This window comes from Heteronotia binoei, chromosome 21 (assembly GCF_032191835.1).
Source record: "Heteronotia binoei isolate CCM8104 ecotype False Entrance Well chromosome 21, APGP_CSIRO_Hbin_v1, whole genome shotgun sequence".
NCBI classification, from domain to species: domain Eukaryota; kingdom Metazoa; phylum Chordata; class Lepidosauria; order Squamata; family Gekkonidae; genus Heteronotia; species Heteronotia binoei.
The window spans coordinates 99358761-99430849 of NC_083243.1; the positions used below are offsets into that span (position 1 = coordinate 99358761).

Here is a 72089-nt window from a genome sequence, read left to right on the forward strand (position 1 = left end):
AAACTACAGCAGAAGACCCATCATAGCTAGAGTAGCCACCTATGGCCATGGTGGTGTCACTAAGTTGTTTGAGAGGATAAAATTAGAGTCCAATGGCACGTTTAAGACCAACAAGGTTTTATTCAGGGTGTGAGCTTTTGTGCGCATGCACATTTCCTCAGGCAAACTGGAATGAAATTTACCAGTCCATATAAGGCAGAGGCTGAACAGCAAATTAGCATACAAGCATACAATATAATGAAATGTTTTAACAGATGCAAACAGGAATAACAAGTTGTTTATAAGATCATCATTGTATAGATTTAATTCCAGGGGAAAACAGTGAGGCAAATTAAGATGTCAGAACTGGTGATAATGTGTAAATATATCTTAATTATGGAGTGTTAAGAGCAATCATCTGATCCGGCTGTCAAGCTATTCAAGCCAGTTTGTCAGGCAATGTTCTCAAGCATTCTGTCTTCCAACCAGAGTGAAACTGCTTCTCCACAGAAGAGCAAACCGAAGCTTCATCTTTTTGTCTCACCATGGGAGCTTGGGGTAGAGGCAGGCATCAAACAAGGAAAGGTAATGAAAGTTTGCTTTGAAGTAAAGCACACGGAGTCTTTTCTGGTAGCTTATTAAAAAAAGTCCTTAAGTGCACTTTGTAAACAAACCGAGCCTCACTTTTTTTTTCTGGCCATAGTTCTGAATATTTTGATCTTTGCTCCCATTTGGTCTTTAGGTTCAGAGATCTTCATGACTGTGCATAATTTATGAATTTAATTAGCTGTCCTTTACTGCTTTGTCAGGATCATTAATATCTAGACATTGTCCTCATCATCAAAGTTTGCACTGGAAAATAAAATGAAACTCAACACTCTATTATTTATCATTGTCTTTTGTTTACAATCGTAACCAGTTTTCCACCCACATGATAGTGGTACTGAACCAGGGTGTAATGCTGAATCCTGTCAAAATGCATGAGGGAGTAATGAATTCCTAATTGTTTTGATCTTATCTTTTTAATGTTCTTTCTGGCTCAGTAATCTGTGTCTATTACAGGCCTAGAAGGAGGGAAAGAAAGAGACAGAGTAAAGGATCAAGGGTTTTAACAATGATTCTTGCCTGCAGCTCAACCCTAGTTTTAATTGATTGCAAGGGAATCTGTGGTTGAAGTAAGAGATTAAAAAAGAGATCTGCAGAGTGATGCCTAGGGCCACCCTGTCACTATTCCATACTTCTAAATTGGAGGAGGGGAAATTATATATGACAACTTGGGTTCCTTAGAAGGGCTCTGCAGGGCAATGTCTGTGGTTTAGTGCTTCTTTCCTTGCGGAAGGTCCCAGATTCCATACCTGGTATCCTCAGGGTTGTTTTTTTTTTTAAAGGAGCAGGTACTAGGTGATGTGAAAGATCTCTTCCAGAGACTAGATAATACTGATCTTAATAGACAAGGGATATGACTCAATATAAGGCTAAAAATGTTAAAAATGTTCTGGCACATTTATAATAGCGTCAACATCTTCTCATATCAGCCTCTCTGTTGATGTCTTCATGCAGTTATTTGGTTATTTTGTAGCTTTCAGAGCAATCCTACACAGAGTTACACCCTTTTAAGTCCAAGTATAGTTCCATTTAGGTTTTCACTGTTAGTCTTTCCTATAGAAAAAGTGGCCCATATATTCTCACCAAATAGTATTTTCTGTTCTACACATAGTTCAATTGCTTCATATAAAATATCTTAAGAAGTTGCATGACACACATGTGGATTGTATCTTAATGGAGAACAATGGCTTATGGTGGTTTCCTTATTGTCTTAGCACTGAACCTGTTCTTCAGGCTGAGTAATGGATGCATGCACTTTCTCTGAAAGAACAAACTGGGGTATTGGTTGCAGAACAGCAGGTCTGTGCACCAAGATGCTTAGAATCCAGACTTTTTTGTAGAAAAAGCCCAGCAGGAATTCATTTGCATATTCAGCCACACACCCTGGTGTCACCAGAAGTGACATCACTAGTTCAGTAGGTTACTTTCTACATATTGACACAGATCAGTACAGGGCCATCAGATGCATTGCATTGATGTGTGTTATCACACAGCAGAATGAGAGACCTTGCCCCCTCCAACATGGCCAGAGACAAAGAGCCACATGTGGCAGAGTGGACAGTGACAAGCCCAGCTTTTCCTGGAGGCACTCCTGGGCAGCTCCACATCTCTCACTCTCTTCGCAAGCCCATTGGAGGCTGGAGGTAGCAGAAAGGACAGAGTGCGCAGTCTGGGAGTGCATGGCTGCCTAGTGCCTTCCCTCTTCCAGAGACCTTTTTTGGAGCTGGAGCCCTAGCCAAGCCAGCCAAAACTGCATTCCTGCTTAGAAAAAGTCCTGCTTAGAATCAAAATTTTTACACTGGGAATCTTGAAGATGCTTGGAGCTCCTTAGAGGGAGAAAAGTATAATGTAACAAATGAATACAAACTGTCTTCACATATACATTTTATGGCATTTATCAAATAAAAAGGTTGAATAATGCAAAAAAGAACAAATGCTTTTACAGAACAATAGCTTCAGATTACTTATTTGATTCATCACTTTTTGCAGCAGCAAAATTAGTTCATCCTTCAAACACTTATAATATTTTGCTGATAAACCATCAAGGCCTGAAGCTTTATCTTTTTTCAGTCTCTTTATTGCTTGTAAAGTCTTTCGTGCAGTAATGTTTTGATTCAAAATGTCCTTATCTTTCTTTGTGAACTTAAATATAAATGTCTCCTTTATATACTCATCTAGTCCAAGCCCAGTTAAATTTTCTTTTTTGTAAAGTTGTGCAAAGAAGGAAATGAATTGTTCATGTATCTCTTTTTCATGGTAGGAAATTTCATTTAGCTTTTTTGACTCCAGTTTTTTTCACTTTCTTGTCTTAAACAATAAGCCAGATAATGTCCAGGTTTATTTGAATGCTCAAAATATTTTTGTTTGGTGAATCTTCCCCCCTCCCACCCTGATTTTTCTCTGATTCAGTTAATTGTATTTTCAGTTGTTTTTATTTTAGAACCATTTTCTTTGATGTTTTTATAGGCTGGCCTTCCAATGTTTTGATTCTTTCTATTGGCCCCGATGTTATTTAACATCTACATGCGCCCCCTTGCCCAGATTGCCCAGAGTTTTGGACTGGGTTGTCATCAATATGCGGATGACACCCAGCTCTATCTGCTAATGGATGGCCGGCCTGACTGCGTCCCAGTGAATTTAGACCGGGCACTGCAGGCCGTGGCAACCTGGCTTAGGCTGAGTGGGTTGAAGCTGAACCCGACGAAGACAGAGGTCCTTTGCATGGGGCGCGGCGCTCTGGGAAGGGAAATACCTCTCCCGGTTTTTGACGGTGCGCCGCTGAAAGCGGCGGGCCGGGTCAGGAGCCTGGGAGTCCTACTGGAGCCTTCACTATCAATGGAGGCCCAGGTAGCGGCCACTGCCAAGTCGGCATTTTTCCACCTGAAGCGGGCAAGGCAGCTGGCTCCTTTCCTGGAGCGCCGGGACCTGGCAACAGTGATCCACGCGACGGTCACCTCAAGACTAGACTACTGCAATGCCCTCTACATGGGGCTGCCTTTGTGTCGAACCCGGAAGCTGCAGCTAGTGCAGAACGCAGCGGCCAGGCTGTTATTAGGACTCCCGAAATGGGAGCATATACAGCCGGGGCTGCGTGAACTGCACTGGCTGCCAGTTACATACTGGGTCCGATACAAAGTGCTGGTTATCACCTTTAAAGCCCTATATGGCCGAGGATCTGCCTACCTGAGGGACCGTCTCTCCCCAAAGAGCACTGAGGTCAGCAGGGAAGAACACGCTGACTATCCCTGGGCCAAAGGAGGCAAAATTACAGAGTACACGGGCACGGGCCTTCTCTGTTATAGCCCCGTGCCTTTGGAATCAACTTCCGGAGGAGGTACGGGCCCTGCGGAATTTGGACCAATTCCGCAGGGCCTGTAAGACCATCCTTTTCAAGCAGGCTTTTGTAGACGTTGATAGGATGGCTGTTTAATCCACCAATGATTTATCTAGTGACCCCTGCCATAATATAAGTGTACAGAATAACATCAGGAAGATCACCGCCGTTTAAATTATGGAATGACCCAGACATTCGAACTGGTTTTAGATTGTTGTTTTAAATTAATGTATAATTTCAATGTTGTTTTAAATCACCTTATATTGTATATTCTATATTGTATAATTTTATTGAACTGTTGTTAGCCGCCCTGAGCCTGCCTAGGCGAGAGGGCGGGATATAAAAAAAATTTATTATTATTGTTGTTGTTTTGGTAGTTCTTTCCATTCCGTCTTTCTTTTTCTTAGAAGATATCACTGTAAGGTTTCTTCTCATGAAAGCTTTGCTTGCGTCTCAAATTGATGCCATTGATGCATCTTCTGTAGTGTTTGAAAATGAGTTATTATGTTGAGTTCTTATTGTCTTGTTCAGAGCTTAACATTCAGATCTTCACTTAGCATCTTCACAAGGCATCAGACTTTCAGTTGGCATCAATTAAAAAATCCAATAAATGGGTTAAAAACAAGCTCAACAATGTATTATGAATTCCACTGCATATAGTAGTTGTAAATTCCACTGAATGGCAGCAAAGACTACCAAATAGATTGAAAAAATGGAATAATCCAGTTCTCCTCCCCCAAAATATTACTCCCAAAATAAAATATATATAAATGCAGCAGGGGCAATATAAAATTAAGAGGAAAAAAACTTTATTCCAAAGTCCAAAAAAAGCATAGCTCAAACCACAGTCCCAAAATCCCAAAAAGAAAGTGGGCTCCTTTCTTCAAGGCCAGGATACAAACACCAATCACAGAAATACATTAGTAACTAATGTAATGGAAATAAATTGGAAATCGTGTTGGTCTACCAATTATGTTTCTCATTAGTTCAAAATGCAACACAAATTGCCCAACTAACTTGAATAATGGTTTATTACAATCTTGGTGAAAAACTTAAGTAAAGCAGATTTTTACACACGGTTCTTTTAAGTAGATATATGTCCTTATATATAGCAGTAATGGGGTAAAATACCCAATGTCCAGAAGGAAAAGAAAATTAAAAAGCAAAGGGTGTGGGGGGAGAGAAAAGAAAGAACAACAAAGTATCTAAAGACACTCCTTATTGGTATAGGCACTCAGCACATGAGTGCCTGTTACTCATATTTCTCGATGGAGTCCAATCTGGCCAGCCCAGTGCTGATACAGATCACTTATGAACAACCTCTGACAAGAAGTGAGATGAATCTTATCTCGCAGCAGTACTTCCAAATGCCCCTACGGAGTTAAGGTTTTGGACAGGGGTGTGCAAAAAAAGTCCCAGTAAAATCTGGATTTGTGGTTATTCAGGGGCAAGATATTTGGGAGGGCTGAATATCCCTGAATACCAGATTTAGCTATTCCCAAATATACGGGAGATATTTGGCTAATCCTGAATATACAGCACCATTATACCCTATGGGCCATTGAAGTCAATGGCAAAATGAATTGCACCTGGGGAAGGCAGTTTGAGGTAGAGGACCCAAATTTGCAGGGTAACTGCAGAAGCTTCTCCCACACAGAAGCCTCAAGTTTCAAAAAGATTGGATCTGGGGGTCCAATTCTAGGGGTACTCAAAGAGGGTGTCCCTATCCCATCATCATTCCCTATGGGCCATTGAAGTCAATGGCAAAATAGGGTACAATGAATGAAAGTTGAGGGGGCAGGGGGTTTGAGGGAGAGGCCCCACATTTTCAGGGAAGCTGCAGGAGCCTCTTCCCCACAGAACCCCAAAGTTCCAACTTGATTGGAACACAGTGCTCTGTTCTGGGGGCACCCAAAATGGGTCCTTTCCGCCTATGGTGTGGGGAGGGGAAGCAATCATTCACTTTCTCCACTGTAATTACAGTGGGAAAATGGACACTAGGAAGGAGGCGGTTTGCGGGAGAGGCATCAGATTTGCAGGATAGCTTGCAAGGAGCATAACAGTACGATGTACCCAGCAGAACAAGTGCCATTGTGGCAGTGGCAGTGCAATACACAGGACTTTAGTTCAAATTAGAGAATCTCACTGATTCACAAATTGGGATGGGGGCTTTCTGAAGGGACTGCAGCACAGAACCAGTGCATTGAATGCACTAGTGCTAAGCAGCAGAGATGGGACATGGACTTTCTATATGCAAAACAGTTGCACAGTCCTACAGAACACACACCTGTGGGGAATCCTTTTGCACTGACCTTCTTCTGCTGGACACATAGCACTATTATGCTCCTTGCAAGCAAGCAACCTCACCACAGCTGACATTCCACTGCACAGATTCTCTAGGAAAACCTGACTGTTGCCTAAGGTACTTTTTCCCACCATAGGGAATGATGACACTCTTTGGGTGCCCCTAGGATAGGAACTCCTGGTCTAATCTTTCTGGAACATGGAGGTTCTGGTGGGGAGCAGCACATGCAGGTGCCCTGCAAATTTGGTGACACTCCTTCAAACCCCCTCTCCCCCAGAGTCACTTTTCCCACAGTGACTACAGTAGGAAAAGTGACAGAATGCCACTGAATACTGATTCGGTGGTATTCAGCCAGCTTTATTTGGCCCCCAAATAACATTAGAGAATCTGATCCAGCTGTATTCAGGGCTGAATACAGCCCAATCAGTTGTTATTTGGGGTAATTTGGTTCGGCCAAACTGAATGCACACCCCTAGTTTTGGAGCCTAATAAAAAGGTTCATTAGCCTCTGTCATCTTGCTGAAAGTTCAATAGCTTCAGATTACTGAGAACTGAGCCAAGCTGCTTGTCTCAGTGGAAAGCAAAAATCTATCCTTGATGTCCCAGAAGAAGTCAAGAAACCTAAGCAATCTTGAGGGGGGTGGGGGAGTGGACTGAAATGTATACATTCCAAGATATTCCTCAAAATAGTTGCAAATTTGTCATCTAGCAAAGTTCTTCAAAGGAAACAATTCTAAGATTCCCTGACTCATTTTCAGTCTTCTTTGAAGGTGATGCAGTAGCAGCCTTGATGAGTTATATAATCATCATAGAGCTCCTGCAGCAAGATGAAGGATTTCCACTAGCAAATCCACCAACCCCACATTTTGCAAATTCACTACACCATAATTCCAGCTTCATCTCCACATTGTATGTGACATTAATTAGCTAACTTCACATGGGATAACAAACCACTATCTTATTGTGGTAACAATATCAAATACTGGAAAACTGGCTTACAGGAAATACAATATGTTATTTTATTTCTACAGTAAAAATTTCACAGCAATTACCACACCAACTGATGACAGAGTAAAGAAAGCTTTATTCAGGAACTAATATACTTGACAGAGATAGGGTTCTAACTACCTTACTAGCTGCCAGTTCTGTTCTACGTCTGAGAAAGACATTGCCCTAAGAGTAGCAGTCTGGAGACAGATGATGGATAACACTTAGCAGGGAGAGGTAGGGGGAGGCTACATTTCTATTTGACTTGTCTTTGCTTCCCCCTGCAGGGTATTCTCTGCTAATATAGTATTCACTTACTATATTACCTTTTCTCAAGGTCTAGTGGACAAAGTCTACTGTCTGTGGGTTGGATGGGAGGAGACTGTCAAACTTTAGATTGGGCTTGTCCTAATCTCCTCCTCATTCCCCCCTCCCCTCCTGTTTTCAAACAGTAATCTGAGGGCAACTCCCTAGAGAGGATAGGAAATCTATCAAGGTTAGAGGAGATCTGCCCCAGAATGCTATAGTATGGAAACTGCTCTTTATATTATTGAGTTTTTGGGCAGGAAGCCAGTAAGTTGTTGGTTGCAGCTTGCCACAGACAGAGGCAGTTACAGCCCTGTTCCTGGTAGGGTTGCCAATCCCCAGGTGGGAGCAGGGGATCCCCCAGTTTGGAGGCCATCCCCCCGCTTCAGGGTCATCAGAAAGCGGGGGGAGGGGAGGGGAGGGAAATGTCTGCTGGGAACTGTATTATTCCCTATGGAGATTTATTCTCATAGAAAATAATGGAGAATTGATTTGTGGGTATCTGGGGCTCTGGGGGGGCTGTGTTTTGAGATAGAGGCACAAAATTTTCAGTACAGCATTTAGTGCCTCTCCCCAAAATATCCCCCAAGTTTCAAAAAGATCGGACCAGAGGGTCCAATTCTATGAGCCCCAAAAGAAGGTGCCCCTATCCTTCATTATTTCCTATGGAAGGAAGGCATTGAAAAGGTGTGCCGTCCCTTTAAATGTGATGGCCAGAACTCCCTTCGGAGTTCAATTATGCTTGATCTTGGCTCCACCCCTAATGTCTCCTGGCTCCACCCCCAAAGTCTTCAGATATTTCTTAAATTGGACTTGGCAACCCTGGTTCCTGGGCCAGAGATGGTGGCCATTTGGGAGGATATGTTTGACCATCTTACCCCACAAAGTAAGGTACCTGCCTTGAATACCACCTAGATAGGGCATGAGTTTAGAGTAGGGAGAGAGATTAAATGTTTTTTGTCTACATTGTTTTTTTTCTTCCATTCACTTATGATATGGCTATATTTAGTTGTGAGATTTAAATAAATCCTTTGATTGTTGAAAGAGTGAAGTCCTTCTGTACTACATAGCTTCCCCAACCACTGGGAAATGCTAGAAGTGGGGCAGGGAGGAGAAAAGTGGTAAAAGGCCAGTTGCTAACTCTCCAGGAGAGTCCCAAAGGTCCCTGGGAAGCCCCAAGGCGGGTACCTAGAGACACCAGAAAAAGGTTAGGAGGCTGTGCCACTTAACCAGACCTCAAGACCGGGACAGTGGTGGCAGAAATATCCTGAGGAAGTAGAGTGGAATGGCCCCTTCAGGTCAGAATCCCAAGAGGGATATGCAGAGCCAGGAGCCACCAGGCCCAGTTTGTCACACAGCTTACCTTCAGTCACACAGCGAAGATCCTTGTACTGTGGTGGCAGGTGCTGCTGTAGCAACATTTTTAAAAATCTGCATAGCGAACAGTCAATCAGAAACATTGCTAGGCAGAAGCCCTATCTGGCCCTACCCACTTTCTAAAAAAAGGTGTCAATGATTGCTATGGGAACGATGTTGAGAACTCATGATGTATGTGAACACCCAGGGCTTTTTTTGGCAGAAAAAGCCCAGCAGGAACTCATTTGCATATTGGGCCACACCCCCTGACACAAAGCCAGCTGGAACTGTGTTTCTGTGTGTTCCTGCTCAAACAAAAAACCCCTGTGAATGCCATTTCAGTGGCTGTTCAGTGGCTTTTGCTAGGCAACTACAACAGTACTCATCAGAGCCAGGCCCACCAACACCCAGCAGGCTACTTGCTAACATATTATTATTATTAGTTTATTTATATTCCGTCCATTCCCCCTTTGGGGGCTCAGAGTGAAGTACAGCAATGGTTGATTGACTCACCAAGTCCCAGCTGCTTGTTATTGTTGAACAACAGCCACTTCATGAAAACCAGTGTAGTGTGATGGTTAGAGTTTCAGACTAGAATCTGGGAGATCCAGGTTCAAATCCTCACTCTGCCATGGAATCTTGATGGGTGACCTTGGACCAGTCACACACTTTCAGTCTAACCTACCTCACAGGGTTGTTGTGAGAAAAAATGAGGAAAAGGAGAATGGTATATGCCACTATGAGTTCACATTGTAGAGAAAGGTGGTTTATAAATGAATAAAAATATTGTTGAATATGGTGAGGTGAATAAAAGGTTAAGTGGTTGGTGTGTGGAAAAGAAAAAAAGAAAGCAGAAAAAGAATAGTTGAGTACTGCCAGGAAGAAGAAAAAGTGACAATGGTGTTAAGAGGGGAATACAGGAGAAAGTGAAGTGCACCCCACAAGTCCTTGTGGGTTCCCCACTGTGCCCAGTACTGCACAGAGTTTCCCAAGAAGGAGCTGCTGGGGGAAGGAAGACTGAAGCCACCCAGAGCCTGCTTGCAGGGAGGGTGGGATACAAAAATAGATAGATAGATAGATAGATAGATAGATAGATAGATAGATAGATAGATAGATAGATAGATAGATAGATAGATAGATAGATGAAAGAAAGAAAGAAAGAAAGAAAGAAAGAAAGAAAGAAAGAAAGAAAGAAAGAAAGAAAGAAAGAAAGAAAGAAAGAAAGAAAGAAAGAAAGAAAGAAAGAAAGAAGAGGGAGGGAGGGATCACAAACAGAAACATTTACCTGAAAAGATTCAGCTCATCTCATGTTTATTTCCCTTTTAATGATGCACCATTTAACAATTGGAGATGGTGATGGCAGATGGGAGTAGGGTGACAGGTGACAACTAGACAGAGAAAGTAGTCTAATCACCCAAATGAACACAACTGCATTTTTTAGATGCATCTGAATAGCTTGGTGAGTGATTGACTCCTTGCTTGTGAGCAGGATGTGACCTGAAGTAGTGGGTGCTTAAGCATAATCAATCATGTGAGAAGAACATCGAAAGCTCATAATGTAATCATCCAAGTCTAGCAATACTGGCTATAAGGATGATGAAGCTGAGAATGAAGGTTCCTGGTGGAGTTGGTGAAGGATGAGGAGTACCTATATGTCAGACATACCCTTGATTTTTCTGTTTCTGTAGACAGACTCTTGTTTTCACATGACTTATTGGTAACATGAACATGCACTGTATTTTATAAACTCAAGGAAAGAAAAGTACTGTTCATCACCTCTCAGTGGCAGTATTTTACAAATGAGATATTCTTTTGGAAAAGTATTTATATGTTCAGACACACATTCACTCTTGTGCTGACACATTCATCAGAGAAGAAAACAAAAGGCACACCTTACGTAGCTTGCTTTATAATCTGAGTCCAAAATGAAGGAGAAACTGTGTTTTTTAAAAAGACAACAGTTCTGTTATGGATACTCAGATCAGGAACCAAACAGGCACTCTTGTGCAAACTGTACTCACTTGTTCAAAGCCCTATTGTTGTTGTTGTTATCATTTAAAACATTTATTAGCTGCCTTTCTACCTTGCAGCACTCAAGGTGACATAAATAAAATAGTTATAAAACACATGAAAAAACAACAGTTTAGAACAGGGGTGTCAAACTCATTTGTTATGAGGGCTGGATCTGACATAAATGAGACCTTGTTGGGCCAGGCCATGTGTGTCATAAAATGTAATGGCAGGTGGCAGAAATATAAACTTTACAAAGGACACAGACAAGCACAGTTAAAGATTTTAGGAAAAAAAACCTTAAAATAAAACATGCTTAAAGGATTAACACTCTTGCAATATTTTGTTTATTTAACAGTTTCTGATAACTGACACCTCTTGCTCTGAATTATTGCATCAAAACCCAGAGATAATGTCTGTGCTGCAGCAATCTTGAGTATACTGTTCAGGTGTGTATCAGTAAGTTGCAAACCTACTTTTGATTTATTGACATTCATTGCAGAAATCTCATGGTCAATTATTTGAACCTAAGATCCAGGGGGAAACGTGAAATGGCTGGCCATTGTGAGCTTTTGTACATAAGTTGCTTCATGAGCTAGGTAGCCAATGAAGGAAATAGAGGCTTTGCTCTGTAGCTCCTGTAATTGAGCAAGCCTATCAAAGCAAGCTCTGAGTCTGTTCACAGAAAGGATGGGATATAAATACAAAGTAAATAAATAAATAAATAAATGATGCAAAAGGGGGTGGGGCGAGAGGGAACAAATGACAGTGAGTTGCTCGCAGGCCTGATAGGAGTCCTCTGGGGGCCTGATGCATCCCTTGGGCCTCATGTTTGACACCCCTGGTTTAGAATCTTAACTAGGACTGCCAATAAATTAAAGGTAAATTAGTTGATTATAGTCCCTAAACCCTGGAGGGGGTGTGATGAAAGGGCAATTGGTTTGTGGATGTGCCCATTGTTTGGTGGGGCTTCCTGGAAGGGTAGTGATAAGGAAACTGGCTGTTGAATGTGACCATTGTTCTGTGTTCTGTGTTAATTGCTGGGAGGGTTGGAAGGGGTGTGAAGATAAGGAAGATGGTTGTTGACTGTGCTGATTGTTCTGTGACTTTTTATAAATAGCAGCTCTCCAGCAGCCCTGGCCTCACTCAATGCACAGTAGCCAAGAAGGTCAGAGCGCCTGCTCCGGCTGCAATGCCACTGAGGATGTTCTCCGCAGCTGAGAACGAAACGTCTGGAAGGAAAACTTTCTCCAGTAGAACACGGCACTTGAGCCCGAAAGGTTCTACAAACCCTAATGATGTTACCAGCCATGAAAACCTGAAATCTTTGATACATATAAACAATTTATAATTTAAACTAAAAAATGGTGCTGTAAAATTTCCTACATAGGCAGTCCAGCTTCATTTCAGTTATTAATTCTCTGTAATTGCTCTATTAAGTGTCTTATAGATGGATGGTAGTATTCAGCGACATAACAGTGGCAGCTCCTCTCACATTAGTTACTGTAGGCCTGCTGAAAAAGGTCGGTTTTACAGGTCCTGTGGAATTGGGTGAGATCCTGCGGGGCTCTTGTGGCCTCTGGGAGTGCATTCCATAAAATAGGCGCTGCCACAGAGAAGGCCCTGTAGCACATAATCTGGCCTCCCTTGGTCCAAGGATGGATATTGTGCCCCCTTCTACCCTTTCATTTTATTTTCATCAACTGACTGTCCCAAAAGTTTCAGAAGGGTTTTCTTTTGGCCAGGCTAAATACTTTCCTCTCTGTTGTTTTAGCAGGTAGATTTCAAGGCATACTCTGCTCAGACAAATTATGTACAGTCTAGGGCAACTGAAACTTTATCCCAGTTTTCTTTACTTATTTATTTATTATTTATTACATTAAATTTCTATCCTGCCCTCTCCACAAGCAGACTCTGGGCAGCTCACAACATTCATTTTCACAAGTTAAAAACCAATAAAACCAATAAAACATAATTACACTTTTAATATTTTATTGTTAGGTGCTGCTTTAGTTATCGACGGTTGGTTTGTCATTCCTCAATAGTGGGAGAATGTCTGAGCGGAAAGGCGCAGGAAAGTCAAGGGTAAGCAGCCTGCACGTAAGGCTCCTAAGCCTCTGCAGAAGCGTCCTCCGCCCCCTTCATCTCCGGATGAGGAGGGGGAGGAGGAGCTATCCTTCAGAGGCTGCGGGCTCTTGAGCAGGCGTCCGGGTTTCCACCTTTGCAGGTTTCAAAAAAAAGGCAGGTTTCCAAATTGGCTTTGCAGGCCGACATATTGACCAGATTGTCTATTTTAGAAGGCAGGTCTGCTGCTAATGCCACTGGAGGAGCCGTGGGTCTGGGCACTCCGGCTGCTGGATAAGGCTCATCTTGTGGTGTCGTTGTCCCTGATAACATTCCATCATGTGAGCTCCCACCTGCAGAATACAAATGTTTCCCATCTCCTCTTTTGTTTGTGGAAACTTCATTTTTATAATGTTTGTTTTCTGCTTTTCTGCCAGCTAGGTGCTCAAGACAGCTTCCATGGGGCTCCCAGGAAGTCACCAATCTAGGCTCTTACCAGTAGGGGGTGTGTATTCAATTCAGCTGAACTGAAGAAACCTCTGAATTATCCCTGATTCGGAAGTATACGGAGCCGTATACTTCCGAATCCAATCTGCAGCCATAATACGGGAGCCGTATATGGCTCTCCGTATACTTCCGAATCAATATTCGGAAGCATATGGAAGTCCATAGAAAAGGCAGAAAAGGAGCTTCTGCAGCCTCAGGGGAGCTGCTTGTCTCTTTTCCCACCTTTGGAAGCCTTTTCCCGCCTCTCCCATAGCCTCCCTGGGATCAGGGAGGGAGGGGAGGGGGAGAGGAGCCCCAGCAGCCAATCCAAAGCATGTGTTTGCAAAATGCATTGCAAATGCATGCTTTACAGGGCTGTTGTGTAGCTAGTGGCTGGGCTAATCCCCCAGCCATCAGCAACATTGTTGTTCTTTTGTTTACTTGGGTATCCAAGTAAACAGTGTTCTCTGGCCAATCACAGAGCAGTGGTATTTTTTGAAACTGCTCTGTGTAGGGCCAGCAAACCTTTTTAAGGAGTCTGCCTGGCTGGACTCCATTCCATTGCTGCTGTGTTGGTGTTGGTGTGTGAGAGAGAGATTGTGCTGTGCTGGCCCTTGGCCTCAGCTGCTGCTGCTCTCTCTCAGCCTTGCCTGACCTGCCTGGAGAAGAGAAGACATCTAAGGTCTTGGGGTTCTTATTTTTATTTTAGTTAGTAAAAGGTCTTTTTAAGACTCAGAGTCTCTTTACATCCAGATTTGGGTGGGTGGGTACTGGATAGCTTATTTGGGGTTAGGGGGTTCTGCTGGGGGTGGGGGTCTGGGGTGGGTTTTTTTGCCAATTTGCCTATATCTTACTTTAGTGAGAGGACTTTTAAAAGTGCAGTGTCCTTTTACTTTTCCTGATTTGGGTGGCTTGGATTTCTTGGGGTTAGGATGAAGGGTTTTTTGGGGGGAGGGGTTGGTAAAGTTCCTGTATTGTTAAAAGTCAAGGTTTTTACTGTTTTAAAAGGATTCTGTGTTTGAATTGTTGCTGCTGTGTTGTGCTGCTGTTGTTCCTTTTCTCTTCTAGTTCTGGTTCTTGGGGGGGGGGCGCTGTTTGGCCTAATTTTCATTGTTAAAAAGGTCACTTTTTTAACAGTTTTGCCTCTTGGCCTTTTCTCAGTGATTTGGATCTGTTGCTATTGGTTTTGCATTGTGTCCTGTTCTTTTTCCTGGTTCTGGTTTTGGGGTGGGGGGTGTTGTTGACTGATTTGGCCTGAGGTTTTTGATGTTAAAAAGGTCACTTTTTAACAGTTGAGTTTCTTGGTCTTTTCTCAGTGATCTGTTTGAATCTGTTGCTGTTGGTTTTGCATTGTGTCCTGTTGTCCCTTTTCCTGGTTCTGGCTTGGGGTGTGTGTGTTAAAAGTTAAATTTCTTTCTGTCACATTTTTTTTTTAATTACCTCTGGTTGGTGTGGAGGTTGGGCTGTGTGGGGTGGGTCACCTTCATGTTTTATAGAGTTATTTTTGGAGTCTGTGGGTGCTTTCGTTTTGGCTAGGGCTACTAAATAGCTGCCCCACTAATAAGGGTGTTTTTAGGGATTGTGTTTTTTGGAATTTTAAAAAAAATAATAATCCAATTAAGGGCTTTATCTTCTTCCAAAATTCAACTAGCCCAGATAGGGCCAATTTAAAAAGATTTTAGGTTTCTCATAAAAGGCAGCATGACTACTAGGCCACATCAGGCTCCCTTTTAAAAAGACTAGGGTTGCAGTTCATCTTGCTTTCAGCCACTGAAAGCCGGTGCATCCTTAGATTTCCATAGGGTAAACCACAGCTTCTCTCTAGTTATAGGGGACACCTGATTTCTAGTTTGCAAGGAAATCTGGTTTGTCCCAGGATCTAGTTAGGAGAGGTTTAACTAGGAGGATATAACAAGGATTGCCTTCATCTCAAGGTAGCCTTTTAAAAACTGTAGCCAGGTAGAGGCAGGATCACCTAGTCTCCTAAACTTTACCAGACTACTACTACCCCAACCCAAAGAAGGACAGGTTAGGGACCAAAAAACCAAACAAACAAGTTTTGGTGGGAGGGTTTTTAAAAAGAAGTCAGGGCACCTGTTGGTTCAGGGTACAGTGTAGAGAGTTAGGTTTGTAAAAAAACCCAATCTCAGTTCAGGTTGTGTGAGACTGGCCAAGGGTGACATAAGTGACAGGCAACAGAAGAGGGGTCCTGGGGGCAAGGCCAAGGAGAAGACTAGAGGGGTGGAGGGGAGGGGAAGGACCCAGTTTCCCCCACACACACCTGTGCATAGGGCCACTCCACAGCCACCTTCCAGCACTCCGACCTCTGGCCGGGGTGTGATGAAGGAGAAGGCCCGCCTTGGGCCCTTCATCGAGGCTGCTGCTGGGGCACCCGCAGCAGAGGTGCCATTAGGTGCTGGCACTGAGCAGAGGTCTGCTGCTTGGGCAGTCTCTCCTCCAAATGATGTTGCTTGGTCTCAGCAACCGGAGGAGGGGCAGCGAGAGCAGCCCTCCTTGGAGATGAGCTTTGGGGACAGTATTCTGTCCAAAACGATCACCCCAAGGAGGGTGCAGAGTGTCGTGCAGGAGCTGGAGGAGAAGCTGGTTGAGGAGGACCAGCCCCCTTCTTCAGTTCCTTCAGGGACCAGCAGTCCTTCAGGGGATGGCCAGGAGGGGAGGCCGCATGGAGTGGAGGGGGAAGAAATGGAGACACACGAGGTGCCTCCATCCCCGCCCACTTCCCCCTGGCGGGCAGCCCCTCATGCCATGCCAAGACACGATGTGTCTGACCTAAGCACCTCACAGAAGGTGACTCCGGACACCCAAGCTGCCGGTCAGCTTGGGCATCCGTACACCTCCGAAGTCTGGAAGCATTTCTGACTTATGGAGGATCAACACTATGCGCAGTGCCAGCTGTGCAGGGCCTGGATCAGTCATGGGCAGGACCCTGCCGAACTGACTCCAGGGGGGGATGCAGAACCACCTGCGGAAGCACCACCAGGAAGTTTCTTAAGGGGGAGAAGCAGGCTGGTGCTGGGCTGCCCAAGCGGCCAACACCACCCAGCCAGGAGGTCCATCCCATCATGACTACCTCCAGAGCTCTCCAGGAGAGTTCCGTGACAAGGCAGGAAAGCCAGCCATCTCTGCCTGAGATGTTTGGTGGGGGTGGCACCTGTGTGCCAAGAGGGGGAATCAGGTACGGCAGGAGGGTGATCGCCTGGAACCTTGCCAGGTCGGTCACCCAGGGGCTTCCATTTTCAGTGGTTGAGAATCCTGGGGTGCTAGGGTTGCTTGAGTACCTGGCACCCTGGTACAAAGTTCCTGCGAGAACCACCATTAGCAGGACTATTGTGCCAGCTGTTTTCAAGGCGACCAGATCTGTGCTGAAGGAGCATTTGTCCCGTGCTGCCGGGGGGACTGTTCATTTCAGCTCAGATATCTGGAGCTCCCAACATGCATTCGAGGGATATCTCTCCCTGACTGCGCATTGGTGGCAACCCAGTGAGCTGCAGGGTGGGGGTGGCACTAGCGGCAGGCAGGGTCAGGACCGCCAGGCCAGCTATCACTGGACCTTGCTGCACGCCGAAGCACTCTCAGAGTTATTCTCTCACGGCAGTTAGAGGGATGAGTAGGCAGCGGGGACATTGCCCCGGGCTTTGTGGTGACTGACGGTGGCTCCAACTTCAAGGCGGCTCTCCAGCGTCAGGGCCTGAAACGCCTTCCTTGCATGGCCCACCTTCTCCACCTCATGGTTAAGGATGCATTGGGCCAGACAAAAAGCCAGGATCGTTGGTATCTAGCCGTGACCCATGAGTATCGACTTCTGCTCTAGAAGTGTCAGCACATCACGGGTCACTTCTCACACAGCAATACGGACTCGTATCTGCTGCGTGAGAAACAGACACTGACAGGTGTGCCAGGCACTGCCTGATTGGTGACGTCAGCACACACTGGAACTCCATGCCATGCTGGAGCACATGGTGGAGCAGAGAGCAGCCCTGGATGCCTTTGTCTCTGAGACGAGGGTCTTTCAGGATGAGAACCATCTCACCCAAGAGGATTGGGTGGTCATTTCTCAGACTGTGGAGGTTCTTGGGCCCTTCAAGAACCACACAGAAATGCTCTCGTCTGACGCAGCAAGCATCGCTGCACAGCAGTTTGGGGGGCTCTCCTCAAAACCCCCTGCTCCCCAGAGCCACTTTTCCCATGACCATTACAGTGGGGGAAGTGGCTCTAATTGGTTTTTTCTCACCATTGGGAACAGTGTTCCTTTTGGAGTGCCCACAGATGGGTGCAGGAGGGCCAGGGGGGTTGCATGCGGGGGAGTCCCCTGAAGCTGCCCTGCCCCAAATAACGCAGTTTTGGGGCCTCTCCCTCAAACCCCTCTCTGGCCAAAGCCACTTTCCCCACAGCAATTATAGTGAAGGAAGTGGCTAATTGGGCTTTCCCCAGCATTGGTGGCAATGGGCCTTTTGGGGAGCCCAAAGACAGGGACCCCCTGGCCCAATCTTCTTGGGATTTGGGGGTTTTGTAGGGGAGAGTCCCCTGTGGGTTCCCTGCAGTTTGGGGGGCTCTCCCTCAAATCCCCTGCCCCCCAGTAGCCTCTAATTATGCCCTATGTTGCCATTGATTTCAATGGCCCATAGGGTATAACGGTGGGATAGGGGCACCCTATTTGGGTGCCCCTGGAATAGGACCCCCTGGCCCAATCTTTTTGGAACTTGAGGGGTGTGTAGGGTAGAGTCCCCTGCAGAAACCCTGCAAATTTGGGGGCTCTCTCTCAAACCCCCTCCCCTCCAGGTGGCTTCCAATATACCCTATTTTGCCATTGATTTCAATGGCCCTTAGGGTATAATAGGGCCTGTCAAGCATGTCATTTCTATATGCTACTTCTAATGGTGTTCAGCAGACAAGCCAGATACAAAGCAGAACACTCTTCACGCTCTCCCCCCCCCCCCCCCGTTTTCTCCTTCTAACCAAAGGATGCATAACAAATCCATCTGGACCCAGGATGTTTAGAGTAACCTTGTGCTAACAGTGTAGAGTGCCTCTCCCCCAGATTCACACAGCCAGGTCTTATTGATTCCCAAAGAATGTGTGAGAAAGGGAGATGTTTTTATTAGCTGACATTCTTTAGTCATAAAGAGATATAGTGAGTAGCCTTTGAACCCTCAACTCAATTTGCAACTTTATGTTATTCTTTTGAAGTTATCTGTAACCATTCCATTTGAAGCATGCCTATAAGTTACTATGCAATGCTATGTATGTCATTACTTCCAAGGAGTCTGTCCTTGGGCAAGCTATGGAGTTTAACAATAAAGCAACTTTTGATTAAAGAACAAAAGCTTGATTTTTGAGAAATATTGATGCTTGACAGGGCCGTATATTTGGAAATAGCTGTACATCTACCATATATACGGCTATTCCGAGTACCAGTATTTGGAAACATACAGTATTCAGAATATTTTGGCCCTGTATATTTCCGAATCTGATTATTTCTGAATTATTATTTTTTTTGCACACCCCGCCTTACCAGATTCAGGTTCTTGAAGGCTGCTGCATCATGTAGCTTCTCACTATACCCTGAACTAGGGAATTTTGCATCAGACAAAATTTCCTCTACTAAACAGGTGACCTCAATAAATTAATTCCACTAGAATTATGTGATGGGTGCTGTACTAGGCTATATTGAGTTTGTCTAGGAGAGGAGGATAGCCATCTTGGTGGCCCCTGAGAGCCAGTTTGGTGTAGTGGTTAAGTGAGATCTTAGAGAACTGGGTTTGATTCCCCAACCCTTCACATGCATCTGCAGCATGACCTTAGTCACAGTTCTTGAAAGAGCTCTCTCTTTCCCACCTACCTCACAGGGTGTCTATTGTGGGGAGGAGAAAGGAAAGGAGATTGTAAACTGCTCTGAGACTCTTAGCAAAGGTGAAATATAAATCCAATCTCTTCTTGTTGTCTTCTTCTACATAAGGAAAACACCTTCCATGAAGACTGATTCAGTTGGATAGCCATGTTGTTCTGAAGCGACAGAACAAAGTCTGAGTCCAGTAGCACCTTTTAAGACCAACAAGGTTAAATTCTGAGTATAAGTTTTCATGTGCAAGCACAGTTCTTCAGAATTTAACTATGTTGGTCTTAATGGTGCTATTGGACTCAAATATTCTTCTATAAGAAAAAGGCATTTCACTTTTCATATGGATGTCATATGTACACCCAGCCAGTTTCAACAGCCAGTTTCCTTATCACTACCCTTCCAGGAAGCCCCACCAAACAATGGGCACATCCACAAACCAATTGCCCTTTCATCACACCCCCTCCAGCCTACAAATAGCAGCTCTCCAGCAGCCCTGGCCCCACTCAATGCACAGCAGCCAAGAAGGTCAGAGCGCCTGCTCCGGCTGCAACGCCACTGAGGATGTTCTCCGCAGCTGAGAACGAAACGTCTGGAAGGAAAACTTTCTCCAGTAGAACACGGCACTTGATCCCGAAAGATTCTACAAACCCTAATGATGTTACCAGCCATGAAAACCTGAAATCTTTGATAAAGCTTCTTTGTTAGCTCCAGTAACTGTGGCATAGAACTGGGCATTATGCCTGCAGCCAGTTACATCCTATGGAATACAGACAGATCCTTCCTGCACCAAAGGAAGAACAATATGTTTATGTGCTCTGGTCCCCACAGTGGAGTTATGTTGACTTTAGCCAGATTTGGCTGGACTAATTTTTCTTAGAAAGGCATGAGAAATCACCTGTTATATCCTTATCTCTAGATGAAAGGAGGGCATCTGAACCTAGCTGTCAGCAAGGCAAATTACTATCATTTTTAGCATGAATTTTTGAAGTTGAAAAAAGCCACCCCAACTTGGTAGCATTAAAACACATTTTGCATCTGAAGCAACAACAGGGTTGCTTAACAGGTTTGGATGCACTTTCTGTGAGTTGGCTAGCATGATCCACCCCCTTCTTGCTGACGTCTGACTCCTCTATCGCACATCAGACTTTTCCTGATGGAGTCAGGAAATGAGCTTCAATGAAAGCTGCCTGCTTGCAGTCTTAAAGGGACTGCAGGCATTAGAACGGCTACTTCTTCTATTCCTGCTTGTTTTTCCTGGAGTATTAAGCTACAAATACCACCAGGAAGAATGGGGAGGTTATATGATTGCCTTACAAAAGAAGAGTAAGTCATTAGTCTCTCGTGAATCACTTTTTTCTAGGAACTGCCAGAGAGAATCTATTGCACTCTTCCAAAGAGGCTGAAATCTGCAAAGACATGAATGAGAATCGTGCTGCTTGAATAAAGTTGTGGGTCCTAGTCGGAGACAATGGTTTTGTCTGTCCCAGTGATTGCTCTGGGAGCTACCCTGGGGACTGCTACCAGCATCCTTGCTTTATGTGGACTGACCTGCTTGTGCAAATGTAAGCGACCTGGAAAAGGACCCTCAGACAAGGAGCAGGACCTGGACACTGAAAATGCCAAACCCAGAATTCTGCAGACAGTCCAGCAGGTAAAACACATTGTTGAATTCACTCTGCTATTCTTCCCTAGATTCAGAGGCACAGTGCGTAATAATGTGATTTATAGCTATGCTTGTAAGGTTTCTGGGTACAGCAAGACTTCACAGCAGAAAAAAGACAGAAGGAGAAAAAGGGGGCTCAGGTGGCTTGTGGCATTCTCAAAGCAACAGCCAGCCTTTGTTTTTATTAAAGTCAGTGATAGCAAAGACAGGGAGAAATCACCATCTGTCTGGGTGGTCTGACCAGCTTCATTTGCATACAACCAAACCTTGGACTTAAGGCAGAAAAAAAATCAAATCATAGTAATTGCATCTGAATATTTTATAATACCTATTGATCTTTCCATCTTCATGCATATATGCTTTTGCTGCATAGGAAAAGTGTTTTAGTGTTTAAAACTGTCATATGATATATGGAATGGTAAATGATGGAAATATGTGAGACATATCAAGATATGTTTGGGGAGATTTCAAGACAAGGCAGTAACATCATTAGAAACCTAATAATGACAAACATATGGATAATGGTGGTGAGTCTACTATTGTCCTGTCTTGTGAGCTGAACTCAAGGGCCAGAGTACAATTTCAGCTATTCCCAAATCTTTTTGAAGCATTTCAGTGTTAAGATGAATTATGAGTAAGAACGGAATAACCATATAAACTATGTCAGAGAATGAGGGTAGACCATTAGTATTGGGAGTCAGACCTTAAAGATAAGGGTTCATGTTCTCTCCCAGTCACTGACTTGTTAAACAGGCATGGGTGAATAATTCTCTTAGTCTTGGTTGCTGATCAGAAAAAATCATGTTCACAGCCTATTTCACTGGCCATTGAAGAATGCTTTAGAAGTAAATAATACCTTGCATCCTTAGGTATTTTGAATATAGAGCTCTAATTCTAGCAGTGCGATCTTTTGCAGAGTTTCAGCCTTCTAAATCCCTTGACTTCAAAGGACTTAGAATAGTATAGTTTTGATTAAAATTGCACTGTTAGTTACTTTGTAGGAGCTAAAGGGATTTCTACCTGAATAATAGAATTTGTGAACCTGCCCTCAGGTTGGCTATAAAATATTGTGAAATGTTATGCTTTGTGGTTGCAATGATATATTGTTTATGTTGGTGTTACTGTTGGCTATATCCTTGCTCATAAGCATGTGATACTATTTTTACTACTTTCTAATGACTTATTTTTGCCAGATGTCCCTGAATGTAGAACAAGGCTATGATGTTGACTAGGCACAAAGCTCTGCAGTTCTAGCAACAACAACACAAGCATGCAAGATTAGCTTACTGAAATCTGTTCATTCTTCATGCTCATAGATATATTCATGATCATGTTCCAGGTTCTGGCCAAGTTTTCAAATACCATGTCTCCAAAAACCTGTGATTATTGTAACTTGTAACTCACCCACCAAGGAATTCAGAGAGACATTTCAGCTCCACAACATCTTTCAACAAACATTACTTGCAAAGGTCACTCATGATCCTCAATGCTGAGTGGAGGAATTGAACCTGGATTACCCATATCTGAATGTCCATGCTATAGTCATTATGAAGTCCACAGTTAACAGGTGCAGTCTTGCATGCTTTATCTTGACCTTCTTGTCTGCACAAGTCTTCAGTGACCTAGGGGAAGTCCTATATTTTACAGGACCTTTTTAAAGGCAAGGGTATAGTTCAGCCATAAATCAAATCCTTTGCATGCTGAAGATCTCAGGTTCAGTCCTTCCAGTTAAAAAGGGATTTCTAGCAGGCCTTGGAAAAAGCTCTGCCCCATTCTTGAGACTTGCTGGTAGCAGGAGTACATCATACTAGCTCAGTGGTCTATGACAGCTTTTTATGTCACCATCCCATTATCTTCAGCAAAATTTAAGCAGCCTGTCAGCTCTAATATTCAGAACTTTTCATGTTCAAAGTGCTTTACAATCCTAATTTCACATCCACAAAAGAGAGATTGTTCACGAAAGCCCATGAGCTATTGTCCTTTTTAAAAAGAACCCAGAAAATAGCAGAATTACCACTATTTCCTATCCTTTTTGAGCCATTCTGTTGTACTTGAGATTAGGAACAATGTCTATGCATTCCAAGTTCTAGGAGGCTTGTTTCCCAGAAGTGTCCATAAAATTGCAACCTTATTTCTAGATCAGGCCACAGCATTCATGCTACCTGGCACGCATTAAAGTAATCTAATTACATCCCATCTTTAGTCTTGAATTTACTCTTTTGTCTTGCATTTGGTGTGACGAGTGACACAAAAGATCTGCCTGTGATTTTACATTTGCAGTAGCTTTCAGTCTGTTACTGAAGGCAGAAGACAACTTTCCTGCATGGTTCCGATATTTTCTCTTGGAATAAATAACATTTCTGTTTTGCCCAGAACAAACCTTCCTCCCAAATGTTTGTTTTAGAATCAGAGTCTCCAATCGTGTGGGAGGTACTTCATCCATTTCTGTTTTTACCAATGCCTCCGCCCATCACTTACATTCTAGCTGCCCCCCATCAGTGGAAAAATAACATTATTTGAAACAGATATTTTCAGGCTTGTCAATATAAGGGACTCAGTTAGTCTGACAGTGGGCAAGCTATATTGTTAAAAAAAAATGTTGGTTTTGCATTTTTATTTTGAAAAGAGCCTGGCTTATAATGAGAAGGTTGTATTCATTCAGCTTATGTTTGTTCAGTCTAGCATACAATTGCCTTCATTTTTGCTAGTCCCAGAGAAGAGAGCAGAAGGATAACTTAAAGCCCTATAGATTGATAGGGACCCTTATATTTTATACCTTAAGTACACAGATCTTTCACATGTGACATTTCCATTCACAAAAGAAAGAGTCTTTCTTTTAAAATCATCAGCTGTCACTATTTGGGAAGGAAAGCTTGCAGTAGGCACAATAAAGATAAATAGACGCAGCTAAAGGGGTGGATTGGTCCCCATGGTGCTTCTGTATGGCTCTCATGGGGGTTGTCAGTTGTTATACATCAATGCATTGCCTAGTGGAGTGTCTGGTAAGAAATTTGGTAAGAAATTATAGCAATAATAATAGTTCATATCTGTGTAGTGATTTTCAAAATTATCCCAGTTCTACTTATATGATATAAGATATACAATGCAAACACAGAGAAATACACTGACTTCCAATAAGGCCAAAAGCATATATCTGAACATTTGTGCTGCTTGCAAACACCAATGTATAAAATGTAGAAACTTTAGCCATTTATACCAGCCCATTCAAAGACCAGAAATGAATCATAACCAACTTCATGATCAGATCTAAAAATAGACAATGTGTTTTTAAAATGAGCCTATTTTCATGTGTAATATTATGTGGGACATTTTATTATCTGCAGGCATCTATGACTCCTTTTACAATTTGCAAAATATGCTTCTATTAATAATCAATTTGAATGTACACTTTTGCCAAATCATACTTGGTGACAACAAATCACAGAAATCAAAACAGTAATCAGAATCTTGAACCAGACTCAAAGGACTGTTAAGCATGTTAAGGATGATCTGGAGACAGGAATCTGACTGCTAAGGTAACATCCAGAGAAAGAATCTAGATATCTTACATGGATATATCCATGGATACAAGCTAGGCACCCAGTTCAGATGTTGTATTAGATGTGGGATGACTGACCAGCACTTCCTTGAAGCTTGAAGATTTGAACCATCTCTGACGGTGCTTTGAGAGCTATATTCTAGGCACAGGGAAGTGCAAGACTGGTGGAAATGGTTAGAAATCTTTCCTGATTTATCTTTAAAAAGCAATGAAAAGTAACTGTCTGATCATGGATAGACAAGAGAGAAACAAATGATACAGCAGCATATAAACAAATGGGTTTGGTTTAGGAGGAAACTCTAATAAACAACAATCACAATGGAGTCAGTCCCCTTTCCTCAAGCCATAAGAACAGGATATCACTTGATGCATTAGATGTAGATTGATGCATTAGAGAGGATGGCATGGGTATTCCATATGACACTGGCAATGGAATCTTGAGGTATTTTGTGGATTATATACGGGACCCATTCCAGAAACCATATCTACTACTGCTCAAATGATGTCATTCATATATATAGTTAAGATATATACTTAATGCCTAAAGAAGGCTAACCTGATTCTTCTGGAAATCATAACAGAATGCGTGATTTTGATCCTACCAACACCCCCACCTGATGGCAGGCAATTTGTGCTGACACTCACTACCCCTCAGCATTCCAAAAGTGACCTCAGCCTCAACAGGGCTGGGAATCTCTGCTTTAGACCTATTTCTCTTCTGAAACCGAGGTTCTATTGCACCCCACAGACTGTTTTTGATTGCTGTGACTCCTGTTAATTTTTACTTGTCAAGAATGACAGGACTGATCTCTTTATGAACAAACATGTGGACAAAGGAGACCCAATAGATGCTGTTTACCTTGACTTCCAGAAAGCTTTTGATAAAGTTCCTCATCAAAGGCTCCTTAGTAAGCTCGAGAGTGATGGAGTAAAAGGACAGGTCCTCTTGTGGATCAGAAACTGGCTAATTAATAGGAAGCAGAGAGTGAGTATAAATGGGCAGTCTTCGCAGTGGAAGACGGTAAGCAGTGGGGTGCCGCAGGACTCAGTACTGGGTCCCATGCTCTTTAACTTGTTCATAAATGAAGTTGGGAGTTGGAGTTGGGAGTAAGCAGTGAAGTGGCCAAATTTGCAGATGACACTAAATTGTTCAGGGTGGTGAGAACCAGAGAGGATTGTGAGGCACTCCAAAGGGATCTGTTGAGGCTGGGTGAGTGGACGTCAACATGGCAGATGAGGTTCAATGTGGCCAAGTGCAAAGTAATGCACATTGGGGCCAAGAATCCCAGCTACAAATACAAGTTGATGAGGTGTGAACTGGCAGAGACTGACCAAGAGAGAGATCTTGGGATCGTGGTAGATAACTCACTGAAAATGTCAAGACAGTGTGCAATTGCAACAAAAAAGGCCAATGCCATGCTGGGAATTGTTAGGAAGGGAATTGAAAACAAATCAGCCAGTATCATAATGCCCCTGTATAAATCGATGGTGCAGTCTCATTTGGAGTACTGTGTGCAATTCTGGTCACCGCACCTCAAAAAGGATGTTATAGCATTGGGAAAAGTCCAGAAAAGGGCAACTAGAATGATTAAAGGGTTGGAACACTTTCTCTATGAAGAAAGGTTAAAACGCTTGGGGCTCTTTAGCTTGGAGAAATATCGACTGCGGGATGACATGATAGAGGTTCACAAGAGCCTCTTGTGGGAAGGGCGGGATATAAATCTTAAATAAATAAATAAATAAAGATAATGCATGGGATGGAGAAAGTAGAGAAAGAAGTACTTTTCTCCATTTCTCACAATACAAGAACTCGTGGGCATTAGATGAAATTGCTGAGCAGTCAGGTTAAAACAGATAAAAGGAAGTACTTCTTCACCCAAAGAGTGATTAACATGTGGAATTCACTGCCACAGGAGGTGGTGGCGGCTACAAGCATAGATAGCTTCAAGAGAGGGTTAGATAAAAATATGGAGCAGAGGTCCATCAGTGGCTATTAGCCACAGTGTGTATATATATATGTGTGTGTGTGTGTGTGTGTGTGTGTATATATATATATATATATATATATATATATATATATATATATATATATATATATATATATATAATTTTTTGGCCACTGTGTGACACAGAGTGTTGGACTGGATGGGCCATTGGTCTGATCCAACATGGCTTCTCTTATGTTCTTATGACCATCCACAATATCCATTTATCCCTCATTGGCATCACTTTGGACTCCCACTCAATGCCATGAGTCTGCAGCAGTAGTTCTGAAGTAGGTTTTTCCACAGCATTTCTCATGTTTAGAGTGAGGCTTTGACCCATCACGTGATTTCCATAGTAACTCTGAATGTTTGTTTCCCAGCATGCAGTGCCCACTGACACAACCATTCCCCCTTCTCTTTTTTTGCTCAAGCATGCATGGTAGCATTGTAATGCAATTGCTATGCAGAAGCACCTTTTTGATTGGCCATGTATGTTACTGCCTCAAGGTTATCCATTTAAATTTTAAATGCATCCCTCCATCAGTGTGAGTGCCTCACTCTTTTATTTTTGTTTGCTTCCCCCTTCTTTTTTTGTCTCCCCATAGCATAAACATGGGTGTCACAAGTGTACATTGAAACTAACACACTCAAGGCCTAGAATCATAGCATCCATGATTCAGAGAGTAGGTCATCTTAGTCCAACTGTGTGCGAAATGCAAGAGATTAACAACCATCACTGCGCCTCAACCACAGACCCCCTCCATGACCATGAAATGGCAAAAAATGGATCCCAGTACAACTTACGAAGTGCAAACACCAGTGCTTCTAAAATAGTAATTTGTGTTCTGAAAAGCCATTTCAGAATTGAATGGTTTTTACAAAGAAACATTAAGTTCCACTTCTTTCCCACAGCCCTGGGTTGACCAGGGAAGGTCTCATGTCAGACCTCTCATATTGACAGTTGAACAATGCAATAAAAAAATAAATAAATGAGAATGCATCTGGAGAAGAGTGAATGAGGTAAGTGGGGCAAGCACACATGAGTGAAACTTGGAATGTATATATGGCAGGTAAATAACTTTCTGGCCTCTAGGATTTCCTGACTAAAAACTGTGAGTTCGTACCCAAGATTTAAAAAAACAAAACTTGTGGAAACAGTAAGAAGGAGAAAACTTCAAGTCTTAGCCTGGTGAGAAAAAAAATCTACTGTGGAAAATTTCACATAATGTGCAGATTTAAAAACATCAATGTGCAGAATTTCACTGCTTCAGGAATGGTCTAAGTGCTGTAATCCACCTTGCCACTGGGGCACTGTGTATCCCTGTTCCTGAATCATGAATGATTCTTACTGATGCTCAGGAGATCCTTGCTGAGCTTACATCACTTAAACATAACTGTGGCTAAATACATTTCCAGTAAAGGTAGTTCTTGCATTATGACTGCATCAGCATGATAGCACATACTCTGAACTGGGATTAGGTTAGGATTTACAAATCTGCAATCTGTTGCTGCAGGGCAATTGCTTTAGGGCTGAGTCACACAAGATAATGGATAAAAGAGCAGAATACAGTAGATGGACTGTAGATAAATAAACAAACCACATGTTGTTTATTTTAGTAAGGTGCAGACAATAGCCTAAGGAATTTACTTACATATTTTACTGAAAACATTTGCACACTGTCTTTCAACCTGGCAGGACACCCAAGGATGCTTTGTTTGCTTCCGTTCTCAGTACTAGAGTGTTCTCAGTCTGAGGCTTGAAAGAGCTATTCTTCTGGCATACCTTAATGCCATATCTTGGGGATCAAAAGTCTCTAAACAGATATGCAGATTAGTATTCAAATGACCTGGTTCCAAAGCATGCTTCTTGCATGGCTCTGCCTGCATGTATTATTAACAAGACAGCAAAGCTTAATAAAACCCATTCATTACAGTTAGGAAGATGTTCTCATTCTTTCTGTTTAAGCTTGAAATAGAATTTCCTAGCACTTACTGTGACTGTAATAAGAGAACAGTGTCCATATTTCTAGAACTTGTCATGCTAAGTAGTTTGAAAGAATGGGAGAAAATTTATTAGTATCAGTTGGAGTTCCTGCTTTGATTGGTTTTATCAGTTTTGTTAAGGACTTTCACATTTAGAGATGGACTTTCCAAAGGAAGCATGACCTTCAATATCCAGAAGCAGTAAATCTCTGAATATTAGTGCTGGGAGGTAACAATGGGGAAAGTCTTAACCTCTGTGCCTTGTTAGGTAGCCGCAGTGTGTAACAGGATGGTGGATAAGATGGATAGCTGCTTTGATCCAGCAGGGTCCTTCTTATTTTCTTATCCCTTCTTTCCCAACCCTTCTCTATATGGAGGGTACCAAATGAATCCTCCTCCCACAGCACCCGAAGATTGATGCATACAACATTCTCAGTGCAAATGAGGAGCCATTTTCCTCATTCAGTAAATACAGCATTCAAGGATGCTATGTATGTCTGTGCTCTATTAAGCTCTTAAGAGTGAGTTATACTGCCTTTTAAAACAATAATTTGCTTGGGCTATTTTATCTCTGTTTCATTAATTTTTTTTTTGTTTAAAAATGTTTTTTAAAAGGCTCAGGAAGATTCAGGCACCTGTGGACTGTATTTATTGCAGTGATGGCCAGATCTTGTGACTAATGGTGCATCAATTAATTTTCTTAATTTTTGTGAGTGTTTTTGTTTCTGTTCCCTCCACCCACCCCAGCCTAGGGACATTAAAACACATGTGGGCTTTGCTTATCTGTTTTAGAGTACATCCAAATGTACATGGCTTAAGTAAACCTGTGGCTGATCTACTTTCACCCCATTTTAATACAACTGACTGTGAAGAATTGAGCTTGAGGAACCCATTCTTTTTGGTTTGCAAGTCAGAGGCTTTGTGTACAGCGTCCATTGGCACAAGGACTAGCCAATCATGAAGCTGATTTTTTAAAGTGGCCAAAAAAATTCACATATGTCTAACTGGGTAATCCTGCAAGCTGTCTGAATTTTTTTAAAAAAATGGACAGAGAAAGGGCTGAAGAAGAAGGGGGAAATTAGCTTTGTCATATTTCTTTGCAATAAAACATTCTTGTGCAATATTTTACATTGTCAAAAGAGAGGTTAGTTATAAACAACCAATGGCAGGGAAGTATCCCAGGGTAAGCAAGAGCATTTTATCCTTATGGAGAGTGGGTCAGATCCAGCAGTGCATGAGAGGCAAAGAAAATATAGTTAGTGCAATTCCACAAAAAGGAGAAGAGAAGACAAAAAGAAAAGATGATGATGATGATGATGATGATGATGAAGAAGAAGAAGAATAGGATTTATACCCTGCCCTTCATTTGATGTCGCAGAGCACTTACAATATTTAGGGGGTAGTTTGCACCTCTCGCTTTTACTAACAAATGCAAGAATTTGCTCTTTGAAGATAAAGTGCCTCCAGGGATGGTTGTCAGGGATGGTTCTCAGGCCTGACCTCAAGGAAGGAAACCACAAGAGAGATAAGAGATTGCCGTGTGATTCTTCACACGTGAATGTAGCATTGTTTAGAGAATGTAGCTTTGTTTAGAAAATGCTTTGATGTGTCACCTTTAAGTATGCCTTTCACTGTTACTATGTATCAGTTCCAATCCTCAGCTCAAACCTGGATTATCAAATAAATCATACTTTGTTTCAAATCAAGGACTGATTACTTTGAGATCCACACACTTGACATTTTGGAACTGATCCCATATTTGGAGTTTATCTGAACCGGCCACTTTTAAGCAGATGGCTGAAAAGTTCCGGATAACAGAGAACCCACTGAACCCTTTGGATTAACTGGAGTGAAAACTCTCCCCTGGCACATCGTCGGGGCATGGAGAGTAGGGGGCCGTGGATCCCCACTACACATCCAGGAGTTATTCATCACCCCGCGGAAGTGGGAGCCACGAACCTCCACCACCCTGATGGATGAGACTCCGGCACGCCACGAGACCCTCTTAACGAGGCCGAGCCAGGGGGGAAAGAGCGGCAACCCTGGGGAAAAAGGAAATGACTGCCCGGATCGGGAGGACAATGAGAGAGGAGAACCAACGTCAGACGATGACCGGGGCCGCGGATTGAAGTCGGAGGAGGAGAATGGGAGCCCTCCCAAGGAGAAAGATATTCTAAAGAAAGTGAGGGGGGAAATGGCGACCATGGCCCAAGAACTGCGGGACGAGATCCAGGCGAACGCCAGGTTCATAGCCTGGGAAGTACAGCGGCAGATCGACTGAGTGCGGCTACGAGATTTCGGGAGAAGTCCACCAGCTCCCCCCACACCGGCACCTCTGCAGCCAGCGCCTCTGCCGCCCGTGCCCGCTCCACCTGCCCCAACGGCCCCGGCAGGCCTGCCAGCAGCGCCGGCTCCTCCAGTGGTCCCGGCCCCACCCGGAGGACCGGTGCCCGGGCCTGGGCTCCCAGGACCATGAGACTTCGGACGGAGTCAGGAAATGGATGCCAACTTTGACGGCAACCCTGAGGAGGTAGAATACTTTGCCATACAAGCAAACAGCTACATGCACTACTGGGGGAACACTTTCCCTGACGACCCGAGCAGAGTAGACTACCTCGGATCCAAACTGAAAGGGGCCGCTAGACACTGGTACGTGAGCCTGTACGAAACCCAGGGCCCCAAACTGGATAGTGTGGTCGGTTTCCTACAAGCCCTACTACTTCAGTATGAAGACCCTCTCCAGGATACCCAGGCCATCACGGCCCTGCGAGATATGCAAAAAGGGTCAAAATCGGTGAGAGAGTACACCGCCGACTTCAGGGCACAATGCGCCAAAGTCTGCGGCTGGAGCGAGATGATGAAGATCGAGGTGTACCAATGTGGCCTCAATGCCAGCCTCCTGGATCGCGCCCTTCAGCAAGCTCGCCCTACAACGCTGGTGGGTTGGGTGCAGCTGGCAGGAGAAGTAGAAACCAACATGAAACACATGGCCCTCTAGCAACAACTGCAGCAAGGTGGAAAGGGGGGACGTGAGGCTCGGCAAGGAGGCAAAACTGATGGAAAGAAGGGAACGACCCAAGGGGGAACCCCAAGCCCAACACAGGTTGCAAGTGCTTCCGCTGTGGTGACCCCGACCATCTTCCTGCCAACTGCCCGAAGAAGCCTCGAGTCCCCCCCTTAATTTGAAACCGACAGTGGCGGGGCCAAAGAAGACCCCCATCAAGCCGAAGGAATCGAGTCTCAGTAGCACCACAACTTCGATGGTGCTTGACAAGGATACTATAATTTTAGACAACCTGAGTGAGGAGTCGTGGGGGATCAAGCCGGTGGAAAATGAGAGCGACCTGCACTGAGAGGTGCCGGGAGGCAGGTCATGGATCTAATGGCACTGTTACGGGTGAGAATAACTGGATCTTTATTCTTTATCCCTTTGACTTTGATAAACCTGAAGCTTATCGCTTCATGCACACCCGAGCTCTGATTGACTCGGGGTGCACGAGAGAGATTATCACCCCAAGATTGGTGGACGCTCTCGGACTTTCACGATCGCCCCTACCCCACCCAATCCAGTTCAAGCAGATGGATGGGTCAATAATGCGAGGAGAACCCTGCATAGAGGAGACTCAGGGATTGCCGGTGGGGATAGATGAGCATTGGGACGTGGAGGTCTTCGTGATCACCCCCTCCTCATCATTTGAAGTGGTACTAGGGGTTGGGTGGCTGGCCAGGCACCAGCCGGACATACAATGGTAGACGCAGACCATAGACTTCACCAACAACCGGTGCAAAAACCACTATTGGTCAGAGAAGTGGGGACCCAACTCACCCCCCAGGAATGAAAAAATGTGCGTGTCAGTGGAAGAGATCCAATCTGTTTCCCAGGAGTACAGGGACTTGCACAGGGTGTTTAGTGAGGAGGAGGCAAGCGAATTGCCCCCGCATTGAAGCACCGATTGCGCCATCGAACTCATCCCTGGCTAGGAGCTACCTAAGGCCAAGCTGTATTCGATGGGGTGGGCAGAGAAAGCGGAACTGCAAAAGTTCATAGACAAAAACCTAAAGAGGGGCCACCGCTCCACATGCCGCGCACGTCCTTTTCTAGAAAAAGAAGGATGGGAGTCTTAGACTTTGTACAGATTTTCACGGGATAAACGGGATTTCGATGTCAAATGCTTACCCCATCCCCCTGATCAAGGATCTGCTAAGCACTGTCTCAGAAGGGTCCATCTTTACCAAATTGGACCTAAGGGATGCTTACTTTAGGGTGCGGATTAAGGAGGGGGATGAGTGGAAGACCGCCTTTAACACTCCAATGGGACAATTCGAGTATCTCGTAATGCCGTTCAGACTATGGGGGGGGCCAGGGGTGTTCATGAACTTTATCAATGAAGTCCTAAGAGAGTACCTGTACAAGGGGGGTGGGGTGTACCTGGATGACATCATTATTTATTTGAACGACTTACCCTCCCATGTCCAGTTAGTAAGAAAAGTGCTCACCACTTTATACAAGCACAAGCTGTATGCTAAGCTGTCCAAGTGTGAGTTTCACAAAAAGGAACTCGACTACATAGGGTTCCGGGTTTCTGGGAAAGGATTGGCGATGGACCCAGCCAAAATACAGGCGGTGCTGGACTGGGAACCTCCAAGGACACGTAGACAGCTCCAATCCTTCCTCAGGTTTCCAAATTTTTACAGGAGGTTCATTCAGGGGTTCGCCCAAGTAATGCTGCCACTGACAGACTTATTAAAAATCAAAGGGAAGGTCCCCGAAGCGAAAAAGTCCAGAGCTAAATTGAAATGGTCCCTGGCTTGCCAGAAAGCCTTTGACAAACTCAAGCACTTGTTTACTAGTGAGCTGGTCATAACACACACGGATGAGCTTAAGCCCTTCGTGGTTCAATGCGATGCTTCTAACGTGGCCATAGGAGCAATATTAATGCAAAAAGATTCAGAAGGGCAGTTGAGACCATGTGCTTACATTTCCAAGAAATTCTCCCATGAGCAGCGCAACTGGTCGGTGTGGGACAAGGAAGTATTCGCAGTAACTTTCGCATTGAAAACATAGCAGTCATGGCTAGAAGGGGCTAGAGTGCCATCTTGACCGACTATAAAGACTTGGAAGCGCTCACCGGGCACAGAAAACTGACTGAAAAACAGATCCAGTGGGCGGGATTCTTTGCTAAGTTTGATTTCACTCTCAAACATATTCCGGGGTCGAAAAACTTTCAGGCAGACTGCTCTCAGAACCTCCTGTGAAATCTCCACTCTCCACCTTGGTCTCTTCAGCATGCACATCCTTTATGCTAGACAGGTTCCTTTCCTTGCTAGGAACATCGACAGCCTCTTGCTGCACTTGGGGAAAGCTACACCCCTCTTCCCCTTGGGGACACCCTACTCCAGGGCTTGAGATAGGCTGGTCCTCCCCCTCCTGGGTGACTGCCCTCTCTTCGTCCTCAGTAACCTGGGCTATTTCCCCCTCCCTGGTTGGTGGTGAGGTGGCTTCCTTAAAGTTGCCTTCCTCCCCCCACTTTCCTCTGAGGGTTTGGCTGCAGGTTACAGCATTGATAGAGTACTGGCCAACCAACAAATCCTGGCCCAATAACACTGGAACTGTTTGTTCCTTCATTACCCCACATTCAGAATAGGATTTACCTTCTTGTGGAGCCAAACCCCTGAACTGCTTTCGGGAGTGGTCTGGCCCCAGTTTAAACCTTTTAAATACAGTGGCTGTATAGGCCGCAAAAGTTATCCCCCCATCTTCCATAGGCATGCTGTGATAGATGGCTGAGAGTTCTCCAGTCAGGAGGCTACAGAGGTGAGACATATAGTCCTCCTCTGCAATCCCCCACTGTTTGGCTGCCCTCTCAAAGTTGGAGAGGTATATGGAGGGGTCTTCTCCCTCTTGGTACACTGCAAAGTCCTTGGGGGTGACTTGGATCTCTTTGTTTAGTTCAGCTTCCAGATGTAGCACCTCAAGCTCATGGCGACATTGCTCTTCCTGCTCCCGTCTGTGGATCTCAGCTCTCTCTCTTTCCTCCCGTCTGCGGATCTCAGCTCGTCTCAGCTCCCTCTCTCGTTCCTCCTGTCTGCGGATCTCAGCCCTCTCTGCTTGTCGTTCCTCTCTCTCTCGTTCCTCCCATCTGTGGTCTCGGTCCGCCTCGATACGCATTCTCTCCAGTTCCATCTGTAGCCGCAAAATTGCTTCTGACTGGGTAGGGGGCACTTTTGCAGGTGCCCCTGCATGCTTATGATACTCCAACAGGAGGTCTGTCATATCTACTACAGTCATGTTGTCACACTCCAGCTTGTGCTTTGCACACTCTTCCTGGAGCTGTGGCTTTGTCATCTCCAGGATTTCCAGCCTCTTAGCACGCTCCATCCTAACTAACTAAACTTTCCCTACTCCAGTTGACCCGAAAATAAAACAAAACCGCTGTTGCTTCCTCTGGGTGCTTGCACATATCAAAAAAAACAAAAATGCCTGGCCAATCAAGTTCTCTGTTTGTTCTTATCCCACCGCTGCCGCCAAGTGTGACGGAACCGGCCCGATTCTGCCTTCAGACCCGGTCCCGTCAGCTCCCTATTGAGTCGCCAACTCCTGGAGGGAGCTATTTCTCCTCCTGCCCCTTGGGCGCGCTGCCACCACCTGCTCAGTCCCGGGGTTCAGATTGAGAGGAACAGGACTCCCAATCCCCCTCTCCAGCTGTGAGGCCAGGCCTCAAGGTCCTCTGCCACCCTGCACTTGGGTTTCACAGAGACCTCAGCACTTCTTTGGGGCACCCCTGGAGGATTGGCACCTTATCCAACTGCATGCCTTCTCCCTTCCCCGGGGCCCCCTTCTCAACACAGCGTGGTCTAAAGCGGTTTGGGGATCTATGTGGTACAGAGATTGACTGCCAGCATTTAAACAGTAAAAATATATTTATTTAAAAAGAGAAAAAGATAGGAACAGAAAAACAAAACAAAAACAGTTGCGTTTAAAAGGTTAGCACAGCACAGCACACGCACAGCAAACAGCCTGACAAACAAAATGTGTTATAAACGCGTCCTGCTGGCCCTGATCTAAACTTGCCCTGTCTTGTGAATTACTTACTTAGTCTGCCTGCCTGGGGCCTCCCAGGCAGGAGCCTCCATTGCTCACCACATGCTCGCTCGAGCGCTGGCTTCCAACTGCCCTTCTCTGCCTGCTAACACACATGCCAAGAACAAAAGCACTTCCTGCCTCTCTAGGAGATTTTCCCCCTAGCGTTGTTGGTTTGGCTCTGGAAGGGAGGGGGGGAGTGAGGGGAAGGCTACAAAGCCTGCTGAGGGATTTACTGACCCCTGCCAAATGAAGCACCACCACTGACTAAAATGGCGTTTCTCCACACGCTCTCCAGGCTGCCACAGCATGAAAGCCAGCAAGAGGAGGTGGTAGACTCCCTCATCCCCCTTCAGCTGTAGCGAGAGTAGTGACCACCCACTCAGGGAAAAAAACAGCGGTGGAGCCATGGGGGGGTAATAGACTGATTGTAGAGGCTGAGCGCAAGGGAGAAGAAAGGCCAGAGGGACTCCTAAAAGGGGCCGGAGGGTTTTGGTATCTGGTTGGAAAGCTTTACGTCCCAAAAACCCTTCACTGAGAGGTTTTACAGCACTGCCATAGTAGCAAAATATCTGGTCATTTTGGGTATGTGAAAATGCTGCACGTGGTCAATAGAAAATTCTGGTGGCCACACATGAAAAAGGACATTTCCAAATTTGTGGCCTCATGCCCGGTCTGTATAATGATGAAAAAGTGTGGGGGGGAAGCCGCCCGGTCTCCTCCAGCCAACCCCTACGGCTGAGCAGCCCTGGTCAGTGATGTCTATGGATTTCATAGTGGAGCTACCAGTGTCCCAGGGCCGAACTGTGATTCTAGTGGTGGTGGACACATTTTCAAAGCAAGCACACTTCATTCTTTCAACACGTGGTCAAAGTCCACTCATTCCCGGACAAGGCCATTAGCGACCGCGGGCCATAGTTCGTTGCCAACTTCTGGTGGGAGTTTTGTAAGTTGATGGGCATGGAGCAAGGGCTGAGCTCTGCCTATCACCCACAGACGGACGGGCAGACGGAACGAGTTAACGGCCTTCTGGAACAATATTTGTGTTGTTATGTGAACTATCAACAGTCAAATTGGATGGAGCTGCTCCCCTTCGCTGAATACAGCTATAACAATAGTCTCCATAGCTCCACGAAGGCCACACCGTTCAAAATCGTGAACGGCTATGAGGGAAAACCCTTCCCCCTACTACCCAGCAACAACGGGGCTCCACCCACTACTTGCCAGCAATGGTGGGAGACTCTGGGGAAGGGTTGGGCAGTTATCCAGGACAACTTAGAGATGGCAAAAAGGGACTACAAAGCCCAGTTTGACAAAAAGCACTCCCCAGAGTGGGATTTTAAAGTGGGGGATACAGTGTTCCTGTCCACCAAAAACTTGTCATTGCCACAGACGTCTCGGAAGCTGGCTTATAAATACTTGGGTCCTTTCAAAATAAAGAGAGTGATAAACAAAGTAACGGTGGAACTAGAACTGCCTAAATTGTTTAGTAAAATCCACCCTGTTTTCCATTGCAGCCTTCTTTGGAAAGATCCAGGGGCTACGACTTGGCACCCCCACCCTCCAGAGCCCAAACCTATTCAAGTGAAGGGTCAGAGTCATCATGAGGTGCAGGAGGTGCTGGATGCCAAGATGAAGAAAGGGGTCCTATATTATTTGGTGCCTCCCAGCTGCGATGAGTGGGTGAAATCCTCAGACCTCTGGGCTCCCCTCCTTCTCAAAAGATTTTACCTACTTCACCCAGACAAACCCCTAGCACGAGCTTAGGGGGGCAGTATGTCGAGCAATGTGAATCTTTCTTTCTATAATCTAATGCTAATGAAATATTGCCATTGAATGTGTCTGTGAAGCTTCATGACTGTTACTAACCAGTCAAGATGGGCACATCAAAGCAGGGAATATTTAGGGGGTAGTTTGCACCTCTCGCTTTTACTAACAAATGCAAGAATTTGCTCTTTGAAGATAAAGCACCTCCAGGGATGGTTCTCAGGCTGACCTCAAGGAAGGAAACCACAAGAGACATAAGAGATTGCCGTGTGAATCTTCACATGTGAATGTAGCATTGTTTAGAGAATGTAGCTTTGTTTAGAAAACGCTTTGATGTGTCACCTTTAAGTATGCCTTTCACTGTTACTATGTATCAGTTCCAATCCTCAGCTCAAACCTGGATTATTGAATAAATCATACTTTGTTTCAAATCAAGGACTGATTACTTTGAGATCCACTCGCTTGACACTAGCAGATACGTAGAAGAATATAGAAGGCACTGAGATACCTGCCCAAATGGTTTACAATCTGAGTAACAGACAGAAAAATACAAGAGGAAGAGAGCTAGTGCAGCTTAAGAGGCTAACAGCACAATCCTAAGGAGGGGAGGGCAAAGTGCTTTGGAAGCGAACTAATTGCTACATCGGGGTAAGTGTGAGTTGCGCCATTCTAAGTTCCTCCATGCCAGCACAAATGGGAATTACACCCGACTACGGCCACCTCAGCATATGCCCACCCATGGCTGCCAGCAGAGAGGTGCTGCACTCAGCCTGCAGCACGACTGGGGTGTAGGCAGCCATGCTGGCATTGTTGGGGGTGGCCCCTTGGGCATGGCTAGCATTAGTTGGCATCCTAAGACCTTTCAGCCTGGGAATGCCCCCCACAAGAGATGTAAAGTGGGGTAGGGCGGTGGGGTAGGGCGGGATATAAATCGAATAAAGTAAAGTATAAAGTAAAGTAAAGTTACACCAAGGAAAATGCTGGCATATCCCATTGACGAGGGGTCCCCAACCCCCGGGCTGTGGACTGGTACTGGTCCATGACCTGTTAGCAACTGGGCCGTGAGTTGTATAATTATTTTATTATATACTACAATGTAGTAATATTAATAAGACAACATTGGATTTATATCCTGCCCTCCACTCCGAATGTCAGAGTCTCAGAGGGGCTCACAATCTCCTTTACCTTTCTTCCCCACAACATACACCCTGTGAGGTGGGTGGCGCTGAGAGAGTTCTGACAGAAGTTGCGTTTTGAAGGACAACTCTGCAAGAGCTATGGCTGACCCAAGGCCATTCCAGCAGCTGCAAGTGGAGGAGTGGGGAATCAAACCCGGATCTCCTAGATAAGAGTCCATACACTTAACCACCACACCAAACCAATAGAATCATAGAATTGTAGAGTTGGAAGGGACCTCCAGGGTCATCTAGTCCAACCCCAGGCACAATGCAGGAAACCCACAAATACCTCCCCCCAAATTCACAGGATCCTCATTGCTGTCAGATGGCCATCTAGCCACTGTTTAAAAACCTCCAAGGAAGGAAAGCCCACCACCTCCCGAAGAAGCCTGTTCCACTGAGTTACCACTCTAACAGTCAGGAAGTTCTTCCTAATGTTGAACCGGAAACTCTTGATTTAATTTCAACCCATTGGTTCTGGTCCTCAGGGGTCATTTTGTTGACAAATAGGTGGTGGAGCTCATCCAGGAATTGTTATGCAGCTGCACATACTATTCAATGGACAAAGAGGTGGAACTTTTGGTGGTGGAGGCTGCACAGTGAGGGCACTTAGAAATTACTGAGTGAGTGTTTTGACTTGCAAGGAGGAGAGCAAAGTTTCTCCTCTGTGGCTAACCTCTCCCGTTTAAAAGTCCCAAAAGGTACCCAACCCCCAGAGGCTCACCGCTCAAGGGTGGTCGCACATGGACAGGTAAGTATGACTGCACACCTCAAACTTGCCTCCCCCCTCCCCTTGCTCAAAGCTGGGCAGAGTGACAGTGTCTCCAGCACTTGACTTGGGCAGCGAGTTCAGGCAGGGGGCAGTTGCCACGGCCCCTACATGCCACTGGAAGGCCCCCCTCCATCTGTCCTCTGCCTTGGTCCCACCCCTGGCAGGGCACCAGATGGAGGGGGGTGGTCTGGCAGCTGCTCTGATGCCTGTGGGGAGGTAGGCCAGAGACTGTCCCTTGCCAAAATACAGACTCACACTGCAGCTGCCAGGGCTAATGACTTGCAAGCACTCTGGGAACCCCTTCAGGTGCTCTTGGTCTCTGTTTTCCAGGTGGGAGCTTTTGTTTGTGGAAATTCACCCCCCCCCCCACTCAGTCAGCTTTTCCTGCCCTCCTCTGTAAGTGGAGCATCACACCCTGCAAGACTGTCCAAGTTGTACCTGGGATGCTGTTGCACTTGGTTCCAGCACAATAAAGTCTGAGATATGCCCTAATTTCTTTCTCCTGCTTGGTGTTTGCTGAATGTTCCCTGTGCCCCTCTCCCTCCTCACCCCCTCTGCCACTCTGTCAGTAGGCTCCACGGGGGAATGTCTTGGAGGGCAGGCTCGCTTGTTTCAGGGGAGGGGGAGGATGGTAGGAACCTATGAGCTGCCTTGCCATGAGGCTGGACAGGGGAGTGGGAAGAGACTATGAGCCACCTTGCTGTGCAGCTGGATGGGGGATGGCTGCCAACCCCACAGGGCTGTTGTGCTCATGGCACAACCTTCAGTGGGGGGGGGGCTCTAATGGAATGGGAGCATGGCTGGTGCCTCTTACTCTGTGTTCTGTGGCCCCAGGGGCAGGAGTTCCATGCACACAGCAGGGGGCATCACAGTGACACGGAGGGTCTCAGAGGCCATGTTGGGGGAGCCTTAGCAGGGGGCAGACTTCTATTCTTCACCGGGTGAATGCCCATGTCCCATGCTGGCATGCAGGGAAAGCAGATGACTTTGACGCCTGTCTGTAATGGGCACAGTTCTCTGTCAGGGGGCGGGGTGGGAGGGGCAAAGCTTCTCTGGGGCTGCCTCTCCCCACTCCTGAGTGTCATGTGCAAAAGCGCCTGCACCAGACTGTCCAATCCAGTAGCCTAGGGATACCCCACCCCTCCTGCTGCCTCCACCTTGGCCGCTAGCTGGGAGTCTGCACTCCAGTGGAGTTAACATGGTGACAGTTTCACATGCAGCAAGCTATGCTTCTTCTCTCCCCCCGCCCCCGCCCCCAAATGCCCAAGTGTGCCAAAGTCCTTAGGAAGTGGACTAGCGGCACCTCACTTGAGCCCATATTCAAGCAGCCAGTCTCCATGTAAGTCAGGATTTGGCTGCCTGAGACTTAGTTGTGATCCAGGAGGTCATTGGGTTAAATTTCATCTCAGCTGCAAAATGCCCTAGGTTACTTTAGAAAAGCTGCTTTCTCTTTCCACCACAGTTCTCAACAGCAGTATGACCTACAAATCAGTGGTATGCTCTCCTTGCAAAAGGTCCCAAGTTCAATCACTGGCAAATAGAGGTTCTCTGGTAAAAGCTGAGCTGTTGGAAAAGACTTTTCTGTGCCAGAGATCCTGGAGAGCCAGTGTTAGACAGAGTACAGTGCATTGAGCTAGATCAGGAATGGGGAACCTTTTTTCTGCCAAGGGCCATATGGGCATTTATAACATCATTTGCGGGCCATTAAAAACTATCAACTTAAAAAACAGTGCTCCGCTGAGGAAGAATGATTCAGGCCAGCAAAATTAATGCAAATAATTGTTTTTCTATTTGAAGTCATGTGGGGAGAGCCTAATCTGGCACACACGCACACGGCCCACAGCCCTAGGCATAGGTCCAGGGCTTTTTTGTAGAAAAAGCCCAGCAGGAACTCAGTAGCATATTAGACCACATCCCCTAATATTAGCATATTAGGTCACACACTCATTAGCATATTAGGCCACACCATCTGGGATAATCAAGTGCAAACTGAACTGTGACAGTAACTTTTCTAGGCCATGCAGCAATTCTGGCCGGCCAACCAGGCCCCGGGGAGGCTGCCGCACAGCACATCTGGGCCCTGTGATCCCTGCCTGGCCCTGGGGAGGCTGCTGCACAGCGCAGCGGGGCCCACAATCCTCACTGGCCAGTCAGGCCCCAGGAAGGCTGCCACATGGCTTGGTTCAGTCCAGCATTCCCCGAGGGCCGCACCAAGTGTTCTTGGGATGTAGGTTCCCCACCTCTGAGCTAGACAAACTTCTTTGATTGCTGAATTATTTTGTCAGAGATGCTTTAGTCTTGTTGAGCACTATATTGAAGAATATATCTTTATCCTTGTGAGAAATTCTAGGCTAACACAATAAGAATAATGTGATGGGGTTTTTTTGTTGCTGTTGTTTCAGTTCAGTGTTGAGAGGACAGCAGAACCTGTACAGCCAAGAACAATCCTAACGTTTCCCCACATCTATGGCCCAAAGCCAATTGTGACATCATCAGAAATTGTTAACTACACTGATTACACCTTGAAGACAACAGAAGAAATAACCAAGGGGAAACCAACTGCTCTAGATGAGAAAAGGATAAACATACGAGTCAATGAAGAATTAGTTCTCCCTCAAAATGGTATGCAGCTTGCCAAGCCATATATTGTTGCTTCCTACTAAAATTAGTGGCCGCACTGAATTTCCTCTTTGGCTAATCCTAGCATAGATGTGTTCAACTGGTAAGGTAATAAACCTTACTATAGCTTAGATTTAGGTGTGGGGTTAACACTATCAGTTTAGAGCTTCACTGCAAATATTTGACCTATCAAGCCTTTTAACAGTATTTGATGTTGAAACTTGGAGCCTCAAGCAAATTCTCTGTGTAATTGGTCACATCAGAACACACTTCCACCTGATGGCTCATCACCCTTATTGATTTCTATCCCTACCCATAGTCATCCTTTTAACAATGCAATCTATTCCAGTGACAATACCAATTGTTATGTTGTCTTGGGGTTTTTCCAGCAGACATAGTGATGCTTCTGCATGGTTTATATGTAAATTTATTTTTAATCTGAAATATAATTTTCCAGCTTCTTCAGGGCACAGTGCCAACACTCCAACTACTTAGTGCTGAACCAAGGAAGAAAGTAGTAAAGTTTTTCAATAAGCACTGGGAGAGGATGTTGCCATAGATTGCTAGGCATAGTGCTGTGTATATTCTTTCCACGTCAACATTTTCTTCATATCTGCATTTATTTGCATTCTTCAAACAATTTATATTACCAGGAAATTCTGTTATGAGAGATGTTTTATGAAGAATATGAAGGTGGAGTACAGCAGGTACTGAAGAGCATCAATACTGGAAATAGGTGACCAATAGAAGAGCTGCTGGGATAGTATGGAAGAAGAATTGTGATAGATGCTGAAGAACTTCATCCTTGATCCCTGAAGGGCTTCACTAGCTCCATGTGGGGATCTGAGCCTCTTCCATATAATGAGTTGGACCCAAAGCTTGTCTTCTGTTAGAAGAAGGGTACCTTCACCAGCAGAGAGTGGGAAGGGATTTTCACTGATCCTGCCATCTGATGCTGACTCTCACATCAAACATAGCACTTCTACTGAGTGTTTCCTGGTCACTTTTCCAGGTGGCACATTGGACTCTGACAGGAAGAAGTGTGTGGGGGGAGGATGGTCCATTCTACAAATAATGCTTCATTGATTGTATTTTGAATCTGTCAATATCCATAGGTTTCTAAGATGTTGCCTGCACAAGTAAGGTTTTTCAGAATGTGCAACTATATACTAGGTGCTATATTCTGCTCTTGATTGGTGATCTCATGGATTATGAAATATACATAAGTCTGAATATGTAGCAAAGCAGACTATCAATGATTCTGATTTTCCGGTGATACAAAGTATATCTATTAAGAGCAGTAGAATATCAAATGTGGGCCATTAAACTACTTCCATGAAACAAAAAGTCTTTAGACTTGCAATTCTCAAAGAGTAGTTCATGAAGAAGATATGCACATTAAATGTTCAAAGATAAAGTAGGAGAAAATCCACTGGGATATGCATTTTTCCAAAAGATTATGTGCCTAGGACCAAAGAAGTATTATATGAAGCCATAGTTTGTTTGTTTGTTTGCTTGTTTCCCCTGCTGGGCACTTGGTGCCAGAAGTAAGAGCCCCTCGGGACTTGCTCCCCACCTCACTGGGTAAGGGATAAAATGATCAGAGTAGTGTTATTTCACCAGTGGTTTGTGGGGGGGCTCCCACTTATTCTACACCTCTCATGTCTCTTCATAGTGCCAGACTAGAGTCAAGCTCAACAGGGTCTTTTTTCCCTGCTGATTCCGCCAAGCCCATTCCCTTGGCTGTGGTTTTGCAAGATAGTAGGTAGGGAAAGTGGGAATCTCATTCATCCATTCATGCATATGACTTATTAGATGATGAGGCATTTGGCTACTTAGGTTTTGGGGCAGAAATGCCCCCATATCGAGTTAATGACTAGGGTCAGTTGTCCATGGCTCATCCATGATTTTAAAGACCAATCGCCAATCACAGTATAACACACATGATCCATGATGTTTTGCACCAGATGGTATGTGCATTATCAGAAAGGTAATCATTATGAGATTCTCCACTGAGTGAAGGAAGTGCAAAATTTATTTAAAAACTGAAAATGAAAAAGGAGGGGGGGGGATATGCAACAAAAAAAGAGCTACATAAAAAAAAAGTCTACCATACATTCACCAGAAAGTCAGAATTAGCAAAGATATGCAATAAATATAAACTGACTTAATACAACAAGGCACACCTTGAGATTAGTTTCACCACCCAAATCCTTCTGAGGGGCTGACAATTCCAGGCTTTTTAATAAGCAAGTTCTCCTTGTTCCATTTTTCCCCTGGCTCCAACTGGAAATCCCACAAATTTGATTTCCGTTGCACCAGTCAATTGATGTATCAGAGATCTCAAACCACAATAGTAATTCACTTTTTCCACTGCCACCTCCTTTAAACCCTGTTTATGATATTGAAACCTTACTGTAACATTGACCACCAATGCTTTCTGATCCCGAACAAAGACTAAATCTGGTTTCCTCAACTGATTATCCTCCGTTCTCAAATGGTAAACCTTCCAATCAAGCTTTCTTGCTTCTGCCACAAGCAGCATCTTGTTATGATGCAGAATCCTTAGATTCTGAACACTTAGACATTGCCCCAAGATGTGGGAAAGCAATTCAAAGTGTGCACCACATTTTCTACAGTTTGTAAAGCCCTTCTTTAATGCCTCTTCCACAAACTTCCCTTGTCAGAATTACATTCACACAGAGTTTGAGAGCTGTGATTTAGAGATATTCAAAAGGGAGTGGAGAAAATTTAAAGGATATATGGAGAAAACTTGGAAAGTAAAGAAATATTGGACAATTTTTTAGTAGTAAGAATATATACATTGAACTTTAGCAGTTAGAAGTGCCTTTAATATTGATTTTGAATTTATAACCTCGGGGAAGTCAACATTGGAGGGAGGGAGGATGGAAATGTCATATGGGTTAATGCGAGGGAAAAAAAATTAAGAAATAGTTAAGTTTTGTAACCATATGCTACCAATAAATTGTTCAAACACAAGAAACTCAATCTCTTTCTCTCGACCAGAACATTTATGATCACCTCTCCTAGAAATTTCTACTTTCTTTAATTCTGTCTTTCTTTCTTCATTCCTAACCACAGGATAGGCATGCCTCTTATGCTGAGACAAGCCACTTGGGTCTGAAAACCAGACTTACACTCTACACCGGGGTGGACAATGGTAGCTCTCCAGATTTTTTTTTTGCCTACAACTCCCATCAGCCCCAACCAGGATGAGAGTTGTAGGCAAAAAACATCTGGAGAGCTACTGTTGGCCACCCCTGCACTACACAGTTAAACTTACAGGATCACTTCCTTTACACTTCAAAAGATGTATTAGAATTGAATACACCTTGCTATTCCATCTACCACAAAACCTACAACTGCAGGGCTCTTTTTCTAGCAGGAGTTCCTCTGCATATTAGGCCATGGCCCCTGATGTAGCCAATTCATCAAGAGCTTAGAGGACTCTTAGTACAGGACCTACTGTAAGCTCCATGAGGATTGGCTACATCAGGGGGGCATGGCCTAATATGCAGAGGAGCTCCTGCTACAAAAAGAGCCCTGCCTACAAGCATACTGAACAACACTACTCCAATGATGACTCTCCATGTGCAAATAGAGCCAAGAAGGCTTTGAAAAAACTCTCCACAAATCAGGAAAGGAGGAGCATCATTGGGTAGACAGACCACAAACTCCATATTCTCCAGCTGACTAACCCCCCTAACTCTATTCCCAATCATCTCCCCACAATGATCTTCCACATTTCTAAAAAAATAGATCTACTGAGGATGCTGTTAATACTGTTCTTTATACTGCTTTATCGCATTTGGATAAAAAGGGGACGTATGTTAGAATGTTGTTTGTAGATTTTAGTTCTGCTTTTAATACAATATCACCCCATAGATTGTTGTTTAAGCTTAAAGATTTGAAGCTGTCGGACTCTATATGTGAGTGGATTTTGAATTTTTTGTCAGGTCGTTCACAAAGGGTTAAAATGGATGGATATATTTCCTCCGTGAAGATCTTAAATACTGGCACCCCTCAGGGATGTGTCTTGAGTCCACTTCTTTTCACTATTTACACGTCTGATTGTGTTTCTAGCAGTCTGAGTAACAAAATCATTAAGTATGCAGATGATACAATGTTGGTAGGGCTCATCTCTGAGGATGATGAGTCTGCGTATAGGAGGGAAGTTCAACAGCTGTCCCTTTGGTGTAAAGTAAATAATCTTATTTTTAATATAAATAAGACGAAGGAAATTATAGTGGATTACAGGAAGAATAGTTTAGACATCCAGCCGTTGTTTATTGATGGTGTTATGGTAGAACAGGTGACAGAATGGAAGTTTCTGGGAATTACCATGAAACAGAATCTAACATGGGGGGCAAATACTTTAGCTCTAGAGAAAAAGGCCCAGCAACGACTATACTACTTAAGACTCTTAAGATCACTACAACTGTCAGGGAGTCTGCTGGTTGCCTTTTATCGTAGTTCCATTGAGAGCATTTTATCTTATTGCCTCTGCGCGTGGTTTGGGAGCTGCACGGAAGCAGAGAGAAGGGTGCTCCAAAGAGTGACGAGAAGAGCACAAAAGATTTGTGGATGTTCTCTCCCCTCATTGGTGGATCTGTATAATATGGGATGTAAAAGGAAGATACAAATGATCCTAAGGGACCCTTCACATCTGGGCCATTTGCTATTTGAGATCTTACCGTCAGGTAGACGATATAGAGTGTTGAAGGCTAGGACAAACAGATTTAAGGACAGTTTCTATCCAAGTGCTGTGGTTAGGCTAAATGCAAGGTTATGAAGGATTATCTGTTTTAGATATATTTAAATGGTTTTAATGGTTTTATGAATGTTTATCTGTTTTAGATGTATTTAAATGGTTTTAATGTTTAAATGGTTTTAGATGTATTTAAATGGTATGAATATGAATATGTGTGTTTGATGTGTTGGTATGTTTTGTGGAAGAGCACCTCATTTCGTTGCTCTCTTTTTGTTGAGAACAATGACAATAAATTTATCTACTATCTATCTATCTATCTATCTATCTATCTATCTATCTATCTATCTATCTATCTATCTATCTATCTATCTATCTTATCTATCTATCTAATCATCCTCACCCCACATCCAACCTCCTTGCCATCATCTCCCACAATATCCACCATACTTCTTTCTCCCACTAAACCCTTCTCCTAAACTTTACTCAACCAACCTAGATTCCTCATTTCTAGCCAAATTGTCAGTATCTAAGTTAGTTACCCCTTGATCTGCCAATTCACTGGGATCAATCAACTTGTCACAAGACTCATCAGGATTAACCAAAGAGGATCAGTCATGTCCGGTACAAAAATGTCATATCTAGTAATAATTGTCTCTCTTGTTAACACTGGCTCCTTGAGGTCAGAAACCTGAATCCCAACAGACACCTTCTGGGCTGCCAACTTACATAAAATAGGTAGATGTCTATTATCACTTCCAGACCCTGTCAATGAAAGTGTGGTCTTTCACACATAGTAGTAGGGGCATTGTGGGCCAAAGAGATTGCAGGCTGCCATACTGGAGCGTGGCACTGGCTTCCAGCGCCATGATGGGAGGAGGGTGGCAGGGGGGAGGTGATCGTGCCAAAGGAGAGGGTGGTAACGGTGGCAGCAATGGCAGCAGGGGGGTGGGAGTGCGGCACTGGCTTGCAGTCCGCAACGGAGTGAGGGGGGGGGAGGATAAGTGGGGGGGGTGACAGAGTGCGGTGCTGCTTTGCAGCACCACGAAAGGAAGGGAGGGAGGGTGCAAAAGTTTTTTAAAAAGGAGGGGGCAGGGGGCAAATTTTAGCCTGGGGCACTGAAAACCTCAGTGCCAGGCCTGAAAATGGGAGTAGCAAAATCACACTCAGCAAGAGTAAAACTCTGTTGCCTGGTGGAGCCACATGGAAATGGTGATTCCACACTATATGCTACTCTAGTAACCAGAACTATAAATCTTATTCCTGACATTTACCCACACTTCATTGAATTTCTTCACTTTGACATTCAGAGCACTTGGCAGAAATCACATTGCATCACCACCCACCACTGGCCTTCACAACAGCCATAGATTTTTTTTTTTTTTAAAAAAGACAGAAGTGAATGCCACACATTAACTCTAGAAGGAAGGAGGATTAAGATCTAGATAATTAACATCTATAGAAAATAGTAATGAATTCTTATGATCATTCTTAAAGAAAATAAAACCTTGAAAAATAAATAAGTATTTTTACTGCTGATCTATTTTAGTTTTTCACTATTCTGTGTCAAACTTGCATTTGTTTCCAGTTTTTCTTGAATTTTGACTTTCTATGCAGTAGTCATTAATTTGGAAAATAGGACACTTCTATTGTTATGCCAAATAATTTGCATGCTGTCATTATGTAATGACATCGTTGCATGTTGTGATAGTGCTGTGGCATTACATTATGAAGAGTGCTCCAAATGTGATTAGGTGATACTACTAAACTGACACACAGTAGAGAAATATTCAGAGAGAATTTTTTTCCATAGCAGTTTAAATAGTCCAGGCTCTCAAATTGAAATTTCAAGATATAAAATTAGTGGAGGGAGAACATAAAAATTCCAGTTTTGTCACAACAGTGGGTGGGTGTGCCAAACCAGTTTTGATGAGCTATCAGACTTTACTAAGAGAGCAATCTTAAGCAGGTCTACTCTGAATTCTACTATGGTTTATTCAATAGGGCTTACTCCCAGGAAAGTGTCCTAAGGATTGTGTATAAGTACACTAAATTTATTTTATTTTTAATTTATTTTATTGGATTTATATCCCGCCCTCCCTGCTAAAGTAGGCTCAGGTTTTTCCAGAAATTTCCTTTTGTTTGGAAATAGTATGTTTGGGCCTCAGTTACAACCTTGATAATTCTAGTTAACCCAGAGTCCTGGACAAATCTGAGACAGTTCTTAGTACCATTAATAGCAAGACTGCTCCAAAATATCGGTCTCATTGTTGAAGATGGAACTGTATTTGACCATAGCAAAAAGCAAAAATAAAACAATGAAGCCAAATAGTGCATTTGACTCACGTATGAAATCCTTTCTTCTTCTTAACACAATGGTGTGGATTGCAGGTGGAATGAAAGATGTGTGTGTCACTGAACGCCTGAGTCCTGAGACAGCTGCTGGCTGCAACCAGATCTCACAGATTCACTATTCTCTTGGCTATGACCAACAGAAAGATGTGTTATGTGTGGCTTCCCTTGAAGGTAAGGTGTTTCTATGTCCTTGAATGTCATTGATCCTAGTGAATTTTCATATGGAAAGTACAAACTATTTCTGACTCAGGTTTGGTATTACAAGAGGCTAACAGGCTGGACGAGAGTGACGATTAAATAATGCCATCCTAAGCCAAGTTACACCCTTTTAAGTCCACAGATTTCAGTGGACAGCTTAGAATGGGACTTTAAGATACTCAGTGAATCCAAAGTTCATCCAGGATTTGAATCTAAGATTTCAGGTTTTAAGTTAACTCCAGTTCCATTGGTTCCCTGCAAGCAATAAAATCTCCAAGCCACTAAAAAAACCCTAGAAATGTGAATGCCACCAAGCAGTAGTAATTACAGCAGTTTCCAAAAATACCACTATACCAGGGTCAAACATGAAGCTGGGGGGGGGGGATCAGGTGCCTGGACGGCTCCTGTCAGATCCCCAAGCAACTGGCTGTTGTCTGCTTCCTTTCTCTTGCTTCCTTCTGGATCACAGCTTGCTTTGCCAGGCTTGCTCACTTGCACAGGAGCTACAGAGAAAAACCTCTATTTTCTCCATTGGCTAAGGCTCTTCCCTTGGGGAGGAAGCTGAGGGGAGGAATAGCTGGCTTTTCCAAGCTACTGAACCAAGCCTCTCTTCCTTCTATTGGCTGAGGTTCCTCCCCCTCTTGGTCCCCTGGGGAGGGAAGGAAAGAGCCAGAGCTTCCTTTGCGCAGTTCCCTGGATTGCATGGGAAAGATATAAAGAAAGCACCTTTAAGACCAATGAATGCTACTACTGTTTTAAAAAAAATAATCATATTTGTCTGTGTCCTTTATAAAGCTTATATCTCCACTACCTGGCATTACATTTTATGACACACATGGCCCAGCCCAACAGGGTCTCATTTATGTTAGATCCCATCCTCATAACAAATAAGTTCAACACCCCTGCACTTTATAGCCGACATCTACCTCTTTTGTAAAGGTGTACATCTTTTTTGCGTTAAATCAGAAAACTGAGTTCAGAATGGAATGCAATTCAAGCATTTTTGGCACTGCAATGTTTTCTGGTCATACAGTTTTAATTATTTTCCTGGTCTTACAGTTATGTATGAAATGACAGCAGGAGACCAAAACAATGGCTGTGACTACTACATCCTGGGCACTTGGGTGAGTGGGTCTGGCATGAGAGAGGCCCAGACTGTGCTGAAAAAGAAGCAGTCCCACATCATCTGGGAGGAAGCCCTTCTATTCCCATTAAAGAAGGAGAAGCTATCTGAGGGTGTGCTGACACTCACCTTGAGAAACTGTGACAAGTTCTCTAGGCACAGCATTATTGGGGAAATTAAACCAAGTCTGGCTAATGTGGGGGAGCCATATGGAACAGTGAAGTGGGAGAGGCTGAAAACACCTGACAAGGTAATTGATCAATGAACTTCAGTAAGACTTTATTGACATAAATAACATTCTTAGGATAGGGGAGGACAATATGCTGGGTATAGAAGGCATGGAACCAGACTGGGTCATTGGAGACCAAAGTTTGGTTTCTATTAATGAAAGATACTTCCTTCAGTGAAACAGAACTTTCTGCTTCCTTACTCCTGCTGCAGTCCACTGAATCCCCCCAAATAGTCCTTGTCCCCCAGCTGCAGCATTTGGGGGAGACTGGGCAGTAGTTTGAAGAAGGAGGCAGGAAAGAGCCATTCCACTGTTGGAAGTGTCTAGTATTAATGGAAAAATTAGTCTGGATCCAAACATCGGAGCCCTTAGACTAACTGAAATGTTGACCTTGCATTCCTAACTTAGCGATATTCCTTCAAAAGGACATAATTAGTAAGGGTATTTATATTAAGTACTCTGTGAAAAAGAGGACTGAGCATTAAGAGAGGGAAGGGAGTGCAGTACGTGCTCACACATTGCCTTGTTATATGTTATTTGCAAAATTTGTGTCCTGCCTTTCTGCCCTTACAAAGGCCACCAAAGCAGCTAACAATTTAAAACATATTTAATAAAATCCCATTTTAAAACCATTAAAATCATCCACCAACACATCATTAAAGCAATTAAAAACAATTTTTAAAAACACACAAAACATAAAAAAACAGAATTTAAATGTTGGTGAGGAACAGGCCTCAGATTCAGTGGGAGCTCACAGAAGCACAACTCCTGAACCTGTCTGAGAGTTCCTCCTCCTCCTTCTAAGAGTTCCACCTCCTTGTCCATTGAATAGTATTGTAGCTGCATAACAATCCCTGGATGAGCTCCACCACCCATTTTTTTCTACAAAATGACCCCTGGTGAGGAAGAACATTTGTTAAAACATTAGTTATAATTAATCCTGACAAGATTCAGCTCAGCTCATTTCCATTCTCTCCATTCTTTTAGTGCTCTTTAGAAATGTGGAAGAAGTGTGGAAAAGTCTGTTCTTGCTCAACCCAACCTTTTATTAGTGCAACATGAGTGTCGATCAGCTGTGCAAACTATTCTTTTAATGGTGCTTGCTTGCTGAAATGCTTTGTTCCCCTTCAGTTCTCATGACAGTATTTGCTTGCCTAGGCATTTTTCTTTCCTTTCCTGCCATGGGGCTTTTTCCCAGCAGAGAATGAAGGTTTATGTAGACAGCAAGATAGTGTTACTGCATTTTTTCTTCCCAGCCTTGAGAAGGGTGGGATTTTAGGTGCAGAAACTCAGGCAAAGGCTTGGGTTTGGGCAGGGCTTGAGGCAGCTATCAACCATCTATTCAATCATCAACTGAAAGAAAACAACATAAGAGAAGCCATGTTAGATCAGGCCAGTGGCCCATCCAGTCCAACACTCTGTGTCACACAGTGGCCAAAAAAAATTATATATATATATATACATACACACACACACACACACACACTGTGGCTAATAGCCACTGATGGGCCTTTGCTCCATATTTTTATCTAAACCCCTCTTGAAGGTGGCTATGCTCATCATCATCATCAATTTTATTTATATCCCACCCTCCCCGCCGAAGCAGGCTCAGGGCAGCTAACAACACAAGTCAATACATACATTGTACAGTATTTAACAATACTAATTTAAGAGTTTAATTAAAATTCTATTAAAATTCTAAAATAATAAAATTAATATAAATATGTTGGTGCTATTATACAGATGGTAAGTTTGCTTAGCAGTCTCTCTCTTTAGTCGGTGAAGGCCATTCGGAAAAGGATGGTCTTGCAGGCCCTGTGGAACTGTTCAAAGTATGCTTGTGGCCGCCACCATCTCCTGTGGCAGTGAATTCCACATGTTAATTGCCCTTTGGGTGAAGAAGTACTTCCTTTTATCCATTTTAACCTGTCTGCTCAGCAATTTCATTGAATGCCCACAAGTTCTTGTATTGTGAGAAAGGGGGAAAAGTACTTCTTTCTCTACTTTCTCCATCCCATGCATTATCTTGTAAACCTCTATCATGTCACCCCGCAGTCGACGTTTCTCCAAGCTGAAGAGTCCCAAGCGTTTCAACCTTTCTTCATGGGAAAGTGTTCCAGCCCTTTAATCATTCTAGTTGCCATTTCTGGACTTTCTCCAATGCTATAATATCCTTTTTGACGTGCGGCGACCTGAACTGCACACAGTACTCCAAATGAGACCGCACCATCGATTTATACAGGGGCATTATGATACTGGCTGATTTGTTTTCAATTCCTTTTCTAATAATTCCCAGCATGGCATTGGCCTTATATATAGAATATAGAATATATATATATATATAGAGAGAGAGAGAATATAGTTAGATAACTTCCAGGGTGCTCTTTCCTCCTCTTAAAAAGATGTTTGTGATGGCCAGGACAAAATGCCTCCCATGGCAAATTACTATTCATAACTGGACTAAGAGTTAGTAGGTAGCCAGTTTCACCACTGGAAACAGATGGCATCTGTCAGTTCAGCAGATGGTCTCTGGGAACATAAAATACCAAGAAAGCCAAGAAGCTGCCTGTGCATAGTAACTACTGCAGATAATATCCAATTATATTGAGAGGCTGATAGCGACATTGTTCTGCAGTACGCTCAGCCTTCCTCACAGCCACCCACATAGAGACGACAAGGAAGAAATTCTTTTTTCACTCTGAAAAGAGCAGGTTAACAGGCTCAGAGTGGTGCCCCAGTTATTGCTGTAGAAGATATGCAGAGAAAGCTGGGTCTGCGTCATTTGGAGCCTGGGAGAGCCAGCCATTAGTCAGAGAATTTCAACACATCCTAAATCATTCATCAAGAGCTAGAGGAGGAGAGAATGAGTGGGGATGATCAGAGAGAGAGAGAGAGAGAGAGATGCTTTTGTTGTTATATTTCCAGAAATGAGGTTCTCTGGATTGGTTTAAAGATGGCCATATCCCTGCAACATTGTGGAGTGAAGGGGGAGGGAGGGGAGCCAGACTTCTTGTAGTTTGTCTGTATGTCCCTAGAGATGAGCTCACAGCTAGCCTGAGAAGGCCATTCATTTCTGGTGCAGACACAGAATGGTGCTTGCCATGTAATGGAAACTGCAAGCATCATAGGGGATCAAGGCCCCCACATTCTTTCCTGCTGGCTTATTAATAATAAAAGTATAGCTGATGTGCTGGTACATCTAAATGATTCTGACTCTGTGATGTGATGTAGACTCAGTTGAAATTGAGTTGTACATGGGTGGCTCAACCATAAGACATGCAACTGCCTCAGCCAATATATATTAGGAACCATAGAGGAGTACAGAATGGGGGTGGAGGAGAGGAAAGGAGGGAGGGAGATCTGACTCATCAGACACAATCCATTGTAAAATTCTCCCGTACAAGCTCTCTTGGAAGGAATGGGAGTGTCTTGAGCATTATTTCAATGACATTTGTACAGGAGTACATTCTGGTGGGTAGTGCTGCAGAAATAATGGAGAAGATGCTATGTGGACTTCCCGTATTCGGCCTTAGTATTAAGTCATTATGATCTGTAACATCCTTTTCAGAGTCTGATGCAACTGGACTCCATAGCATTAATAGAAAAGTGAAACACAGAATAAACAGGGTGGCAAATCCATCTCTCTGATAATTGGATTTGCAAATAATCATGCATGTGTATCTTGCATTATTTCATCCTTCCCCATCCTTTTTGATAGTTCCTTGAAGCTTGGCTCTCTTTTCCCCAATTATTATGAAATCATTCTTTTACTGATATGAAACAGAGCTCTCCAGAGCATTCAATCAGTTCTGAACAATGCCTTCCATCTCCTGCTTCAACAAAAGCATTATTCCTTACAGAGATTCTAGACAGCTGCTTAGAGGTGAGATTTGGGAGGCAGTTATGACAGCATTCAATTCTTGAGTTGAAGTCATGAGGAAAAAGCCTCATCAGTGATTCTTTTTAATCAAAGCATTTGATTTATTCATTTATATTTCTGTGGCTACGATTTTTTTAAAAGTGAATTTGGGTTATTCCAGGCAGATACCAGTATTACTGACAGCTACTAATATTTAGAAAATTCACTTATGTTTCTCATTGGGGGGCGGGACACTTGCATGTGTCTGAACCATCAAACTGAGTAATCCTTAAGGTAAAATGTCTGGAACCCATCTCATCCCCATAGCCCAACTAGCCCTAGCCCAAGGCAGCAATGGGCAGGGGAGTGGGGATAACCATCTCCTTCTCCAAACAACTGATCAGTTCAAGTTAAAGCCCCTTTGTTGAACATCAGCTCACAGTGACCCTTCTGGTATAGCTGGTATTGCAATTTGTAGTAAACTTGGATTTCTGCAACAAGATTAAGTTAAGGCAGTATAATTAAGTTACGACAGTATATAATTGTATTTCTTCTGTCCCTTTTCTGTCCCAATTCCTTTCTGCTCCTTTAAAACATAAACATGCTCTTTCTTCCGCTTTCTCTCCTTATATAAGGCAGTATATAATTGTATTTCTTCTGTTTCCTTTTCTGTCCCAATTCCTTTGTGCTCCTTTGAAACATACACATGCTCTTTCTCCCTTCCTCTGCTTTCACCAGTTGACTCCTGTTCCTTTCAGGATGCAATACTGATTTCCAAGGAGAAAAAAAAAAACTATCATCAGATTATTCTGGGATATGTGCAGAGGGTCTGGTAATAAGAGAATCATCATGCCAGAGGTCAGGTTTGTAAGGTCAATTATTAAGGGGTGACAGGGAATATTAGAAAAATCAATAGCACTGGGAGGGGGGGGGGGGTGTTCACTCAAAAGGCCTATCTTAAAGAAGTGGCAGCTCAAAAATAGCTCTCAAACATGGCCAGGAACTTAAAGCAAAAAATGGGGAAAAAATGGGGAAAGGGGAGTAACAGGCTATACTTTATAGGCAGATTCCACTAGAACTCCCCCCACCCCACCCCACCCCACCCCCAGCCACAATTCTTCAGTTGTTTCATCTACATAGATAAAACTAGAAAATGAACTTTCCATTCTTTTCTTATTCATCTCAGGAGCCTGATACAGGCTATGGAGAAGTTCTCCTTTCTATCAGCTACTTGCCTGCAGCAAACCGGCTGCTTGTGGTACTCATAAAAGCTAAGAATCTTCATTCCAAACAGCTGAAAGAGCTTCTTGGGAAGGGTGAGTGAAATATAAAATATGTATTGGTTGAATGCTGCAGACCAGAGTAAGCTGTGAGTTAGAATGTTTCCGGTTCCTCTCTCCGTTCAGCCATCCAAGGGGGTCTTAGGCAAACCCAGAGCCATAGCCATCCTTCCATGCTACGTAGAACTGCCCTGTTTCCAAGCGGAGCTTCAGAAATACCATGTTGCCATACCCCACATAGCAATGTGCATTGTAATATTCTCCATTTGTCAGCATAACCGCTTATAATAACAACTTTCTCTAACTTCTGCAAATTAAGTCTTTGAATCTCCTTCCTGTGTTCACATGCTGTAACAATGAATATGAAGTGGTTTGAACACTGAATGCTGTTATTCACCTATTGCCTTTCTTTAAAAGTATCCAGCACAGGGTAGTGGTGGAAAGCGTGATCAAGTCACAGCCAGTTTATGGTGACTGCATAAGGCTTTCTAGTCAAGAGATATTTGGAGGTGATATGCCCTTCCCTGCCTCTATGGAGCAACCTTGGACTTCCTTAGTGGACTCCTGTCCAAGTACTAACCACTTAGCTTTCAGGTTCTAATGAGACTGGACTAGCCTGAGCCATCCAGGTCAGGGCAGATAATGCATATGTACTTAATGCATATAGCACCAAATGTTGGCTGGCAAATTTCAAGTCAGGAGGGCTGTAGCTTAGTGAAAGAGCACCTGCTTTGCTTGCAGAAGGTCCCATGTTCAACACCATGTATGGTTTTATAACAAGTACAATGTGTGTGTGTAATTATATGTAATAGATAAAAGTACTTGCCATAATAATATATGCTATACTGTATGTATGCTAGAGCAATAGTTCTTAATTTAATATCTTACATCCCACCAATCACTCTGTCGAAGAACCTGGGTCCTGCCATTACAGAACTTTCCCAAGAAGGACCTGCATATGTTTACAGACATTTTGTTATGAAATTTAACATTTACAGTAAGTTTTAAGGACATACGAAAATGCAGTAGCATTGTTGGAAGTCAATTTTATTGCGATGGCTTTAATGGATAATCCCTGGCAGGTAGGTCTGGCTGAAGATGGCTCATAACACTTGCAGGTGGACATGGAGACTGAATGCTTTGTGATTGTTATGAAAAATCTGTAACCTACCTAGACTACTTTTGCATCACACTAGTCGTACTTGTACCAGTGGCTGAGAGCTACTGTGCTAGTGTCAAGTCAAGTCAAGTCAAGTTTAATACAGTCAGAGATCCATCCAAAGAGAAAGAAAATAGGTAACAAGTGGTGTTAAAAAAAGTATACAATTGAACTTGGGCACAATACAAAATATTATACATAAAATTTCAGTTCCATTTCTAGTTATAAAACATAAATTAAAATATTTCATAAACATTTAAATGTTTTTTATCAATTAGTTGTTTACGGAGTCTTATGGCTTGTACAGCAAACATTGCAGCCTTCATAGTAATTTCCTGGTTCTTATCCGCTAAAATCTTATGCTAGTGTATGTTAGCATTTACCAATAACCATGAAGATTTTAGGCAGCTAGGCAGAAATGACTAACCAAATGTCATCCCTGTTCCTGCAGATATATCTGTGAAAGTGATTCTAAAGCACCAGTCCCTGAAGCTGAAAAAGAAGCAAACAAAGCGTGCCAAGCACAAGATCAACCCAGTCTGGAATGAGATGATTATGTTTGAGGTGCCCCATGATCTGCTGTGTGCCTCCAGTGTAGAGCTGGAGATGCTAAGCCAGGATGGGGATGGGCAGAACCACTTACTAGGCAAGTGCAGTCTTGGCTTGCATGCCACTGGCATGGAGAAGAACCACTGGGAAGAAATGCTGAGGAATCCCAGGAGGCAGATAGCTATGTGGCACCAACTTCATATGTAGCAATGGTGGTAGAAATGGAGCTTGACCCATGTCCAGTGGACTGGTTTTATGGCATCCTGAGGAAATGGGTCCATCCACAGCATGATCAAGCACAATGTCTGTCTTATTGATGTTTTCCTTTATTATTTCCTGCTTTAAAAAAACATTCTAGGAATGTGTTGGGCAAAGAGGCCAGTCTTTCATTGATTGATACATGGTAAGGAGCAGTTTACAGTTTGTTTAACAACTGCCTTAGGCTGTTTCACACCAGGGATTTATGGTTAATTAACATACTGTTGTTTGTGATAGAGGGATAAAAAGAAAGGCAAAAGCTTGTGGTCTGATTTAAGACATTGCAACACAAAAAACTGCCTTGCTGGATTACACCAAAAGTCCATTCAGTTATTCCGCCACTGACTGGTTATAAATAAACTGATGGAAGATTTTTATGAGGGCCTTAATAATTGTTTAAGACTTCTTAGTGGTAATGGACACATTGGAGATTGGAACACCAGGAGACACAGTTTGGAAAGAAGTATTTTTGCTGAAAAATGAATGTCACCAAACATTTCAGGTCAGAGAAACTTCTCTACATGGATTTCTTTTTTTCACAGCAGGCCTAAGCAAGACAAAAAAACAACAGCAACAGTCTGGACGGTTCAGCATTGGATAGACTTAGAAAACAGAAACACCTTCTGGCAGTGTTTCATTTACCCTGTCAGCTCTCAGATGCATGGAAGTTCTATATTAATGACAAAAGTTTTAATAAAATGCTTCCTTTAGGTAATTCACCAGGGGCTGAGAAAAATGACAGAAGACAAGGGTAGCATATAGGCTGTTGAGGGTTGGCAGGGAGATATGGAGGCTTCATAGATATGGAGCTTATTTTGCATTGATTGCTTGACCTTGGGGCTGTGATATCAATTGTGTATGTATGGACAGCTGAAATATCTTGATCAACTTAAGAGGTCATATCAGGGGAAGCTGGAAGGGAGACCAAGATAACTGTTCCTACAGCACCCATAGCAAAGTCTTCTTTTAAACAGGTTCCCTTTTAGTTGATTTAAATCAGGGGCCCCTGATCTTTTATAACCTGTGGATGCTTTTGCAGCTTTGAAGATGGGGAGTACACATGACGACAATAGCTGCCATGAGGTGCAATCACAAAAGCCGGCTTCATATTGTTGGGAGGTTGCAGGCTAAGCATTTTCCAGTGACAGAGGCAGGTGTTTCTGAATGGGTACTCGTTGCAGACACAAAAGCAATACCTCCTGGGTTCTCCTGGGTTACACTAAGGTAGAGAAAAGCCAAAATTGGCTCTGTGGAAGAAACAAATGGATGTCAGGGAAATCCAGGGGTAGGCATTGTGGCACCTGTGAGGAATGTTGATTTAAAACATTTTCAAAGCACTCAAAATAGCACAAATTGAAATGTTCAAAAGTTGCAGCCCTCACAAGAAGAGGGTATTATGCCTGGAGGTTACAGAAATAAAGGCTCTATCCCGACCTTTTTGTCATTTTCATCTTATGGAATCTAATGGAAGCTTAATGTTCAGACTGCAATCAACAGATGGGCTGGTCTCTTCAGCTCTTCTTTCAGAGATCTTAGAGCAGCAAACATGAGGCCCTAGTGGACTCCCACTTACTTCCAGCACCAACCAGATTAGGGTTCCCAAATCCCCCGCTAGGCCTGGAGACTCCAGATTTGGAGCCTCCTCCCCCCGCTGGCCATAAAAGGGAAAGCGGGGGGGGGGAGGGAGGAGAACGGCAGCCAGAGCTCTTCCGTTTTCTCAGGCTGCTTCCCGCCCCCAGTCAGCTGGCCGGTGAAGGGAGGGGAGCCCAGCCACGCCCCCAAAGGACCATGTGCCTTTGCACCTCCGGAGGTGAGTGAGTTCTGTCCCCTGCATCAGATTTCCCAGAAACGGGGGGGGGGGGAGGGGGTGGAGAGGGAAACGTCTTCTCATAGGGTATAATGGGGAATTGATCTGGAGGTTTCGGGGGCTCTGGGGGAGCTGTTTTTTGAGGTAGAGGCACCAAATTTTCAATATAGTATCTAGTGCCTCTCCCCAAAGTATCCCCCAAATTTCAAAACGATTGGACCAGGGGGTCCAATTCTATGAGCCCCAAAAGAAGGTGCCCTTATCCTTCATTATTTCCTATGGAAGGAAGACATTTAAAAAGGTGTGCTGTCCCTTTAAATGTGATGGCCAGAACTCTCTTGGAGTTCAGTTATGCTTGTCACACTCTTGTTCCTGGCTCCGCCCCAATGTCTCCTGGTCCACCCCCAAAGTCTCCTGGCTCCACCCCCAAAGTCCCCAGATATTTCTTGAATTGGACTTGGCAACCCTAAACCAGATCCATATTTGTTTAGCTCTGACAATCAGAATCAGGTGTTCCCACATAATACACTGAACTCACTGTTCTTACCTGTCCTCACTAGGATATCCCTGCCACACATTGAGGAAGAGTGATGGCAGCAGCACAGAGGATGTGGAGGATCTATTTGGATGTTTCCTCCCAGTTACATTACTTATTTTTATATTCATTCTTTAGCCCAGAATGGCTTTCAATAAAGCCAGACAACAATAAAAAGTGGCTTGTAGCCAAGCCCTGTCTATTTGTTGCACTGGTGTCCCCCCCCCCTTTGTTTCTATGATGAGATTATCTAAAAATATCAATGACAGATTTGGAAGGGAAAACATGTCCACAATGCATTCCCAGCTATCTGATATGGTAGGTGCCATCACTTCTATTCCCACTGGTGCCTTGTATGAACTGGTTGTATACATAGTAGGGAGCTGTTCCACTGCCAGAGAAATGTGCTTTTCCAAGGTGCCTAATTTCTACACCTTCCCCATTTGCTTTTTGATTCAACAGCACAGAAACAAAAAATGAGAAATGACTAGCTGAATATATCTTTAGGTTGCAATTCTAAACATATTTTCTTTAAAACAAAGTGTGATTGAAATCAAGGTGGACTACTTTTGACTAAATGTGTTTGGTACTGAACTGTAATAAGTACAATTCCTTTAGAGCAGGGGTGTCAAACATACAGCCTGGGGGCTGAATCAGTCCCCTAGAAGACTCCTATCAGGCCTCAAAGCAACTGGCTCTTGTCTGCTTCCTTCTCCCTCTCTCTTGCTTCCTTCTGCATCTCAACTTGCTTTGCAAGGTTTGCTCAATTGCACAGGAGCTACAGAGCAAAACTTCAATTTTCTCTATTGTATATTGTTTTATTATATGTATCTGATTTTAACCTTGTATTATTGACTGTTGTTACCCGCTCAGCATCTATTTGGGAAAGGGCAGGCTATAAATCGAAAATAATAAATAAATAGGTTGAGGCTCCTCCCTCTCCTGGTACCATGGGGTGGGAGGGAAAGAGCCAGAGCTTCCTTTGCCCAGTTCCCTGGGTCCCATGGGAGAAATACAAAGAAAGCACCTTTAAGACCAAGTGCTAATGTTTTACACATGCTTTTTTTAAGGTTTTTTTTTTAAATTTTTAGTCATGTTTGTCTGTGTTCTTTAAAAATGTTTATATCTCTGCTACCTAATGTTAAATAGGTACACACATGGCAGGGCCCAACACGGCCCAGCCCAGCTCAACAAGGTCTCATTTATGTCAGACCCAGACTTCATAACAATTGAGTTCGACACCCCTGCTTTTGAGTAACATGCTTTAATTAGCTGTTAGAAACTCAAAAGGAATACAGGTCTGCTTGTTGCCAATGAGCATTATGCATCGGGAAGCTCTCATATACAAGCTTAGCAAACAGAATATGAGAGGTGCAAAACTGCAACAGCTTCCATTTACCTCAGTACTGGAATATACCTTATGTGTTTAACAGTGGGGGGAAATGGGGAGTAAATATTTTGATGAGTAAATATCCAATCAGGGTTTTAAATAGACTGCTGCTAACCATGGCAGAAGGTGGTGTTATAATGACATTTTAATCTTCCTGCATTTTTAAAATACATCCCCTGTGACAAACACAATTTTTCTCTACCCACCCTTATTTGTATAGTGGCTGCTTCCACATGTTAACCTCTATTCTCTGTATGGACAGTCTCTAGGTAATATCAACCATTACACCTGGTTCCTCATCTGTTTCTCAGATTGCAGGTATCTCAGGCATAGCTATTTTCTTCACCCCAATCCTGGTCTCCAGTGAGATTGACAAGCCTTTTCCTATAAGTAGCCTCTGGGAGAGGTTTGGCATGTGATGTTTTATGCAACAACTAAATTTCTCCAGCAACATTTCAGTTTTCTAAATTAAAGTCTGTTGTACCTCAAAAAACTGTAGGTGAAATATTTTTAGAGAAGTGCTTCAATCATCTTCTCCCCTTTCCCCAAAATTAGTAACTAGGGAAGCATGTACATTTTGTGCTTTTGATCTCCCCGTTTTTAAACAAGGTATTTACCTTTCCTTATGGAAGACAGTACATGCATTTAAAGTAGTGTGTAGCAATTAGAACTATTGGGGGAGACAAAGAGCATTTGTTATGTGAACCTGAAAGGAGGACAAATGTCCACTGAAGATGTATGAAGACAGCTATAGCTTTTATTATTCAGGCCTGGATTATAGCAATGAGAGTAGAAATTATCTGGGCAAGTTGTCCTTAGACAACTGAGCTACTGCAAATCTTAAAATGACAGAAGCTGCAGTTTAGCATACCAACTTGCTCATGAGCTGCTCCTCTGAGACTTGCATTCATTCTTCTCCATATAAACATTTGCATGGCAATATCAACAGTCTCTTTTATGTTGGTTTAGCTGAGAGCCCTAAGAAGCAAGACTAATTGCAATCATTCATCTAGCACCCCCCCCAAAAAAAAAAAAAACCCAAACCACTAGACAATTACTGCAGAAAAAAATTGTTGGAGTCATTCTCTGAAAAAGATAAGTAGAAAACTGAGTTGCAGCTTTTCTCTTTCTGGTTTTTTTAATTGCATTGAAGAACAATTTTACAGCCACATCTGTTTAATGAGCCACCATGGCATCAAAAATGGAGTGCTAGATTTGGCCTTAAAAACTGAGTTATCTGCTTAACTAGGAGGGTTAAAGACATGGGTGGCTTTGCCAATGCATTTTCACTCGCACCAATCTACTTCACAGGGGTGCTGAGAGAATAGCTGGGACAGCCTCATGTATGCTGCATTGAACTCTAAGAAGAAAGGGCTGGATACTAATTCAATATAATCTATCTGGGAGTCCAATGTTACATTGTTGTACAGGCTTCATTTCCAAAGGAACAAAATAATAATCTGCTACTACCCCAATTGTAATGTCAATTAAACTAATGGTATATTTAGCAATTTAAAATGCATGGGGCACCTTGGTACTACTCTTGGTTAGTGTACACTATAGTTTATTGAGGTGGATGTACCAAGAATCCTAGTTAAAGGGGAGAGGGCAGTGGCTGACTGAATCTTTTGCAACTGGCTGATGCTATGAAAATCTCACTGAATTCTTGCCCTACCTGTTAAGATTCTTCATTCACAGGAGAATATATAAGCATCTTCTGAGCACATTTTCTTGTGGTTTGCTTTGATGGTCACATTGAGAATTCAGAGGAAGCCATGGAGAGACCTCAGCTCAGCCTAGGTATCGCTCTCAAACAGGTAACTGTCATCACTACACTTGATCTTAACCAAAAGGCCAAGAAGCAATAATTATTATTATCAGAAGTCCCCATAAAGACTATGGGTTGGATCCTATGTCACCATTCTGCCAGATTTTCCTAAATGAGAGAGAGACTTGCTTCAACTTCCGTTTTCCATCAGAAAAAAATCCTCCTGCGTTTCCTCTCTCTTGAAGGAAAATTAGAAGAGAATCATAGAATCCAGGTTAGCAGAAAGGAGCCACAGGATCCAGTCCTAGCTAGTAAGATATGCATATATGCACCTAATCAAGCAAAGATATGTCTGATCTATTTTGGTCTTCATTACTAGGGCAGCCAAATATAGATGAAAGGTATCGCCTTTTGATACTTGCATTTCAAGGACAAACAAAGCAGACAAGTACACTTTTGTCTTTGTAACTTTAGTGAACTGTTACACTTTGTTCAGAATTCAGCAGCATTAAGACCAAGGCACAGAGAACCAGCATCATGTTCCTGCTGAGCTTTCACCCCTCCACAAACTCCTTCCTCAGACACTACTCCCAAATCTCCAAGAATTTTCCAAGTTGGAGCTGGCAAGACCACCAAGCCATGATCTCTACCTAGATAAGGATAACTGGTCCAATATGTGAAGAGAGTAGGAAGAAATAAACCAGGCCTGTAGATCAGTTTAAATTATGGGGCCCTGAAGAGCTCAGCCAGAAACAACAACACTTACTACTACTACTACTACTACTACTACTACTACTACTACTACTACTACTACTACTACTACTACTACTACTTCTCCTCACAAGATGCATTCTGCACTCTCTGCACTGTGTAACTGTACAAAACCCTCTATAGCACAATTGTGCCAAGCAGAAGAGATACAGTAGTGCTAAGGTTGGTTTCAAATTCAAGTGCAAATATGTCTTCATCTATGGCTGTTATAGCAGAAACTATGAGTGTACTGGCTCAAGTTCTTCAGTTAAATGTTTTCAGTCTGCTGCAACCATTCTTGAAATAAGTGTAAAGTCCTATCTGTCCTATTAGACAAGCCCATCACTTAGTAGGCAGAACACTTCTTTCTGCATTAGCTGAATGTTTCAGAGAATAGCTGTTATAGCCAGCATTATGGCTTCTTTCCCATTAGATCTAGCTACAAAGGTTGCCAGCATGTACTAGTGAGCTCACTTGCTATGTATTGTAATGACCTGTTGGCTCAGTGTCCTGTGCAACACGTGCTCTTGTCATCTGTAAAGGTAAACACATGCTGCAGATTCTGATGTGGTAGAAAGGGAGAGATGGGAAACAGCTGACAGCAGTAGAAAAGGGGGAAAGGTCATCTTGGTGATATTTACCATCATTGCTCACCTTTGCAACATGCGTTTCTGAAGAACAGCTAGAATGGTCTGTGAGATGTCTGAATACATTCAAATTCAACATCATTGGCTTCAAAAGCAAGTTCTTCACACTGTAAAAAAACTGTAAATTATGCATAATCTGTATTTTGATCTCTTAAACAAGGAAAACAAGGTAAAGTGCAGTGGGCGGGCCATGGAGGGAAATTCAGCTGGATTATTCCATCTAAATGATATATTTATGGTATAAAATATTGGTTGTCATCACTGTAAAAGCATGAGACAATATCTAATTTAAAAGCACAAATGGAAAAAAAACCCCAGCCATGAATAAATCATATTCTGTTGGATCAAATAATTGCCCTATTTATTTGTATGCTTTTCCAGCTCACCATAATATTTCTTACCTCTAGATCAGAAAGACCATGTTTCAATGAGCAGCTGAACATTATTCATTTTTAGTCCGTTCTATACACAGGCAATAATCATAAAACATCCAAATAACCAGTTTGTAAAATATTTCATTTGATGATATTAAAATGAACAATGATATTTAAATCCTCACAATTAATCACGCAGAGCAGGTGATTAGAAACTGCTCTTGAAAAAGGCTGGTGACCAGATGCCAGTTGGTTACATTGTAGCAAAAGAATGCTACAAAACCATGGCCAGGAAGAAAAATATTCCTAACTAGTTTACTGGTTCCTAATATATTTGAAGTCATTTCTTTTCCAGGGGAACTGAACTTTATTGTCCGGAGATCTGTTGTAATGCCAGGAGATTTCCAGGTCCTACCTGGAGACTGGCAGCCCTAGAGAACACAGGTGGTAGAGACCTGGCACATAACCAATGCACACTTATTACTGATATCTTATGATGCCCTACAAGAGAAGCATGACACATTTGTGACAAACAGACCTGTCTCACATGGTGTGAACTTAGCAATTGAGCTTGTAACATCATCTGATATTAAGGGGCTTTGGACATAATAAGAGTAATTAGTTTTCACTATTTTCATTATTCAATGAGAAATGGGTAAATAGGTCATTCAAGCCCAATGAGCAGTAGAATACTTGATGGTACTAGACAACAATCTCAGTTTTTAGAGGGGCCCAGCTTGCTAAGTAATACTAAGCAATATGAGAGCTGGCATAGTAAAACAATGAAGGCTGCATTAAGATGGGCAATTTGGCCCAACACAGTCACCCCCACTCCCAGATTTCAAAGGTGCAGTCACACAGTGCACATTTGGGACCTGAGACCGAAGCATACCTATCTCATCTTCTGGCAGCTCAGCTCCACTTTAAAAAGCCATCAGATACTTCCCAGTGGCAAACTGCTCAAGTGCTTGGACGGTGCATTTCCAGGTCATCTGAATGGCCATGCCATGCGATGTCCATATACCATGCAAGCACTTTCCATGTAAGCACCTTCCATGTGCAATTTTTTTCTTGGTATTTTTTTGTTCAGGTCTATTGTCACTGAAAAAATGGATCCCAATACCAGTAAAATATTGGGATCCAAGATTTTTCAGAAAACCTGATTTTTTTTGGGGGGGTCCAATAGACCCAAAGCAAAAAAACAGGAGAAAAGCAGCAACAAACTGCTAAAAACAGCTGAGAGGTGGCTCAGCCAGGGCTACTTTGGGTGGTCCTTTTAAACTGCACTGCCAAAAGTGCTTGTCAAACAGCTAATCTGTGGGGAGAATTCTCCCTGCAGGCTCTGCTGGGCAGGCTGGTTTAGACCAGACTGCCAATACAGCCTGCCCAGGAGCTGATCCTGTGAGAAGACTTCTCCCTGCAGGTTCTGCTGGGCAGTCCTGTTTATATTATTTTATTTTTATTTATTTATCAACTGCCATCCCTAGTGAAACTCTCCCTGCATGCTCAGGGTGGTATACTACACAGTCATATAAAACAGAAATAAAAGAATAAAATTTAAATAAGATAATAAAAACACAATCTGATTCACTACTTATCTTCATTGACTTCAGATAGTGCAAAAATCGTAATAGCACCAATATCTCACGGGGCATGAGTGGGGGTGGGGGTGGTGGATAAGAGTGCCAAGGCGGAATCATCACTGTTCTCAACCAAATGCCTTGTGGAACATCTTTGCCTTGCATGCCCTGTGGAACTGTAAGATCTCTTGTGAAGTATGAATGTTATTCTGCAGAGAGTTCCACCAGATTGGAGCCTGAGCAGAGAAGTTCCTGGCTGTGGTCAAGGACAGCCAGATGTCTCTTGAGCTGGGGACCACCAATAAGTTCTGATCTTTTGAGTGTAACACCCTTCTGGAGGTATACTAGGAGAGGCAGTCCTGGGGTACATAGGTCCTTGACCGTTAAGGGTTTTAAAGGACAGTATTATAACCTTGAATCTGATCCAGTGCTCCACTGAAAGTGCTCCAATGCAGCTTGCACAGCACTGGAAGGATATGTGCTGTGTGTGTGTGTGTGGGGGGGGGGGTCAGGTTTGGATCTGCCACTAGGCAACTGCCTAGGGCACCAGCCTTCTGGGGGCACCAAATTCGCTGCGCCCATGTGACTCAGTGATGTTATCAGTGCAGGGCGGAGACACCAGAAGTTAGCCTGGCCTAGGGTGCCAGACAGTCTAGGGCTGGCCCAGGGGGAGTCCTGGTAAGGACCCATGATGCTGCATTTTGCACCAGTTGGAGTTTCTGGGTCAGACTCAAGTGTAGGCCCACATTACAGTAATCCAGTCTGGAAGTTACTGTTGCATGGATTACAGTAGCTAGGTCAGGGCAAGACAGGTAGGCCAAATTTAGACCAAATTGCCCAACAAAGCCCACCCAGGAGCCAGTCTTGTGGGGGGAGTTCTCCATGCAGACTCAGCTGGGCAGCTTGGTTTAGACTGGACTGCTCAACAGAACCCGTCCAAGAGTTGATCCTGTGGGGAGAGTTCTCCCTGCAGGCTCTGCTAGGACTCAGCCCAGTTTTACCAGTAATTCCTGAATATATCCAGGATTTTGGGGGTGATTTCTTTTCATTTCTCCCAAAAATTCCAAGATACATTTGGGAACCTGAAATATACTTGGATAATAAGAATAAGGTATTTTCCAGGCATATTTTTAATTCAGGTAGACCCAAATGCTCACTCCTATTTGAGATCTAGCCATGTTCTTGAGAATTGCAGATGTATCGTCACAGAATTCTTGCTGTTCCAAGCAAGACTGTTCTAAAGCTTGAGACTTCTAGATACTGCTACAAGGGCTGTAATTATAGTTGTGATTATTACTTGAAGGGAAAATAAGCCTTTCTAGGATTTCTTTTTAAAATTATCTGTTGTTCTTTTTGCTTTCTCTAGAAGCCCCCTTTTCATTAAGGCCCTGTTCACACAGCGTGTTGAGTCCGTGTTAAACTGACCTGGTTCTGTTCCGAATATCTTTGTTCCGGATATTATCAATCAGACTGCTATACTGCAAATCGAATCACTCTGCGGTGAAACCGACTTCTGCCATCCACACGACGGCACCATGCAGTTCTTTTTTCCTCCACTTTTATGCGCATGCGCGCATTATGCACATATGCGCATGATTAAAACATTATGTGGTTATGCAGTTATGTGCATATTGCTAAGTAGAAAAAAAAATGGCAACTGTAAACCGGATGTCTGAAGCTCCTTTTGCTCTGGGACAGCCTTCAGACATCCGGAAGTTGGTCGAGAACTATCCAGATGGGGAAACTACGAGGTGAAACCGGAGAACTTAAAAAACACCGCAAAGGAGCAGGTGACAAAATACTCTGGTTCCAAGAAGGATTGGGGGGGCTACTATGAGTTAATACTGGGAGGCAGATATTGCTGTCTGATCAGCCACTTTTAATCCGGTATGAAACAGCAGCGACAACTGATTATACTGTGCGTCTGAACAGCCCCTAAATGTATATTTTTTGAAATCAAAGGGAAGACTGGAAATTGTTTATAACTGCCTTTGTGTTTAAAAAGAAAATAGGCCAAGAAGCAATTCAAAATATTTTATGAGCAATTATATCAATCAGATGTATCCTGCCTATTAGGAAATATTTGAAGGTAATACATTAGCCTATAGTAGATCAGGAGGATTTAGCTTCTTTGGAATTCCATGTGTCTATCACAGAAAAAGCAGATTCACTTAAAGAATTAAAACGAATAAGGTCTGAGAGGTCTGAGAGAGAGCAGAGCAACTCTGAGATAAGCTGAGACAGTGTCACGGCTGGGGCCGGGTCAGGCAAAGTCCAGAGGCAGTCCGAGGTCTGTAGCCAGTAAGCAGGAGGGTCCGAGGCGCCAAATCCGAATCACTGTAGAAGTATCGCAGGTCTGAGGTCCAGAAGCCGAGGTCAGGGAGTCCAGAAGTCCAAAGCCAAAGTCAGGGAGTCAGGAACCAAAGTCAAGCCGGAGTGGATGCTAGAATGTCAGGGAGATGACTAGTTGCTTCCACAAAGCTTCCTCCCAAAGCCCACAGCTATATAGCCCTCTGCTGGCTGTTGCCCGTTTGGGCTAATTGCTGGCTCAGGGAGGCAGCCAGGATCCTGTTACCACTCAAGCATCCTTGCTCTTAGAAGGGCCAGAATCCTCTCAGAACTCAGGGCTCAGGGAGCGTCTTGCTTGTGAGCGTGCCGCCCTCCTCCGATCCCTGAGGTCCTGCCGGAGGCGGTCACGCACACGAGCCACCCGAGAGGGCGAGGCAGGGGGGCTGGGATCTTCTCCAGCAGGAGGCAGGGGCACTGGTGCAGGTGGCAGGGGCACAGTTTCCTCATCAGACTCAACTTCCTCTGAAGGGTCCCCAGCACCCATGACACTATCCCCCCCCCAGGGCCCCCCTCCGTCGAGGGACCTGGAAGGTCGGGGTGGTCGTTGTGGAACTGGTGCACCAAGTCCGGGGCATGAAGATTGTCCTCGGGCTCCCAAGACCGGTCATCTGGGCCGTATCCCTCCCAGTCCACCAGGTACTGGAGGCCTCCACGATGGTACCGGGAGTCCAGGATCTGGCGCACCTCATATTCTTCCTCGTCATCCACCAACACTGGTGGTGGCGGCGGTGGGGAAGGAGTCCGAGCTGGGTCAGGGGGTGCAGCCGGAACAAGGAGGGAGCGATGAAACACGGGGTGAATGCGGAGGTGGGGTGGCAACTGGAGCCTGAAGGCGACGGGGTTTATTTGTTCAACGACGGGGTAGGGTCCAATGAACCGTGCATCCAGCTTGTGAGACCGACCAGGCCGGCGCAGGTAGCGAGTTGAGAGCCACACCTGATCCCCCGGCTGCACTGGAGGGCCTTCTTGCCTCTTTCGGTCCGCAGCCCGTTTATATGCCTCCTTGGCTTGCTGTAGCTGCTCTCGGAGCAAGTCTTGGCTGGCACGGAGTTCTTGCAGGTAGGCATCGACGGCGGGGACATTCGTGGGTGGTAGGATCGCTGGGAAGAACCGAGGGTGGTACCCGTAGGTTGCAGCAAACGGGGTCATTTGGGTGGATGAATGGACCGCGTTGTTGTATGCAAACTCCGCTAGGGGCAATAGAGTGGTCCAGTCATCCTGCTGGTAACAGGTGTAACAGCGGAGATATTGCTCTAGCGTGGCATTGGTGCGCTCTGTCTGGCCATCTGTCTGTGGGTGGTAGGCCGAGGACAGGTGCACTCGAGTACCCAGGCTGGAATGGAGGGCTTGCCAGAACCGAGAGGAGAACTGAGGGCCCCGATCGGAGATCAGATGGGCTGGGAGTCCATGCAGACGAAAGATGTGTTGCAGGTAAAGCTGGGCCGTCTCCTGAGCTGTGGGGAGTTTCGGGCACGGAACAAAGTGGGCCATCTTGGTAAATAGGTCGACGACCACCCAGATACAAGTCTGACCCTTGGAGCGTGGAAGTTCCGTGATGAAGTCCATCGAGATGGTATCCCAGGGTCCTGAAGATGTGGGCAAGGGCTGCAGCAACCCTGAGGGTTTGGCTGGGATGTCTTTGGCCCGTCGGCAGACGTCACAGGAGCTGACATAGCGGGCAACATCAGCGCGAACTCGTGGCCACCAGAATTCCCTTGTCAGCAAGTGGGTGGTCTTATGCTGTCCAAAGTGCCCGGCGGGTAACGAGTCGTGGGTCAGGCGTAGCACTTCTGCCCGCAAGGGCCCGGGCGGCACATAGAGGCGTTCGCGGTGTAGCAAGAGGCCGCCTCGAGTCGTGAACTCCCCTGTTGGGTCATCTTGGAGAGCCTGGAGGTGTTGCTGGACCCAGGGATCATTGGCCTGGCTAGCCCGAATGTCCTCCACGAGTGCTGGTGAAGTGGAGGTGGCTGCAAATACTGAGGGCGGCAGGATTGGAGCAGCGGGCGCGGTCTCAGTTGAGGCAGGGGCGTATTCCGGTTTCCGGGAGAGCGCGTCTGCTTTCCGGTTCTGGGTATGGGGGATGTAGGAGATCCGGAAGTCAAAGCGAGAGAAGAATAGGGACCACCGGATCTGGCGCTGGTTGAGACGGCGGGTGGTCTGGAGGTGTTCCAAGTTCCGGTGATCGGTGAGCACTTGAACAGGGTGGCGAGCCCCTTCGAGGTAATGTCGCCAAACCTCAAACGCCGCCTTGATCGCGAGCAACTCCCTCTCCCAGATGGTATAGTTCCTCTCTGCAGCAGTGAGCTGCCGCGAGTAATAGGCGCAGGGCTGTAGTGGCTGGGACGGCTCCTCGTGCTGGGACAGCACTGCTCCCAGGGCCACGTTGGAGGCATCAGCTTCCACCGTAAAGGGAAGCTGGGGGTCGGGGTATCTCAGGAGTGGCCCGGTGGCAAAGCGAGTCTTCAGGGTGGAGAAGGCGTTATCGGCCTCTGGGGACCAGTGGAAGGGTTCTTTGGGGCGGAGTAGTTGAGTCAGGGGTGTGGTCAGGGATGCGTAGGCCGGGATGAATTGCCGATAGTAGTTGGCAAAACCGAGGAACCGCTGCAGGTCCTTGCGATTCTGAGGAGCCTGCCAGGTCAGGACCGCTTCTACTTTTTTCGGGTCCATGAGGATCCCCTGCGGTGACACGATGTGCCCAAGGAACTCGACAGAGCGCAGGTCGAAGTCGCACTTCTCCAGCTTGGCGTAGAGACCATGGGCTCGTAGGCGCTGCAGGACCTGGCGGACGTGCTCGGCGTGCTGGGCAGGATTGCGGGAGTAAATTAGGATGTCATCCAGGTATATGATCGCGAAGCGGTCAAGCAGGTCCCGGAATATGTCATTCATGAACCTCTGGAAGACAGCGGGGGCATTGGTCAGTCCGAAGGGCATTACCAGGTGCTCGTACTGCCCGTATCGGGTCCCAAACGCGGTCTTCCATTCGTCTCCGGGCCGTATGCGCACCAAATTGTACGCTCCACGGAGGTCCAGCTTGGTGTAGATTTGGGCCCCCTTTAGGCGATCCAAGAGTTCAGGGATCAGTGGTAGAGGGTACCGGTCGCGGATGGTGATCTTGTTCAGGGCCCGGTAGTCATTGCACAGCCGGAGCTCCCCACTTTTCTTCTTCACGAAGAGCACTGGAGCAGATAGGGGAGAGGTTGAGGGTCGGATGAATCCGCGTTTCAGGTTCTTGTCCAGGAAGTCTCGCAGA

At 44.3% G+C, this 72089-nt stretch overlaps 1 protein-coding gene across 1 annotated transcript; it reads left to right on the plus strand.

Annotated features, from left to right (window-relative positions):
- The first annotated feature begins 20427 nt into the window (after positions 1-20427).
- On the plus strand, positions 20428-57757 carry SYT13 (synaptotagmin 13). Its single transcript, XM_060262756.1, has 6 exons — positions 20428-20944; positions 41684-41903; positions 49021-49155; positions 50242-50555; positions 55580-55709; positions 57284-57757. The coding sequence occupies exons 1-6, from the start codon at positions 20762-20764 to the stop codon at positions 57586-57588; spliced, it is 1287 nt and encodes a 428-aa protein (XP_060118739.1). The 5' UTR covers positions 20428-20761; the 3' UTR covers positions 57589-57757.
- The last annotated feature ends 14332 nt before the right edge of the window (positions 57758-72089 follow it).

Coding starts and splice junctions, on each gene's coding strand:
- SYT13 (XM_060262756.1), top strand. CDS start 20,762: ATGGTTTTGTCTGTCCCAGTGATTGCTCTGGGAGCTACCCTGGGGACT. Junction 50,556..55,579: donor GGCTGAAAACACCTGACAAG/GTAATTGATCAA, acceptor TATTCATCTCAG/GAGCCTGATACAGGCTATGG. Junction 55,710..57,283: donor GAAAGAGCTTCTTGGGAAGG/GTGAGTGAAATA, acceptor CTGTTCCTGCAG/ATATATCTGTGAAAGTGATT.